A 72,089-nucleotide genomic window follows, 5' to 3' on the forward strand; every position below is an offset into this window, starting at 1 on the left:
AAGCACCATCTCTATGTGCCCCCAGACCTTTGAGCACTATCAACATCAGAAATGCATTCACCCTGTAACTCAGCAATTCTACTTCTGGAAATTTATCCTAGAATATACGCACACCTGTACACAATGACATACATGCAATGTTATTCATCGCACTGTGGTTTGTAATAGCAAAAGATGAGAACTTTCCCAAGTGTTCATCAAGAGAGAAATAATTAAATAAGACATAATATAGCCATTATAATAGAAAAACATATAAGTAAGAATGAAAGAACTCACTATACCCTGATACAGAAAGATAAGCAGGATATACGTTTTAAAAGGCAGGATACAGAACTGTGTAATAAAAAAAAAGAAGTGCATATACATTTGTATTTGCTTGTACGTACCTGAAATTCTGCAAAGATAAAGAAGAAACACGTAACAATGGCCGTCTGTGAAAAGGAAATGTTCCAGGCAGAAGGGACAATTTTCACTGACTATTCTAGCATACTCTTGTTTTTAAATTTTTCAATCATGAATGACTGGCCTGTTCAAGAAATGAAACAATTTTAAAAATACGGGTTTTAAGAGTATAGGATTAAGAATCAGAAATTTGAGTCCAAGTTCGGGGCAAACTTGGATACCTTACTTTATTTCTGTCAGCCTTCATTTCTTCATTAGCAAAATCTCCAAGTCCCTAAATACTGGGGACTTTGGCCAACATTATCATCATCATAGCTACCATTTATTAAGTGGTTACTTTTGCCAAGCCCTATACTAGAGCCTCCTAAGAATTTGCCTCACTGAGTCATGTTCCTACGAGATAGGAACTATGATTACTCCCATCTCACAGATGAGCAAACTGAAGCTCAGTGTGGGGGTATAACTTGCCCAAGGTCACACAGCCAGTATGTGGCAGAACCAGAATTCAAACCCAGGTCTCTCAAGCCTGTATTTGGACTCAATGGTTTGCTGCCTCCATCCACATTGACAATTTTCCTAGTTGTGTTCCCTGCCTCTTGCATAAATCCCACCCACCAGTTCCCTTCTGAAATTGCCAGCCTCCACCAGGCCTGGCCCTCGCTCATTTCCAATCACCCTTTATCCACCATAGCTTTGGAAATGGACTGTTACTAATGGCTAGTCATAAGTCAGCCTAATGAATGGGAGGCAGACTTCCATTAAAATAATGAAATTAGCGAGTTTCGAATTTGGTTACATCGCATGGCACACAGCCTCAAGTAATGACCACCCCATGCTCCTTCCTACAAATTAAAGTCAGTTTATTTATTTAAGGTCTTTGGCTTGGCCATCTCTATTAAGCTCACATCATCTGTTTGGGGATGGATTTTTTTTTTTTTTTTTTTGGCCTTGTTTCTTTAAATGATGTTCGGGCTGTTCCCCTGATTAATAAAGTCGTAAACACAGTCAGGAGCAGCTTCTGAACCATGTGCAAAAGCAAAGAATATAAGTCAAAGAACAATTCTTTGGGGGTTTGGGTTTTGTTTGTTTGGGTTTTTTTTTTTCCTCCAAAGGATGGAAACAATAAGAAAGAAGCTCTTTGAGCTCCAGAAACTCCAATTATGCTGACATTTCTGCTGCAGAAATACACCAAGCTCCATTTTGCAGGAACCCAGTGAACTAGCTAATCAGATTTCCTTGGATAATTTGCTCCAAAGGTCAGCTGCCTTAAAAAGCACCCAGTGCCTCATTATTTGGTAAAGCAGGCTGCACACGGGCTGCGATTTAGAACTCAGCCTCCCATGGCAAGGTAGTTTTTCTGGAATTTTTTAGCCCAGACCCTGCAGCCTTAGCTTTGGCCAAAGTCTCATCCACCTTTGTGATCAGCCCACAGACAAAATCATTACCAGAAAAAGCACCTGAATCTCTGAGTCTGTGAGGTCTCTGTCTCCAAGACAGGTCTCTCTCGTGTCCCAGGAGCACCAAAGATGGCAGACTCATCTGAAATGTTCATGCCATTGGTAAATTTCAAGGGAGGCTTTTACTGATACTGTGATGGGTAGGCGGCCAGACCTAGGTTCTAATCACCAAGTCCAATTCTACAAAATCCCTAACCAGTACCCCTCAAAACTATCAAGATCATGAAAAATAAGGAAAGATGGAGAAATTGTCCCATACCAGAAGAGACTACAGAGACGTGAGAATAAATGCAACATGAAACTCTGGATTGAATCCTGGACAGGAAAAAGACATTAGTAGAAAAACTGGTGAAATTCAAATAAAATTTGGAATGCACTTAATAGTTTGCAAAGTTGTGACAAAGACATTAACATGTTTTTAACATTAAAGAAGCCGGGCACAATGGCTGACACCTGTAATCCCAGCACTTTGGGAGGCCGAGGTGGGCAGATCACGAGGTCAGAAGTTCAAGACCAGCCTGGTGGTCTTGACCACCAACATGGTGAAACCTCGTCTCCACTAAAAATTAAAAAATTAGCTGTGAGGTGACGCGTGCCTGTAGTGCCAGCTACTTAGGGGGCTGAGGCAGGAGAATTGCTAGAACCAAGGAGGTGGAGGTTGCAGTGAGTCGAGATCGTGCCACCACACTCCAGCCTGGTGACCGAACGAGATTCCGTCTCAACAACAACAAAATTTAAGAAAAACTGAAACTGAGAAGGGATTTCCTGGAACTTGCTATAGTATCGTTGTAACTTTTCTATAAATCTAAAATTATTTCAAATTTTAAATATCTGTATATACCATTAAAAAATCCATTGTGTATTAGTTATAGTTTGATGAAAATAGTTTAAATAATACATAATTATTGTTCTATTATAAACTTGATATCCTAGTCCTGATATGATATCATAGTCTTGACATGTGATATCATAGTCTAAAAACAAAACACCAAGACTAGAGAGGAAGGTAAAGCCATTCCTACAACTGAATTTTTATTCAATCTCTTTTAAGATCCCAGCCAAGAAAAAAAGAAACAACAAAAAGTAAAACTTTGGTTAAGCTAACATAAAATATGATGGATAGTCTCTCTCTATAAACTGAGACAGGAAAATCCAAGACAAAGAAACTAGGTTTTGTTTGTTTGTTTGTTTGTTTGTTTGTTTGTTTTTACCATTCCCACCAACCTCACCACTCTGAAGGATTGTAATATCACAAGAATAGCTACAAAGCAAACATCACTGGCTTAGCTTCCACTCTCACAGATTTTTAAGACACCCAGCTCCAATCCTCACCCTCTGATCCTTCTCATCTTGTAGAAAGAGATGCATGAAGAGTCCATTGTGAACCAGGCATTGTGCTTGATGACAGAGACACCAAGTCAACTTGGACCAGGTCCTTCCCCTTAAGGAGTCTTGGAAAATTTGCTCAAGAGAGTCTCAGCTGAATCTTGAAGGAAGAAGAGGAGGTAGTTGGATGAAGAAAGAAAAGAGGCTTCCAGAAAAAGAGCACAGTGCATGCCAGGACATCTAAATCATGACACTTAGATACCTGCAGAAAGAGGACAAAATTGAGGTGGGAGGAGTTAGAAAGGGCCCCCAGGTAATGGCCTTGCGTGGTAAAGGATTTAACTTTCTCCTGAAGGAGATAAGGAGTTTTAAGCAAGCATTTTAGAAAGATTCAGCAGAGGACAGTGGATAGAGGGTGAGGCCAAAAGCAGGAAGACTATCATCCAGGCCAGACATTTCTGAATACAATGCCCAGAGACAGTGGAAGAGATTTCTCCAAGGATTCTTTGCAGGAAACAAGGGTCCCTGCAATGATGAGACCTGAGTTTCCTATTTCTCTAGTAGCTTTGTAGCTCAGCACCCATCCCAACTGCAGCTGGAAGATGTCCTCTGCTATTTCTCCATTCCATACTCCAAGTCCCTGCCCTGCAGTATGTATGTACCTTTTGCCACCCACCCTCTGACTCTGTTACATTGTATATTGAATCTTCAACCTAAAGATCTCAACTGCTTACAAAAAAGAAGAGAATTATGTGGGCTTAATAATGTTAAGGGCAGTTACCACATGAGCACTGACTATATCCAAGCATTGTGTTAGCCTTTAACCTGCAAAGAAAAATACAATTATCCCCATCTCAGAACATAAGAGGAAAATTGAGACTCCCAAGAAGTTAAATAACCTCCTATATAGCTTTTAACGTGGGTGGGGATAGGATATGGATTTGAGAATGTCTGATTCCAACCACCCTTTTATGGCACCTCACTGGCTCACTTTTAATTTCACTTGCTGATTTATTACAAATCTCCCTCTCCTTCAGAATCAAACACAAACTCATTATGCTGGGCCAAAATAAAATCTGAATAGCCATACCCAATTGTTTTTAAAATGTTCAGTCTTCCCTGACAGATGTATGACATTGCAACACTACAGCTTTGGAGTGGCTGGCTTAACGCCAAGGAGTGGTTCCAAATCTCTTTTCCAGTGGAACAGTAGCACAAATTTGGTCTACCATCTAAAACCAAATAATGGCTGCCCTTTTCCTCTTCCTGGAAAAAAATGACATAGATGGGTAAATGGATTAATGAATGGATTAGATGGATAAATGGATGGATGAGTGAATAGATGGATGGATGGATAAATGGATGTGTGTGTGGATTGATAGATGGATGGATAAATGGATAAGTAAATGAATAGATGGATAAATGGGTGAACGAATGGATAAATGGATGGATGAATGAATGGATAGATGAATGCAAAGTGGATGGATAGATGGATGGATAAGTGGATGAAAGAATGGATAGATTAATGGAAAGTAAATAGACGGATGGATAAATGGATGAATGGATGGATAGATTAATGGAAAGTAAATAGACGGATGGATAAATGGATGAATGGATGGATGGGTAAATAGATGAATAAATTGATGGATGCATAAATGGATCCATCTATGGATAGGTGGCTAGATAATAAATGGATGGGTAGATGAATAAATGGATAGATGGGTGAATAAATGAATAGAAGAATATACATTTACAATATAGAATATTTCTCAAGGGGAACATAGAAAACTATCAATAGTGGTTGCCATTTCTGTGAAGAAACAAACTGGTTAGGACAAGGATGGGAGTGGAAACTACCTTTTACTATACACTCTTTTGTACCTTTCCAATTTTGAGCCATATGTGTATAATGCCTATTTTTAAAATAAATAGCAATATAAAACTAATTTCAAATACTTTTGTTAAATGTATATATGAATGGGTGGACAGAAGAATAAATAAGTCCTAAGTTTTTAAACAAATAAGGTTCAACTGTTATTTTCCCCACTGATTTTTCTTTAAATCTCGGCACTAACTTCTACTTCCCTACATAAGAACATAATGTAATGCGTATCCACCTTAGCGCACAATCAACTACAAAATTTGGTTATTCAAATGGAATATGTCAGTAACATTGTGTTGCTTTGCAAAGAGCACCTTGACTTCAAGGTGTGTCCGCTTACATCTGTTCAAGGACCTCTCTGCAGGAGTTAGAGTAAGGGACAACAGTGCTGAGGCCTGGACACATGATCCCACCCAAGTTTCTTTTTCTGTTGTTGGTTTTTATTTTGTTTTGTTTTTTTGAGACAGGGTCTCACCCTATCACCTAGACTGGAGTACAGTGGCACAATCTCGGCTCACTTTAGTATCCACCTTTCGGACTCAGGCAATTTTCCCATTTCAGCCTCCCAAGTAGCTGGGACTACAGGCATGCACCACCATCCCTGGCTAATTTTTTGTAGAGATGGGGTCTCATCAGGTTGCCCAGGCTGGTCTCAAACTCCTGGACTCAAGCGATCTGCCTGCCTTGGCCTACCCAAAGTGCTGGGATTACAGGTGTGAGCCACCGAGCTTAGCCAAGTTTCTTTAAGCCATAATTCTCCTCTGTGCAAGTCCTGCATACTGGGCTTCTGAACACTGCCCCCTGCACCATTTGGGGAACATAAGGAAGGGCTATGAGTAAGGAGACCTTGCCAAGGGAAAGATTAAAAAACAAACAACTTCCCCAGCCACCATCAATAGCATTTCCAGGAAGAAATAAACAGAACGGACTCTTGGCCATAAAGGATTTATCACTTTCCTTTCCATTGGTGTGGAAATGAAGCAGGGTTGCTTCAAAACTGCATTTTCCAGCTTTCTAAGGAGCTGTGTGGATTCCATATCCTAGAGAAGTCGACACCGTTCTAGTAAGTTGGCATGGACCCCAGGTCCTACCCTTAAGGGCTTAATACTCTGATGCAATATATAAAATATAATTTAATAAAAGGCTGAGGCAGTATTTGTGTACCAAGTGTCTATAGCAAGTACCAAGGTATTTGCATGGATTGGGGGTGGTGGCAAGTGTGTGATATTTTCCTTCTAAATCCCCTGGGTGTGGGGATGGAATTTTAAACAGTGGGCGATGTGATAGGATGATCAGAGATATGCAAAACCACCTTTTTAGTGGTGGGACACAGTCACAGTTCTATTCCTTCTGGGACTATTTGGAAATTACACATTTCTCATCAAGTAAGAAAATGAAAACAGAAAAACCAATTGACAGTGATGGCTCAATAGCGCCATCTCGTGGTGATCTCTGTCCCCACTCCAAGAGCAGTCCATGGGCCCCACCCCTTCCGGGATGTTTTGCCCCCTCTGTATCTGAGTCCCAGAAGGCAATGCAAAAGGGATCTGGGCAAAACAGAGTATCCTACAGATTGGAACAGTGACCAACGGCATCTTTAAGGAGGAGAAATTTGAAATGGGTTCTAAAGGAATAGATACCCAGGCATCAAAGAGAAGCAAAGACATTTTTGATGAAGGGCATGGTGCAAACCAAGGTTGGTGGCTGGAAAATGTCAGATCCTTTGAGGATATGAGGCTGGAAAGTCAGTCTGGGTTGGTGAGGACTCACTGCTGGGCTGCTGTGGGCATGAGATGTCCTTGGGGAGGTACAGACTTTCTGCGAGACAGAAAGTCAAAAATCATCTCCATTCACCTGTGGACCAGCACCGTGCTAAATTACATCACATACATCAGTTTATGTATGCATAAACATACATCAGTTTATCTGCCCTCAAGGGGTGATACTATTATTAACCTCCACTTGACAGATCAAGAAAGCAAGGCTCAAAGAAGTTAAATCGCTTACCTGAAGTGACTTAGCTAACAAGCAGCAGAGCCAGGATTTGAACCAAGATCTCTGCCCAACTTCAAAGCATGGTCTTGCTCTTCATAAAGGTGTTCTCATCTGCAGGTCTCTGCTGTTGCTTGTGGCAAAGACAGTTGTCACATATGAAATTGCTCAATCCAAAGTGCTTCTGCTTTAAATCTAAATAGTTACCAAACATTCTGCCCCCTGTAAAGCTGAAGTTTCTCCCGAAGGCTTCAGGCTTGTGCCCTAGGACTTCTTGCCACCTGGCCAGCTGGTCACAGTGTCTTTGAATGACTGGGGGACAGATGTGGCAAAATGGTAAAGTGTGATGGTTAATTTCATGTGTCAACTTGACTGAGCTAAAGGATGCGCAGATAGCTGGTAAAACATTACATCCGGGTGTGTGTGTCTATGAGGGCATTTCTGGAAGAGATTAGCATTAGAATCTGTAGACTGAGTAAAGAAGACTACCCTCAGCCAGGTGCAGTGGCTCACACCTGTAATCCCAGCACTTTGGGAGGCCAAGGTGGGCCGACCACGAGGTCAGGAGATCGAGACCATCCTGGCTAACATGGCGAAACCCCATCTCTACTAAAAATACAAAAAATTAGCCGGGCGTGGTGGCAGGCACCTGTAGTCCCAGCTACTCGGGAGGCTGAGGCAGGAGAATGGCGTGAACCTGGGAGGCGGAGCTTGCAGTGAGCCGAGATCATGCCACTGCACTCGGGCCTGGGCAACACTGCAAGACTCTGTCTCAAAAAAAGAAAAAAAGAAGACCACCCTCACCCATGTGGGCAGACATCATCCCATCTGTTGAGAGCCCAAACAGAACGAAAAGCAAAGGAAGTGTACATTTTCTGTTTGAGCTGGGACATTCACCTGCTCCTGACCTTGGAGATCAGAGCTCCTGGTTCTTGGGCCTTCAGACTTACCCTGGGACTTAATGTCATTGGCTTTCCTCGTACCCCACCTTGCAGATGGCAGAGCATGGAACCTAGCCTCCATAACTGCATACACCAATCCGTATAATAAATAGACATATATATCCTCCTGGTTCTATTTCTCTAGAGAACCCTAATACAGGAAGGTTGTGAGGTCTGGGATCTAAATCCCAGCTCTGCCCCTGAGTTGCTCAAGCATAGCCTGTCCAAAGCTGAGTTCCCTTGATCTTTTTCCCCAAACTCCTCCTCCTCTACTAACCCAGCCACCATCAACGCTCCTCCTCCAACCACACATTCCACCTTGCCCCTCATGGAACAGAGATTCCCACCTCAGGACCTTTGCCCTGGCTGTTGCCTCTACCTAGAACTGCTTTGCCCTCCAATATCGACACTGCTCCCTCACGTCCTTCAAGTCTTTGCATAACTGTCACCATCTCAATGAGGCCAAGCCTGGCCACCACCACCACCCCCAACTGCACGCCCTACACCCTGTTACCTTCTCTGTATTTCTCATAGCAGTTGCCACCTTCTACAATGCCATGTAATTTACTTGTTTTGTTTCTGGTTTACTGTGTGCCTTCCCCCACTGGAATCAATGTGCCCCAGTGACTGGTAGAACCTAGGTAGTAACTGAACACGTGTTCCCTGTGAAATTGGTTTAACTCTGCTGTATGTGTGAAATTTTTTGTAATAAAATATTGGGGGTAATGGTCTCAAAGGCAGTCGTTCTATCTGCTTTGTTCACTGATGTATCCCAAGTGTCTGAAACAAGACCTGGCTCATAGAAGGTGCACTATAAACATTACTGAATGGAGGAATTAAGGAGTACATGTGTTACTTAGGGCAAGTTATCTTATCTCCCTAAAGCTCTAGGTGTCAACTACAAAGGGGCAAAATAGTAGCTATTTTTCATTTATTAAGTATTTATTGAGCATCTACTATATATCTAGAACTACTATATATGTAGGTACTAGAGATACAACTGTGTGAAAGACAGACCAAGTCCTCCTTCTCATGGAGCTTTCAATCCAGATAGGGAAACATGACCACAATTTCATGTAACTCCTTCATTTATTACTTATTGAGCATCTACTATATATCTGGAACTATGTAGGTAGTAGAGATACAACTGTGTGAAAGGTAGACCAAGTCCTCCTCATGGAGCTTTCAATCCAGATAGGGAAACAAGACCACAATTTCATGTAACTCCAATGCCGTCTATGAGATTGCCTAATACCTGTGTGTCCCAACTCTGTCACAGGGATTCAGGGAGGACCACTCAGCTGAGTGGCATCAAAACTGAGCACTGAATCTTAATTGTTAGGATTCTGCTAATAAGAAAACTGTATCTTTATTTTGCTGAGGGCGACAATGTATCCAGCTAAAAATCATCTTTCACTAGCATCTCTTGCAGCTAGGGCTGGCCATCTGACCTAGTTGTGACCAGTGAAAAGAAGGGAGAGCGCACCTTCAGTTTTCTGGCTTGCTGCCCTCCCTTGGCTTCTATGCCTGCTGATGTGATGCCTGGAGATGAAGCAGCTATTTTGTAACCATGAGGATAGAAATTGCACAGCAGAGCAAGAAAATGAAAAAAGTGGGGGTTTCTGATGGTCTCTTTGATTCACTCTACCAACATGGCTTGCCTACTGTTTAGCTTATTGTGTAAGCCAAATAAACCCTTGCACCTTCAAGCCATGATAATAGAGTTTTCTGATACTTACAGCCGTATCTGTTGTCCCAAGCAAGATATTAACGAGGTTAAGAGGATGAAAGTGAAATGTACTAAGCCCAGGGCACAGCATGTGCAAAGGACCAGAGGTGTGAGTGAGCAAAGTCAATTCCAGCAACAGGAAGTTCAGGGCAGCTGAAGTGGAGTGGGCGAAAAGCAGGTGTTGAGTGAAGAGTTTGCAAGAGCAAACAGGGATCCCATTGAAATCAAGGTTTTGTAAATGGAATTGGAGAAACAGTGAAGAGCCATAGCAAGCTGCTAAGAAAAATTTGAGTTAATTTATGGAAAGTGTCCAATGCACAGTGGGTGCCCAAGATATAAGCACCGTGAGTATCATCTTACCTTGGAATACACACAAAATTAACTCCTCCGACAAAATGAAGATGCATCACTTTTATCTGCAAGCCCGCCAGAGGTCACAGACACATGCAGAGGGAAAACAGTATGGTGAGATGAAGAAAAACAATCCAGCCAGGACAGTTACACTGACGCTTTATTCATATTTGCCACCATCGGGATTTATTCCCACACAGTGACTCACTCACAGCACCAATCTCAAGGACCCTCTTTAATCAACTGTGCTGAGCAGTGACATCCAAGCTCACCTCGGAAAACGACGGAAACTCCAAGGCAAGGTGGCCTCCCGAAGTGGCCTTTTCCCTTCCCTCCTCATCCCTGGGCTGTTTCCAGCAGACGGCAGTGAACGCCTAAATGAGGGTTTGATCAATGGAGGCCAAGCTGATATTGATAAAGCAGCTGCAGTTTCCGCAAATCACCCAGCACTCATAGATACTGAAGATTAATCTTTACAAATACGGGGCAAAGGAGGAGAGAAAAAACCAAGTCAATTTAGTTTCCGATTATTACTTTCTCCAGAAGGCGCTGAAGAGTCAAAAGTTTAACTGATGTACATTAGACAGGGAGACAAATCCAGAAATATCACCCAATTACCCGGTAGCTTCTAGAAGGTATTTTTCATGACAGCAGATGGGTTTGCCTTTTCTAAATCAGGAAGGAGACAAGACAACACTAAGAGGATGTTGACTTGGCCCAGCGCACAGGCACTAACCTCACCGGACAAATAGAAGCCTGAAAATTTGTCCTCAGTCTACACGGTCCCCCTGAAAACACATTTCCACCGATTTCCTAGTTATTTCTGTTTTATGCCGCATGTTTAGAAATTAAATTGTTCCTTCCTGGAACAAGATGGACTTTTTTTTAACTACAAAGAAATAATAAATAAGTGCTAAGCCTCCCTAGGCCTCCATTTTCACATCCAGAGAGTGGGTACAGCCCAGGACGTAATGTTTAGAGGGCACTGACACCATCTAGAGTGGATCATTCCCTACCGTGCAGGGCTATTCCGCCCACTGCAGGATGTTTACTGGCATCCCTGAAGTCTACGCACCAGATGCCAGTAGCACCATTTCCTCATCCCCAGTTGTGACAACTGAAAATGTCTCCAGACATGACCAAATGTCCCTGAGAGATAAAACCACTTGCATAGTCATGAACAGATAACACGACTAAGAATGGGGAAAACGTGAATCAAAAGATGTTCCATGCTGTGTTCACATAAGCGATAAAACCAAATGCTTGAATTTGATGCTAGTTATAACCTTTTTATTCATGTCCATGTCACAGCCAAAGAACTAGTTTTTTTTGTTTTTTTTTGTTTTTGTTTTTTTTTTTGCAGAGACAGCATTTCGTTTATTTCAGGACACTTTCACAGAAGTATTCATATATTCTGGCAACATGAAATCATATATTACGCAAACATTTCATTTCCATAGTTAGTACAGAAGAGGAAAAATTATTTGTGGTCAAAATTACTCCTGAGATTCCTTTAAATCAACCATAATTTATAGAGTGCGCATGTACTTGTGTATGTAATCATTTTAAGTAATAACTATGCCCCTCGAACAGTTGGAAGTCACTGAGCTGGACCGAAGAATTAACAAAAGAGAAAGCTCTTCACAGATACTTGGGTTTTGAAACCATTCTGCCATTAGATAGCTACCTAGTCCTCAAGGTGAACTAAGCATGATGGAGGAATTCCAAGTGTGGCTTCCCACCTGCAGGGTCGACTCCATTGAGACTCTGCTGCTAACCTTAGCATACAACCCTAGATGATCTTGTCGTGAAGATGAAGGAGATCACAGACAACATATTGCCAGGGATTGAGTTTTAATGCTGGCGTTTTAGTTATCCTGTTGGGCTACAAAAACATGTCAGGCAAGATGTTAAGTTTTGTTTAAAGCATCAAGAATTCCAGGCCCGGCGCGGTGGCTCACGACTGTAATTCCAGCACTTTGGGAGGCCTAGGCGGGCGGATCACGAGGTCAAGAGATCGAGACCATTCTGGTTAACACGGTGAAACCCCGTCTCTACTAAATATACAAAAAATTAGCCGGGCGTGGTAGCTGGCGCCTGTAGTCCCAGCTACTTGGGAGGCTGAGGCAGGAGGATGGCAAGAACCCGGGAGGCGCAGTGCGCAGAGATCACGCCACTGCACTCCAGCCTGGGTGACAGAGCCAGACTTCGTTTCAAATAATAATAATAATAATAAAGAATTCCAAAATCAAGTACAAAATCAAAAGGCAGATTTTCAAACAAAATCTTTGAAAAGTGGTTCTGGCCGGGCACAGTGGCTCACGACTATAATCCCAGCACTTTGGGAGGCCAAGCGGGCGGATCACGAGGTCAGGAGATGGAGACCACCCTGGCTAACACGGTGAAACCCCGTCTCTAGTAAAAATACAAAAAAAAAAAAAATCAGCGGGACGTGGTGGCGGGCACCTGTAGTCCCAGGTACTCGGGAGGCTGAGGCAGGAGAATGGCGTGAACCCGGGAGGCGGATTGCAGTGAGCCGAGATGGCGCCACTGCACTCTAGCCTGGGCGACAGAGCAAGACTCCATCTCAAAAAATATATATAAATAAAAATAAAAGTGGTTCTGTCCTGCTTACACCCTCTTCTCACGCTTTTCAGGCACAAAGAAGGGCCAAGAGCAAGAGAGGATTTCTTTGGAGAGAGTCTGTTGAAGACACGCCTTCATGTTACAAGATCTTGAAACTCATGGGCACCATGGTCTGGGATCTGAATCCTGCAGCAAAGCTCTTCCAGGCTTCCTGCTATGCTGCCTGGGGTAACTGCACAAGGCCCCATAATTAGACGACCCCACTCTGATGCTGGCATTTTGAAATTCCTATAATTTTTTTTGGGGGGGGACAAGGTCTTTCTCTGTCACCCAGGCTGCAATGCAGTGGCATGAACATGGCTCACTGCAGCCTCAACCTCCTAGGCTCAAGGGGTCCTCCTGCCTTAGCCTCCCGAGTAACTGGGACCGCAGATGCATACCACCATTCCTGGCTGATTTATTTATTTATTTATTTATTTATTTTTTTGTAGAGATGCAGTTTTGCCATGTTGCCCAGGCTGGTCTCAAACTCCTGGACTCAAAGCAACTCCCCAGCCTCAGCCTCCAAAAGTATTGGGATTACAGGTGTGAGCCCCTGCACCCAGCCAGAATTCCTATAATTTTCATAACAAGAATCCCCACATTTTCGTTTTCTGCTGGGCCCTGAAAACTATGCAGCCAGTCCTGCCCAGGATGCTTATTTTATTTCATTTTCCTAGCTTTAGAGGGGTAAAATTGACAAATAAAAATGGAATACATTTACAGTGTACAATGTGATCTTTGGAGATATATGTATACACAAATTGTGAAATGATCACCATGAACCAGCTAATTACCCTATTCATTACCTCACATAGTTGTCTTTGGATGTTTATGTGATGAGAACACCTAAGATCTGCTGTCTTAGTGAAAGGATGGTGATTACCAGAGGCTGGGAAGGGTAGTGGGCTGGGGAATGTAGGGATGGTTAATGGGTACAATAAAAATAGTTACAAAGAATGAGTAACACTTACTACTCGGTCAGGTGTGGTGGCTCACACCTGTAAGCCCAGCAGTAGGAGGCCAAGGCGGACAGATCGCTTAAGGCCAGGATTTCAAGACTAGCCGGGCAACATGGCAATACCCCATCTCTACTAAAAATACAAAAAATAGCCAGGCATTGTGGGGCACACCTGTAGTCCCAGCTACTCAGGAGGCTGAAGTGGGAGGATCACTTGAGCCCAGGAAGTTGAGGCTGCAGTGAGCTGTCATCATGCCACTGCACTCTAGCCTGGGTAACAGAAATGAGATCTTCACTCCAAAAAAAAAAAAGACCTACTACTTGATAGCACAACAGAGTGACTATAGTCAATAATTTAATTGCACTTTTTTTTTTTTTTTTTTTGAGACAGAGTCTTGCTCTGTCACCAGGCTGGAGTACAGTGGCGCGATCTGGGCTCACTGCAACCTCTGCCTCCTGGGTTCAAGCAATTCTCCTGCCTCAGCCTCCCGAGTAGCTGGGACTACAGGCATATGCCACCATGCCTGGCTTATTTTTTGTATTTTTAGTAGAGACGGGGTTTCATCATGTTGGCCAGGACGGTCTCAAACTCTAGACCTCGTGATCCACCTGCTTCGGCCTCCCAAAGTGCGGGGATTACAGGCGTGAGCCACCATGCCCGGCCTAATTGTACATTTTAAAATAACTGAAAGAGTGTATTTGGATTGCTTGTAACACAAAGGATAAATATTTGAGGGTATAGATACCCCATTCTTCATGATGTGATTATTACACACCACATACCTGTATCAGAACATCTCATGTACCCGTAAATATATACATTTATTATATACCCACAAAAGGTAAAAAAAAAATTTTAAGAGCTGCTCTCTGAACAAATTTCAAGTAAACAATATGGTATTGTTAACCATAGTTACCGTGCCAAATATGAGATGCCCAGAACTTATTCATCTTATCACCGAAACTTTGTACCCTTTGAGCAACATTTCCTCCTAGCCCCTGGCAACCATTCTAATTCGACTCTCTTTTTCTCTGAGTTCAACATTTTCAGATTCCACAGATAAGTGAGATCACACAGCATTTGTCTTTCTCTGTCTGAATTAGTTCACTTAGCTAATTCTACTCTTTTTGTATGAGTTCAACGTTTTTAAATTCCACAAATAAGTGAGATCACACAGAATTTGTCTTTCTCTAAGTCCACTTAGACAATCAGAGGTGCTTGTTTTAAACTCAGGTTCCTGGACCCCACTGTTTTCAACAGTTCAGCTTGATATCCAAGCCTGTAAGAGACACTTTGATTCTCTGGATTAAAATGAGAGACAGTGAGAAGAGAGGAAGAAGAATAGAGGAGGAGAGATTTCTCTCTAAAAATCTAAGGGATTCCAATTAAAAATCACCTCTCATTGTACATGCAGAAAATGTACAGTGAGACACAAAGATGGGTTGGAAGACAAAATTCTGAAACTAGTCTGGGAGGGTTAAGTGACTTCATGGAAATAAATACTAAAATATCAAAATGCTCTAAACTTTCCATTTTTACTTCTAAATGTGCTGAGAAAAAAATCTGATTATTTGACAGGAATTTTAAAAAGAACAATTTTTATAAAACTAAAATCACATTCCTGAACACTCAAATGCTTAGCATAGGGGATGAAATTGACCTGGAATTTTCTTTGTGAGAGGAAGGACCAAGTTCCCAATGTGGATACGTTACCAGTTAGATTTTCCAAGCACAGTTCATACTGCAGAATTCACCTAACCCGATTTAGGTTTCTCCTTTATAATCAGTTTCCACTTGCACTTCAACTACCACGAAAAAGTAAGTAAGCAAAGCAAAGACGTAAATTCTTGGGAACTTTGTTATGAGAGGAACTTTCTAGACTGCACTTAGTTGTCTTATTTAATTAGCTACCAGGGAAACAAAACATATAGTATGTCCAAGGAGTTGACTCAATGGAATGCTGTCATGCTATACAGATCTAACATCATGCTGGGTGAGACACACAGTCTATTTCAGAAAGGCAAATAGGGCCGGGTGCAATAGATCATGCCTGTAATCCCCAGCACTTTGGGAGACCTAGGCGGGTAGATTACCTGAAGTCAGGAGTTTGAGACCAGCCTGACCAACATGGAGAAACCCCATCTCTACTAAAAATACAGAATTAGATGGGCGTGGTGACGCATGCCTGTAATCCCAGCTTCCCAGCTACTCTGGAGGCTGAAGCAGGAGAATCACTTGAACCTGGGAGGTGGAGGTTGTGGTGAGCCGAGATCACGCCATTGCACTCCAGCCTGGGCAACAAGAACAAAACTCCATCTCAGAAAAAAAAAAAAAAAAAGAAAGAAACAAAGAAAGCAAAACAGAAGCAAAGCATGCCAGAGGTTTATTCCAAGCCTCTGACAGTAGGAGTCCTGAAATCCACCTGGTGGATGAAGGAGGAGACAAAATTTAGAGGACTTGCCAGAATCACAGAATGTGGGGAGATGTTTCCAAAGGGGGCCTCATATCATGCTGCAAACGTTTTGTCTGGAGAATACCAAAAAAAAAGAGGAAGTTTTGTTTGTGTCTTGTGTCTTGGGTTGTTTTGTTGTTGTTGTTTTTTACCATCATCAATGAGGCGTTCCTTGTTCTGCTGAGGCCCTAGAAGCATTCAGGAAAGGAAATGCAGAGGTGGGAACTGGAGAGAAATAATGTGCTCAATAAAAGGAGAAAGGTTTTGGAGCCAGACAAGAAAAAAAACGAGAAGCAGAGGTGGGGAAAGAATAGAGGGTTCTAGAAGCCTGAATGTGCCAGAAAATCAACCCCTCCAGAATCCCCCAGTCTTCAGTGAAGCCCTATGAACTCACTAGCTGAGTAGGTTTCCTGCAGGCAATGGGAGATGCAAAGTTCTGCACTTAAGCTCCTGTAGGGGAAAAAGCAGAGCCAGCGTGGGTTGGGGGCACCAGGGCCAGAGGCAGATACAACCTTGAGAAGGTCGCCCTCCCCCTATTAGCAGGAAGTAGCCTGCATAGAAGATCTTACCTAGATCTTTGAGGATTCAGGGGACCCCAGCTGACATGTGGGTTATTCTACTTAATTATAAAATGTTTGAGCAGGGCACAGTGACTCACACCTGTAATCCCAAGCACTTTGAGAGGCGGGGACAGGAGGAATGCTTCAGCCCAAGAGTTTGAGACCAGCCTGGGCAACACAGTGAGACTCTGTCTCTACACACTTTATTTTTTTTGTTTTTCTTGTTTTTTTAAATTAGCCAGGTAGGATGCTACAGGCCTGTGGTTCCAGCTACATGGGAGGCTGAGGTGGGAGGATCACTTGAGCCCAGGATTTTGGGGCTGCAGTGAGCTATGACTATGCCACTGTACTCCAGCCTGGGCAACAGAGTGAGACCCTGTCTCAAAAAATAAAAATAAAGGCCAGGTGCGATTGCTCACACCTGTAATCCCAGCACTTCGGGAGGCTGAAGTGGGTGGATCACTTGAGATCAGGAGTTCAAAATCAGCCTGGCCAACATGGTGAAACCCCATCTCTATAAAAATGCAAAAAATTAGCCGGCATGATGGCAGGTCCCTGTAATCCCAGCTACTTGGGAGGCTGAGGAGGAAAAATCACTTGAACCCGGGAGGCGGAGGTTGCAGGGAGCCGAGATCGTTCCATTGCACTCCAGCCTGGGTGACAGAGTGAGATTCCATCTCAAAAAAAATAAAAATAAAAATGTTTGGCCATTTCCAACCTTGCCTTCAGACTATGGGTTCCTGGAGGACAGGTGCACTTCTCAGCCATCTCTGGATGCACTGATGTGGCCATCTCTGTTAGTGTACTGGTATGGACCAGTAGGGTCCATACTTGCACAAATCCCAACAATCGGTATTTGCATCTCTTTGCTTGGCCAGGGCCCACAGTGCCTGTGCACAGGACAGGTCGGAAGTCCTGGAGAATTAACATGCCTCCTGCATTAGGTCTTCACCAGTGACTAACTGGAGGGATGTATAAATATCCCAGCTCCTTCACTCCTCCAGGGGGTGATTCTGAGCTACATGCTCAACACTAGGGTTGGCAAACTTCTTGAAAAAGGGTCATATAGTAAATATTTTATGTTTTGCAGGTCATATTGTCTCTTACAGATGCTCAACTCTGCTGCTGTTGTATAAAAGCTGCCATGGGCTATACATAAATGAATGGGTGTGACTGTATTCCAGGAACATTTTATTGAAATAACAGGTGGCAGAACAGGTTTGCCATGGGCCAATAGTTTGCAAATCCCTGCTCTGTGTCATTTTCCAGAGTTCCCCAGAGAGATTAAACTGTGATTCCCCACACTGGTAACTGACATGATAATGCATCTTTCTTGCCACTTCCCTCCCTTGCCTGTCCCCTTTCCCCCACCTCCTCAAGCTTAATAAACTATTGGCACTCAAATCCTTGCCTCAGAGTCTACTTCAGTGAGCATCCAAACTAAAACAGTTGATTAGGACTTTTTTTGTTTTTTTGCAAGAGATGGAGTCTCGCCCTGTCACCCAGGCTAGAGTGCAGTGGCGCGATCTTAGTTCACTGCAACCTCCGCTTCCCAGGTTCAAGCGATTCTCCTGCCTCAGCCTCCTGAGTAGCTGGGATTACAGGTACATGTCACCATGCCTAGCTAATTTTTTATTTTTAGTAGAGACAGGGTTTCACTATATGTTGGCCAAGCTAGTCTCAAACTCCTGACCTCAGGTGATCCGCCTGTATCAGCCTCCCAAAATGCTGGGATTACAGGTGTGAGCCACTGTGCCCAGCCTGATAAGGATACTTTTGACTGCAAGCAACACAGAGTTGAACTACAGGTGATTTAAATATTAATTTTGCACCAACCTATAATCCAGATTTATTGTATCTCCCACACAAAATCCAGGCGTAGGTGGTCCAGACAGGTTAATTCAATAATGTCATGGCTTTGTGGTTTTTCTGATCCTTACTAGCTCACTACTGAGAACCAGGTCATGTGCCCAAGACTAAACCAGTCAGCAGTGAGAGAAACAAGATGAGCATGCCTGGCTTGGGCCAACTGAGTTCCATGCCTAAGAGAATGAGGAAGGAAGGGGCTCCATTTCTCTGGGCATATTGCCAACTGATGCATGAATGAAAATGGGATGGTCTCAGCAAAGAAGAAGAGAAAAGGGTTGCTGGGCAGGTAACCAATACATACCCAGCAGTTGGTGCTTAGAAAATGCTGCTGCATTCTATGAATGCATGAGCCACTGGATGTAAACAATGGATAGCAACTTTCTAGAAGAAAGATAAAGTTGAAGGAGTCATCCTGGACACAGAAGAGTGGTGCAAAATAAGCAGTGAGTGGCCAGGATGCTCAGGGGAAATCTCAGAGGCTTTAGGGAGCATGGTTACCTAACTCAGAACCATCAGTGCCAACTAAGGAAGACACAGGGTACATTGGTTAAAGTCAAGGACAATCATGTTCTTCCCCTAGTTAATTACAGACACGGCATTTTACAGTTCATAAAGCTCTTGTCCATTCATTAGTCTCACCATTCAGTCAATGAAATAAACCCAGGTAATAATCAGGTCAGGTATTATTCTTTTAAAATAATTTTATCCCCATTTACTGTGAAAAAAAACTTGAGACAGCTTGCAATAAAAGGTACACCCAAAGGGAAACCAAAAGAAAAATTATTTATTTATCAAATACATAAGAAAACTCATTTAATATGGTTATTTTGATTGTGTGTGCTCTTGGGTTTTAGCTCCCTAATAGCCAGAGCAAAAGAAAAAGAAAACATAAAGGACACATGAATATCATCACTTAACAAAGGGAAGTATAGCTGTTCACAGGAAAGGAAATGATTTTTCTTAGAATAGAATTCAAAAAAAAATTCCATTTGGATCCTTACATAAGGCAAATGTAACTGAATGATGGATAATGTCTCCCATGATGGTTTTGCAGAAGATATGAGAAAGTCCTCATTCATCATGACATTTGAATTAGTCCATTCTCACACTGCTAATAAAGACATACCTGAAACTTGGTAATTTATAAAGAAAAAGAGGTGGACTCACAAATGGACTCACAATTCCACATGTCTAGGGAGGCCTCACAATCACGGCAGAAGGCAAAGGAGTAGCAAAGTCACATCTTACATGGCAGCAGGCAAGAGAGGGCCTATTATTTTTAGTAGAGACACGGTTTCACAATATGTTGGGCAGGCTGACAACTGGCCAAGAATAGCATGGAAAAGACCCCCCATCTTGATTCAATTACCTCCCACTGGGTCCCTCCCACAACACATGGGAATTATGGGAGCTACAATTCAAGTTGAGATTTGGGTGGGGACACAGACAAACCATATCAATATCCCTAACCATCAGCTTTTCATACAAAGCCAAAGGTTTCTCCCTGTGGATGGTATCATAGCATTGATACCCACAAGCCTCACTTACATTCCACATTGTCCTGGATATCCTAGCTTGTACAGTTAGCCAGGGGGGAAATGTCCAGAAAGGAAGAAATGAAACATTCATCATTCCTAGGTGACTTGATCGCGTACATACAAATCCAAGGAAAATTGTTATGGACTGAATGTCTTTGTCTTTCTCCACCAAATTCACACGTTGAAGCCCTAGCCCCCAGTGCAATGGCATTTGGAGGAGGTAATTTGGTTTAGACGAGGTCACAAGGGTATTACCCCCATGATGGGCCTAGTGCCTTTCCCCAGAAAAACAATATCCTTCACCAAATCCCGAAAATTATAACAACACCAGTTTTAAGTACTTACTATGCATGCACCAAGTGTTTACAGGTTTTGATTTACTCATTGAAACCTCATAGCAGCCTATAAACCCAGCTAGTATGTGGCAGAGTTGAGACGCAATCAGAAAAGCAGGACTCCAGATCCCCTTGGATCCTTACATACGGGAAATGTAACCAAATGATGGATAATGTCTTCCATGATGGTTTTGTGGAAGATATGAGAATGTCCTCATTCATCATAATATTTGTATTAGTCCATTCTCACACTGCTAATAAAGACATGCCTGAGACTGGGTAATTTGTAAAGAAAAAGAGGTTTAATGGATTCAAGTTCCACATGTTGTCATATGCCACACTTCTTAGGGATGAATGAACACCACCATGATGCCACACTTCCTAGGGATGAATCAACGTCAGAATTTTTTTTTTTAAGTTCTGGGATACAAGTGCAGAATGTGTAGGTTTCTTACGTAGGTATACATGTGTCATGGTGGTTTGCTGCACCTATCAACCCATCATCTAGGTTTTAAGCACCACAAGCATTAGCTATTTGTCCTAATGCTCTCCCACCCCTCACCCCCCACTCTCCAACTGTCCCCAGTGTGTGTCGTTTCCCTCCGTGTGTCCATGTGTTCTCATTTGAACATCAGAGCTTAAAGAAGCATTCCTGCTCTCTTCTCTCCCCGCTGGGCTGGGCTTCAGGTGCCTCCTATATGCTTCCTCCATATCACCTCCACCCTTGCTTGTCATTGTCTGGGTTTGAATTCATTTCCTGAGACTTTTGTAACAATGATCTCAAACTAAATGGCTTCAAACAACAGGAATTTCTTCTCTCCCAGGTCTGGAGGTCAGAAGACTGAAATCGGTTGCAATAAACTGAAATCAAGGTGTCAGTAGGGCTCGTTCCCTATAGAAGTGCTAGGGGACAGTCTGTTCCTTGCCTCTTCCAGCTTCTGGTGGCTGCCAGCATTACCTTGCTTGGAGTGGCATCACCCCAATCTCTGCCTCCGTCTGGATATCACCTTCTTGTCTTCTGGGTGTAATATCTCTCTGCCTTTCTAAGACACTTGCAATCAAATTTAGGGCCCACCTAGATAATCCAGGATAATCTCCTCATCTCAACATCCTTAATTTAATCATACCTGCAAAGACTCCTTTTCCTTATAATTTAACATATACAGGTTCCGTGGACTAGAACCTGATATCTTTGAGTGGCCATGATTCAGCCTACTATAGGTTTCATCACTATCTCTTTATCAACTCTGAAGTCCTTAACAGCAGAGACCACCTGTGGCCATTTTCAAATGGCTGTACATTTTTTACATCAAAGCAATCCCTTAGGGCCAGGCACGGTGCCTCACATCGGTAATCTCAGCAATTTGGGAGGCCAAGGCGGGCAGATCACCTGAGGTCAGGAGTTCCAGACCCACCTGGCCAACACAGTGAAACCCCGTCTCCACTAAAAATACAAAAATTAGCTGATGTGGTGGTGGGCACCTGTAGTCCCAGCTGCTCTGGAGGCTGAGGCATGAGAATCACTTGAACCCAGGAGGCAGAGGTTGCAGCCAGCCGAGATCACACCACTGCACTCCAGCCTGGGTGACAGAGGGAGACTCCGTCTCAAAAAAAATACAAAAAACAAACAAACAAAAACACACAACAATCTCTTGGGATCTACACCCTCTCCCTTGACTTTAATGACCTCCATGATTGCTTTGACGTATTGAATATGGTGGAAATCATACTGTGCCCTTTTCCAGTCCATGTTTTAAAAGACTATCAAGCGCTACTTCCTATATCTTGGAATACTCACTTTTGGAACTCAGACACCACTATGCTACGAGAAGCCCAAACCACATAGAAAGGCCACATGAAAGTGCTCCAGGCAACAGCACCAACTGAGCTCCTAACCAGTAGCCAATATCATGCCAGCCATGTGTCTCAGCCATCTTGGATGGCCAGCCTAGTCAAGCCTTCAGATGACTCCAGCCCCAGTCATTATCTGACTACAACTGCATAGGACTTGAAATGAGAACCACCTAGGTGAGCCCAATCAACACAGAGTCATGAGCAATAATACCAAATATTTGTTTCCAGCCACTGTGGGATCAGGCTCTTTTTTATGCAGCAAGAGATTATCTGAACATCATATTTGTTGCTGCATACCAGGTGCCTGGAACTATGCCTGGAGGTCTTGATATTCAATGAAAGTGGAATAAATCAAATAAATAAAAATGGAATAAATAAACAAAACTCTAGAAGCTATGGATTCTAGGGAGTTGAGCTGGAGATCAGGAGGAATGGATATTAGGTCTCAAAGAAATGACAAGGTAATAAGGTAGAAGAAGGCTGTGGATAAACAAATTTTCTGGAGCCTTAATGGTGGTGACAAGTGGGCAAGTTCAATGTTGAGCAGGACCAAATTCAACAGACCCTCAGCAAATGTTTGCTGACTTTGCAGTACACAGATTCTGCATACATCTTCCTTCCTTTTAACCATTCCTTTAATTGTATAAGCAATATATTGAGTATCTACTGAGAGCCAGGCTTTGAGTTGGGTGAAGACTATTCAGCAGTTAAGTCCCTTTAATGCTTATACACTGTTGATGGGAATGTATATTAGTCCAGTCACTGTGGAGAGCAGTTTAGAGATTTCTCAAATAACTTAAAATAGAACTAAGGTTGAATCCAGCAATCCCATTCATGGGTATAAATCCCAAAAGAATAATCATTCTACCTTAAAGATGCATGCACACATATGTTCATTGCAGCACTATTTACAATAGCAAAGACAGGGAATCAACCTAGATGCCCATCAACTGCAGACTAGATAAAGAAAATATGGTACATATACACCATGGAATATACTATGCAGCCATAAAAAAGAATGAAATCATGACCTTTGCAGCAACATGGATGGAGCTGGAGGCCATTATCTTAAGCAAATTAACACAGGAACAGAAAACCAAATATTGCACGTTCTCACTTAGGAGGTAAACACTGACTTCACATGAACACAAAGAAGGGAACCATAGACACTGGGTCCTACTTGAAGGTAGAGGATGGGAGGAGGGTGAGGATTGAAAAACTACTTACCAGGTACTACATTCATTACCTGGGTGATGAAATAATCTGGACACCAAGCCCCATAACATGCAATTTACCCATGAAACAAATCTGCGCACGTACCCCCCAAACCTAAAATAAAAGTTGGAAAGAAAATAAAAATGAAAAACAAGTCCCTTTCTTATGGAACTTAACAACCATAGAGTATTTGGGGAAACCTCAAAACCACAGGCAGGTGGTTCAAGCCCCCATCTCTGACCTTCATTACCCTGCTGTATAGCCATGATTACAAAAAAAAAAAAAAAAGCCAGACCATTCAATGCTATTCCTTCTCTCTTCCAAATGGGATGAAGTGCAGGCAGTAAACCAGGGAAGATGAACTTGGCCAAGTCCTTCTATTCATTTTGTGGCAGTGATGACAATTTCCCATTGTGGGGAGCTGGAGGGGCAGTCTCCTTCTGTTCAAATGACTCAGCACACTTTTGAGGGGGCATAAGAACCGGAAAGTGCAGGTGCTAGTAAAGCAGGCCTGTATTTACAGGGAGAATCAGTCCACAGACTTCAGCTTTTCAAAACCATTGTTAATGTGCTTTTACAAAATGCTGCTAGACAGTTCACTGGGTGGCCTTGGGCCTACCCAGTTCTTCCCTCTTTCCCCAACTCATGGTTCTTAAGAATAACTGAAGAATGTGCTAGAAATGCAACATCTTGAGATAGAGAGGGACTGGCCAGAACGACCCAACCTCTGTTCCAGTCCACCCCTAGAAACAAAATGTCTTAAACACTTTAGCCCAGCAAATCACACATCCTGGGGTATAAAACACAGAACCAGCTGCTTTCTGGGGTATCTGAGCTTCTGTGTAAGTGAGGCATGCACAGATATGACTCTACTTACCCTCAGCAGGTTTCCGGGGACTTGGAGGAATAGCTCACAATGAATCCTAGGCTTCTACCATCTCTTGCTGCCTATCTGTAAGTAATAAACCTACCTCATGTAACTTGTTGTGTGGGAGTGTTCTGTCTCACTGGACAAGTTGGTAGCCAGTGAACAGTGAACCTGCCTCACAAATTCCTCTGCTGTAAAGTGCACCAGAAGCTCTCAGTCATGGAAGTTCTGTGCTCAAATCTTCCTTCAAGGTGAACTGCTCTGGAAGCAGAGCTAACTGACAACCTCTAGCTGCTGTACCTTTTGACCCACCGAGGTGTTCATGCTAGGCTGCACTTCCCCGGGGATTTTCCCAGCCAGTGACTGGGTACAGCGGAAGTAATGGAATTAGGTGATTCTAACCCAACTGGGAGTTGTCCAACAGAGAGAGTTGCCTTAGGAACTATTACGCTGGCTGATACATTCTCAGAGTTGTGCTGAAGCCTTTCTCTTTCTAACTCTCTCTCTTCCTTCCCACTCTGCTTTCAGAGGTGTCAGACCTGCATTATGGTCTGAAATCTCTCCCTGCTCCCTCCCCATTTCCCTTCACAGGTATTTTCTTCAATGAATTTCCTGCACAATTAATACTTGGTTTTCTTTCATGTTGTAAACCACTGTAGGATGACTACAGTTAACAATATGTAGTTTTGGCCAGGCACAGTGGCTCGTGCCTGTGATCCCAGCACTTTGGGACTCTGAAGCGAGCAGACCACTTGAGGTCAGGAGTTCAAAACCAGCCTGGCAAACATGGTGAAACCCCATCTCTACTAAAAAAATATTAGTCGGGCGTGGTGGTGCGTGCCTGTAATCCCAGCTACTCGGCAGGCTGAGGCAGGAGAATCGCTTGAACCTGGGAGGCAGAGGTTGCATTGAGCAGAGATCATGCTACTACAAATCAGTCTGGGTGACAGAGCAAGATTCTGTCTAAATAAAATAAAATGATAATAGTAATAATAATGCAGTTTCAAATAGCTAGAAGGAAGATACTGAATGTTACCATCACAAAGAAATGAGAAACGTTTGAGATGATGGATATGCTAATTACCCTGATCAAATCACTATACATTATATATACCAAAACATCACTACGTACTCCATCAATAGGTACCATTATTTTTCAATTAAAAAATAATTTTTTTTAAAAAAGAAATATAGAATGTTATACTTGTAAAAAGAAGAAAATGGAAACTGAGGAATCAAATTATGTAAGAGTGATCTTCCTTCTCATCAGCTATCATTTTAGAAATATGTAGGAAAAGAGGAGATAAAGGAAGAGAGCAAGAGGAAGCAAATAAGCAGAGGGAGGAAAAGAGGAGAAAGTAAAGAAAGAATTAGAAAGTAAGGAGACACAACAGATCAGATCAGCTACCATAATTCAAATGCTCGCCAAAATCACTTCCTATATTTGCAATACAGAAGCTGCAGGAGACACGTTATTTAAAATTAGTAAGAGGGCCGGGCACAGTGGCTCATGCCTGTAATCCCAGCACTTTGGGAGGCTGAGGCGGGTGGATCACAAGATCAAGAGATCGAGACCATCCTGGCTAACACGGTGAAACCCCGTCTCTACTAAAAATACAAAAATTAGCTGGACATGGTGGCATGCGCCTGTAATCCCAGCTACTTGGGAGGCTGAGGCAGGAAATCACTTGAACCCGGGAGGCGGAGGTTACAGTGAGCCGAGATCGCGCCACTACACTCGAGCCTGGCAACAGAGTGAGACTCCGCCTCAAAAAAAAAAAAATTAGTAAGAGAATGAGAACTTCATACAGAAGTTGAGAAGTGGATTTGAAATCAGTGGAGACTGGGACCTTGTACAATTAATTCTGTTTTGCCTTCTGCTACTCAGAGGACCTGAACTGACTCACCTACCATCTAGAGACAGCTACTATTTTGTATTTCTTTTTTAGTTTCATGCATTTAATTTGCATGATTATCATTTTGCTTTATTTCCCCATTTTACATTATAATATGTGCCACCTCATGTTACTGTGCTTCATGTCTATTATTGATGCCCCATAACATTCCATTGTATGGAAGTATCATAAATATCAACTATTTCCCTTTAGTTGGACATTCAGGGTCTTTCCAGATTTTTTTCCTAATTAAATGATGCTGCAATAAATGCCTTGTTTCGCTCCTTCAGAACAGGTCATTGCAGTAAGGGCCTCTCCATTGGAGTGGTGGATTTTAGTTGTCTGGGACTTAGGGTTTTGGTTCTGATTCTGCTACATCCTAACAGCATGACCCTGAGCAAGTTACTTGGTTTCTCAGGACTCCTGTTTCCTCACCCATCAAATGGAGGTAACACCAGACAAGGATCCTTTGTGACTATCAGATTTAATCCATGGCATCATTTTGAAAATATTTTCTTTTTTCTTTCCTTTTTTTTTTTTTTTTTTTGACACAGAGTCTCACTCCATCACCCAGGCTGGAGTGCAGTGGCATGATCTCAGTTCACTGCAACCTTCGCTTCATGGGTTCAAGCAATTCTCATGCCTCAGCCTCCCAAAAGATTTCCATGTAAGGTGCTTGCAAAGGGAAAAATAACAACTTGTGTGGTCAAAAAGTTTAGAAACCCCTGGTCTAAATGGCATTAGCAGGACTTATCAGAGCCTTTATTATAACAGCACACAGTCCCAAAGGTAGATCCTTATGGTATTATCTTAGTCTATTCAGACTGCTATAAGAGAATGCCATAGGTTGTGTGGCTTACAAACAGCAGACATTTATTTCTCACGGTTCTCTCCAGAAGATCTGGGAAGTCCCAGATCAAGGCACAGGCAGATTCAGTGTCTGGGGAAGGCCTTCTTCCTAGTTCATAGACAGCCCTCTTTTCACTGTGTCTTCCCATCATGGAAGGGCAAAGGGGCTCTCTGGGACCCCTTTTAAAAGGGCATTGGCCAGGCGCAGTGGCTCACGCCTGTAAACCTAGCACTTTGGGAGGCCAAGATGGGCAGATCACTTGGATCAGGAGTTCGAGACAGCCTGGCCAACGTGGTGGAACCTCGTCGCTCTAAGAATACAAAAAAAAAAAAAATTATCCAGGTGTGGTAGGTAATTATCCAGTAGTCTCAGCTACTCAGAGGATGAGGCAGGAGAATCACTTAAACCCAGAGGCAGAGGTTGCAGTGAGCCTAGATGGTACTACTGCACTCTAGCCTCGGAACAGGGTGAGACTCTTGTCTCAAATAAATAAATAAATAAATAAATAAATAAATAAATAGGCATGAATCCCACTTGTGGAGTCCCCACCATCATGTCCTGATCACCTCCCAAAGGCCCCACCCCCTAATACCATCCATCACACTGGGGATTAGGTTTCAACACATGGTGGGAACACATTTAGTGGATAGCAAGCATGAAGCATTAATCAAGCTTATTTGTCCATCATGCCCATGAAATTCTGAAGTCTGACAAGCAGCCTGTGAGAAGACAGACATACAACAAGGAGGTAGGACTATGGTGCTTTGGGGTGGAGGCCGCTGATGAAAAACTCACCCCTCGAAAGCATCTCCTACTTTGATACCTACGGATGCAACATCCAGGTAGAACCAGCCTTGATGTCTTCTGGAGCCCAGGACCTGATCTCCAAGCTGGCCCAAGACAACCCTCAGAGTGCCACTGTTCAAGCTCCTCTTGCTCCATAATCACTTTAAAGAGGCTGCCCCCACCCCCGGGGCTCAGAGGGCTTCCTGTGACCTGACACTATGATCGTGAGCGAGTGCCGCGCTCTGTTCCCAACTATGCTTCCTCATCTGTCATCCACGGCTTTTCTTTTAAGGAGTTATTTACGAAGAGCTGAAGCAATTTGCTTTTAAAAATGAAAAACAACAGAACTAGTATTTTTTGTAAGTCAGCTTGATAGGCAGTTAACAATCCTGCCAAAGAAAAGCAGAAAATGCTGAAAAGGTTCATGTCTCTTCAACGACTCTGACCAAGACTTCAGAAGATGCTCCAAGGGGAGAAACATGCTCAGGGCTACAGAAGCGAGAATCATGGATACCCTAAGCTGGTCTTTCCCAGGAGCAATTTTACCATGCCATTTTCCCTGGATCCTTTCTCCATCTCCCCATAACACCTCTCCCATTTGGAAACAAAAATATAATCTTTGGAAGAAGAATAGAAATCACGTCTTAAATAAAAATAATACATTCCTAGCATTCATTCACCCTCTTCATCCTCCTCCCTGCCCCTGCGGGGGGGAAAAATCTCATTTATCGTGTTGAATTTCTCACCTCTTGTGAATGCCATGCAATTGGGTAAATAAGTTCTGTGTTCAATCTTTTGTTTTTTTGTTTGTTTATTGCTTTATTCATTCACAATGGAAAGAAAGACTAAACTTCAGGTAGAGATAAAAGAATATAAGATGTATTTTTAACTGTCCAAGATCATGGGATCCCCGAATTCTATTCATGATAGAATGTTTGAGCATCTGTGGACCCCAGTTTGTGAACTCTTGCCCTGAAACAAAGCCTGCCAGTTATCTGTGTTCAATCTTTTAACAGGGGTTATTCAATTTACTCAAGCCAACATGAGAGGTTTCCATGACAACCTCTCAGCACATTCAGTCTTCATATAAATGAGTTATTGCTTTTATGTTCTCATACTCTAAGACAATGGGGAAATTAACATAATGTGGTCATACAAAAAAAAAAAAAAACAATCAAAACAATCAAAATCTTCATATCCTCCCCAGAAACTCACAGATAGCATTCGGTGAAAAAGAACCAAAGAGAAATGAAGCCTTCACATCTGACAACACTGTTAACATTAGAGATTTCATTTCAGATGCATTTAAATGAAGCCAGACCATAATGGGGTTCAAAAAAAAGCGTATAGACATAACTAAACTGCAGAGGAAAGAGACGTAAAGTCAGGGACCCAAATTCACTTTCAGGCCATATATCCTCCAAAGATAACCACCATTCTCTGCCTCTCTTTCTGCACCCCATCCACACTAGCATTCCTGCCCCAGGACCTTCGCGCATGCTCTTCCCTATGCTTGGAATGTTCTTCCCCTGCTGTTCTTCCAGTGCTGCTTTGCTTAGCTAACTCCTACTCATCGTCAGGTCTCAGCTCAGCAAAGTCACTTCCTCAGGGCAGTCAAGCTTTGCCACTCATCAAGACTAGGTAAAATTTTCTTGTTAAATTTATGGATTTTCCTGGTTCTTTGTATTTTTCATCATCTTAGATAGGTTAGGTTTCCCCAGAAGCAAATCCTAAGAGAAGGTGAGATGGTTTGGCTGCGTCCCTACCCAGATCTCACCTTGAATTGTAACAATCTCCATGTGTCAAGGGCGGGGGCAGGTGGAGATAATTGAATCATGGGGGTGGTTTCCCCCATACTGTTCTCCTGATAGTGAGTAAGTCTCATGAGATCTGATGGTTTTATAAATGGGAGTTCCCCTGCACAAGCCTCTTGCCTGCTGCCGTGTAAGATGTGGCTTTGCTCCTTCTTGTCTTCCACCATGATTGTGAGGCCTTTCCAGCCATGCGGAACTGTGACTCCATTAAACCTCTTTCCTTTATAAACGACCCAGTCTCAGGTATGTCTTTATTAGCAGCATGAGAACAGACTAATACAGAAGGATTTGAAGATAAGTGGGTTGATTTGGAAAGTGAGCCCAGGAAACACTGGGATGACAATAGGGAAATGAGACAGAGAAGGGAAAGGAGCTAATCCAGGTCACGTTTATAAGCAGGCTGCTACTATGAGCAACTGGGGTTCAATCCCACTGGGGACATCTGGGAGACAGCATAGCGCCTGCCTCACCCTAAGGTATGGAAGGCAGGGCAACTGCCCTCAGCAGTTGGTTGGGGGAGATGTGCCTGTGTTGGTTTCTCTGCACTTCCAGCCTGCCCCACAAGAGCCTAGGTTATGGCAGTGAGACAAAGCCCCAGGCAGTATTGCAGATGCTTGCAGTAGGAATGGTGAGTACCCAGAGGACATAGGCAAGGCAACAACTGCATCTGCCACCTCCCCCAATGCAAACAGCATAATTATTGCTGGAGACTGGAGATCAGTGGAATAGAAGACAGAAGATTTAATTCAAAGCCATTAGACAAAAAGTAATAGTCCCATTGAAGACAAAGGCATGGGAATACGGGGAAGGTATAAATTCACATGAATAGACAATTTTCAAAAGAAGATAAACAAATGGCCAACAAACATGTGAAAAAATGCTCAACATCACTAATGATCAGGGAAATGCAAATCGAAACCACAATGCGATACCACCTTACTCCTGCAAGAATGACCAGAATCAAAAAATCAAAAAATAATAGATGTTGGCATGGAGGTGGTGAAAAGGGAACACTTCTACACTGCTGGCGGGAACGTAAACTAGTACAACCACCTTGGAAGACAGTGTGGAGATTCCTTAAAGAAAAGTAGCACCACCATTTGATCTGGCAATCCCACTACTGGGTATCTACCCTGAGGAAAAGAAATCATTATATGAGAAAGATACTTGCACATGCATGTTTATAGCAGCACAATTCACAACTGCAAAAATATGAAACCAGCTCAAATGCTATCAATCAACGAGTGGATAAAGAAACTGTGGTATATATATGCTACATTATACTACTCAGCCATAATAAGGAATGAATTAATGGCATTCACAGCAACCTGGATGGAACTGGAGATTATTATTCTAGGTGAAGTAACTCAGGAATGGAAAACCAAATGTCGTATGTTCTCACTCACAAGTGGGAGCTAAGCTATGAGGATGCAAAGGCATAAGCATGATGCAATGGACTCTGGGGACTCGGGGGAAAGGGTGGGAGGGGGTGAAGGATAAAAGACTACAAATTGGGTTCAGTGTGTACTGCTCAGATAATGGATGCACCAAAATCTCACAAATCACTATTAAAGAACTTACTCACATAACCAAATACCACCTGTTCCCCAAAACCCTATGGAAATAAAAAATTTTAAAAATAAAAAATAAATTTACATGATATAAAAGACCTTGACTCTAGGCCTGGGTGACTGATTATATACTGGGCTACAGGTTTTAGTCAAACAGCTGGAGACTATATGGAAGAGGGGTGTCTAAGGCCCTCTCTGACATTCTAACAACCCCCATCATCTCTTTTGCTGGCCAGGGGCCCACCTGGTAGGACAGTCCAATCCAGGGTAATTCTGGCTCACAGGTCAGGCAATACCAATCTTTGGTCCCAAGGTTAGGAGTGGCTGCTCTCACAATGGACTTTATAATAACCTCTCCAACCTCTGTTTGTTGAGCTTAGATTCTTAAGCCTCTAAGCTTCTGATGACTCCTATTAGAGAAAGTAATATAATTACCCATCAATAGAGAAATGGCTCATTCAGCAAGGATATATCTGTTCAATCAAATATATCTGTTCAATCAAATCACTAAAAACAATGGCCGTTTAAGAGTACATATACAAAAGGTATGTGTGCAACAGTATAATAAGAGCAAACCTAAATTATGCTTGTTGTTCACTGATTGTCTCCCCACAGTAGCATGGAAGTTCAGCAAGAGCAGGGATCTTTGTTTTTGTTCAATGCTAGGTCCTCAGCACCTAGGACTGTGCCAGGCACAAAAACATCCAGCACCCACCAAGGTAAAATTTACGATGTCTGACATCCCATAAAAGTTACTTTAAAAATAGAGGCTGGGCCAGGTGCCGTGGCCCACGCCTGTAATCCCAGCACTTTGGGAGGCCAAGGTGGGTGGATCATGAGGTCAGGAGATCGGGACCATCCTGCCAACATGGTGAAACCCATCTCTACTGAAAATACAAAAATTAGCTGGGCATGGCGGCGCGTGCCTGTAATCCCAGCTACTCGGGAGGCTGAGGCTGGAGAATCGCTTGAACTTGAGAGGTTGCAGTGAGCCGAGATCGCGCCACTGAACCCCAGCCTGGGCAACAAGAGCTAGACTCCATCTCAAAAAATAAAAAAAAAAGAAGCCAGTGGCCAGGAGCTGTGACCGATGCCTGTTATCCTAGCACTTCAGGAGGCCGAGGCAGGTGGATACTTGAGGTCAGGAGTTCAAGACCAACCTGGCCAACATGGTGAAACCCCATCTCTACTAAAAACACAAAAATTAGCCAGTCATGATGGCACACACCTGTAGTCCCAGCTACATGGAGGCTGAGGCACAAGAATTGTTTGAACCCAGGAGGCGGAGGTTGCAGTGAGCCGAGACTGCACCAATGTACTCCAGCCTGGGCAACAGAGTGAGACTCTGTCTCAAAATAATAGTAATAGAGGCCAGGCATAGTGGCTCATGCCTGTAATCTCAGCAATTTGAGAGGCTGAAGCAGGAGGATCTCTTGAGGTCAAGAGTTTGAGACTGGCCTGGGAAACAAAGCAAAACCCCATCCCTCCAAAAAAACTTTTTAAAAACTAGCCATGCATGGTGGTGCATACCTGTAGTCCCAGCTATAAATATATGTATATATATACATTTTAACAGTATTTCCAGCCTACTGCAAGTGTGGTCAGAATAGGCTCACAGGGTGTTTGACCTCTGGAGGCTCTAGGGGAGGACAATTTGTGGCTCCATCACTCCAGTCTTCAAGGCCGGCATCTTTAACTCTCTCTGCTCCATGTTGACATTGCCTCCTCCTGTCCATGTGTGTCCAAACCTCTCTTTATCTCCCTTTCATAAGGATTCTTGTGATTACATTGGGCACACCCAGATAACGCAGGGTGATCGCCCATCTCAAGATCCTTTCTACATCTTATCTGCACAGTGCCTTTCCCCATGCAGTCACATACCTCTAGGTTCTGGGGATTCCGATCAGATGACATGTTTGAAGATGCCTTTATTTAGCCTAACTACACCCAAGATGATTGTTCTCTCTTGCTGAACCAAGTAATAACCCAACTTGTTCAACTACATGTGTGTTCTTGGTGTGCTTTGGCTAGAGGACATTGACACGTTAACTTTGAAAACAAAAACAGAGACTGCCTTCTGGGTAAATCACAGAGGTCAGCTAATCAGCAAATAACCTCTTATTGTTCATAGCCCTGTATACCTACAGCTATGCAAAAGGAACTACTAAGAAGCTCAAAGCATTGTGAGATTAGGTCGTGATTTGCTTACTCAGAATATACACACTAGTGTTATGGCTTGTGTCTTGGTTTTTAGCTTTTTATGTGAACAGCGAAGCTGATCTGGCTCCTTTTCTAGTGATGTGGATTGAGGCACATTATTCTCTACCAGAGAGTAACAAAGTTAATGTAAATGATTTCCATCTACTGCACTGTAGTTCACTGGACCAAGCTTATTAATTCAACTGTGAATAGCTGGAAATGTGGAACTCGCATTTTAGGTTTTTCCAAAGTCTCTTTTTTGAGCAGACATTTTGGGTTGCTCAAGAGAAAAGAAATGATTGCCTTAAAGGGATACTTTATCATGACTCTGCTGCATGTGAAAGGAATTGCATCAAATTTTTCCCCAACAGTAGAAATAGCCCAAATCCTGTGACAAAGTAACAGTAATCTATTTATAGCCAAGGTTAGGTAAGGAAAGAACAATCTTTCTTTTTTAATTTCCCTGGGTAAGCATTGATCAAATTGCATTTTTCATTCATGAGAATATCTCTGAAATCAGGAGAGATTAAGTGTATGAATAATTGTTATATAGTTGTGTAGAAAGCAAAAGAACTTTCAATAAATTTGTTCCACTTTTTCCTCAGGTAGTTTCCTATTCCCTTATTCTTTCCCTCCTCTGTTCATTTAATTGTGAAGCAATTTATTGAACATCTATTAAGTGAAAGGTCATGGGGAAATCAAAATATGTGAGGCAGATTCCTACTCTCAAAGGACTGATCGCAAAGAAGAGACAGACTCCTAAAAGAGGCAAAAACCAAAAAGGAGACATGATAATAATAAATGAATGAATAGGGTGGCAGTTTTCATCATAGTCAATATTGGAGAAGACACACCTTTGAAAAGGCTTGCAGCTCAGTCAACTTTAAATTAGGATGGTCAGTTTTTGAAAACCTTGCAAGAAGACTGGCAAATATAGACTTATGGGTCTTATTCAGGGAGTTGTGCAACTTGGGGGCAAATAAGAAACAGTATCCGTTTCACCTGCCAACATCCTCAAAGATCAGAATATCCTTCAGTGTTTTCCCCTCCAATATCCCCTGACAAGTACAAACATCTAAAATACAGTCATGCATCATTTAACTACAGAGTTACATTCTGACAATGTATCATGAGGTGATCTCATCAGTGTGCGAACATCAAAGAGTGCACTTACACAAACCTAAATGGTCTAGATTACTACACACTTGGGCTACATACCTGTACAGCAGGTGACTGTACTGAATATTGTAGACAATTTAACACAGTGGTAGGTATTTCCACACCTAAATATATCTAAACAGAAACACAGTATGTTAAAAATAAGGTAATTATAGTCTTCTGGGACCACCACTCTCTATGGGGTCTATCAAATAGAAGTCTAGTTTGCTGTGAGTTACACAACAATATTATACCTTGCAAAAATATTGTAAGAGTTTTGTGAAAACCTGATCATTGGTAAAAAGTTGAAACAGTATTGAAGGGGGGTGGAACATATTTGAAGACCTATAAAATAATTTTAGGATTTTGCCATGAAGACTAATCACATAGGAAAAAAAATTACCAAAAACCTCATTGCAGGTACATAAAATCTTATAGAAGGGCATATATCAAACCTGAACTTATTTTTAGTCCAATGTTAATCTAACAAGAATGTTTTTCTGTTTGTCCCATTACCAATCAATAGGACTGGATAAACTGGTTTTATTCCTGTCATTCTTATAACACATTGATAGCACACATATATAAAAAATACAGTATATTTATAAATATATAAATATTTTTATGTAATATATAATGTATAATATATTAAAATATATGTATTAATTATATTATATATTTATATAGGAAAAAATTATAGATATATTAATATTTAGATAAAATTTATGTGATATAAATATATATTAATATATGTTAATATGAATGTATTTGTTTTAGATATTTATATAAATATATATAATTATATATAAATATAAGTATATATTTATTATATAAATGTAAGTATATATTTTATATATCTCTTTTATTCCAATGAATTTATTGCAATAAAAGTTTCTCTTTCATTGCAATAAAGCACATATAATATACAACTTAACATTTTAACCATTTTAAAGTATATAGTTCAGTGGCATTAAGGATATTCACAAAATCGCTCAACTACCACCTCTATCTAGTCCCAGAATACTTTCATTACCCAAAAAGGACCCACTCCCCTGTCCCCCTTCCCAACCCCTGGCAACCTCCAGTCTGCTTTCTGTTCACATCAAAAAATGAAAACCAAGACACAAACCAAAACCCAAGTGTGAGTTCTGTGTAAGCCAATGAGGAATTTATTTCCCAAGGCTTTGAGCTTCTTAAGTAGTTTCTTTTACATAGTTACATGCATAGAAGGCAATGAAAAATAAGAAAATAAGGCGTAGAGCTGGGCATGGTGTCTCACACCTGTGATCCCAGCACTTTGAGATGCTGAGGTGGGTGGAGCTCTTGAGGTCAGGAGTTCAAGACCAGCCTGACCAACATGGTGAAACCCCATCTCTACTAAAAAAAGAATACAAAAAATTAGCTGGGCCTGGTGGTGCGTGCCTGTAATTCCAGCTACTTGGAAGGCTGAGGCAGGAGAATCGCTTGAAACCCAGGAGGCAGAGGCAGAGGTGGAGGTTGAGATGAGCAGAGATTGCACCACTGCACTCCAGCCTCGGCAACAGAGCCAGACTCCTTCTAAAAAAAGAAAATGAAACGAAGGCATAGAGGGCAATGTAAAACATGTATGTGTGTGTGTGTGTGTGTGTGTGTGTGTGTGTGTGTGTATATATACACACATACATATATATTTATATTTTTTATGGTAAATGCTTTTTATTATGTAATATTTTGTAGTCATGCTCAATCAGCAAGGTCAACAGAAACTTGTAAAGTTTCGGCTAAGTAAACTTGCACACTAATCCGTATACATTTTTCAGTGCAGTAACATTAAAATAATCCTTTTATCCTTTATTTATACAATTCTGCAAACTGGGGAATAAATACAGCTATGAACACACAAGAAGTTATTTTCTTAAAGCCAGTAAGGCTAACAGAGACTAAAATTTATTGATAAGCCAAAGACTGACCCTTATCCTAACAGCATGAAACTCAAAGTAGCTCTTGGTCAGAAAAGTGCAGTGGAGGGTATGGCAAAGTGACACTCTATGTTCTCCTTGGTCGTCTGTCTCTGTCTCTGAGAATGTCCTTATTTTGGGCATTTCATATAACTAGAATAATGTGATATGTGGCCTTTGTGTGTTTCTTCTTTCACTGACCATGATGCTTTCAAGGTCCTACCACACCAGGGAAACCTTATCTATCGCTCATGAGCATGGAAAGTGACATGGTACAGGTGCTGTGGAAGACAACTTGAAGATCCCTCAAAGGGACAAACACAGAATTACTGTATGACCCCAGAAACATTCCTGTTTTACTATATGTTTTTCCTAGGAACACTTTCTAACAAATTTTCTATGAACCTCTGTTCTGAATATGCTTCTAGGGAATGCAAAGCAAACACCAATGCCAATGCACCCACTGAATTATGCAAAAAAAAAAAATCACATTGCTAACTGTCAGAAATTCTCCACAAAGGGTGTAGCTAAAGCTTTCCAACTGTGCTCATCCTATGGTTGCAAAAATTCAAAAAATAACAGGCATTTTGTTGATCAGTGAGTGTAGAGATCTAAAATCAAGATAGGCCATGTCATGCTGTCATAGGGCAATTCTCACCCCATATACATCACAATTTCCAAAATGTTGCCGATGTTTCTTTTCTTTTTTTGCGACTGAGTCTGGCTCTGTCACCAGGCTGGAGTGCAGTGGCACGATCTCGGCTCACTGCAAGCTCTGCCTCCTGGGTTCAAGCAATTCTCCTGCCTCAGCCTCCCAAGTAGCTGGGACTACAGGCGCGCACCAGCACACCCAGCTAATTTTTGTATTTTTAGTAGAGACGTGGTTTCTTCATGTTGGCCAGGATGGTCTCAATCTCTTGACCTCATGATCCACCTGGCTCGGCCTCCCAAAGTGCTGGGATTACAGGCATGAGCCACCACACCAGGCCTGATGTTTCTTATCTCATTGTTGAAGCTAAGCCCTCCTTCACGTCACACTTTTAATACAAATCACAGCCTAGTTTGATCTCTCTTCTTCCTGTATTGAATGAGAATTCCTCAAATGTCTACATGCCTATTGCAATGCTTGCTGCAGGTTTTTAAAGACCTATCCTTATATACCCTTGTGATATTTCATGGCATAAAACATATATTTAAAAATAAATACATATATTTTTAAAATAAATGTGTATATATTTTGAAAATAAATATATATTTAAAAGATAAGTGTGTATGTTAAAAAATAAATACATATATTTTAAAAATAAATAAATATATTTTAAGCATATACATTTTAAAATAGATATATTTTAAAATGTATATATTTAAAATATATTATATATTTAAATACATATTTTATAGTATATAATAAATGTTTTAAATATATATATTTTATAAATATATGTATAAAAATATATTTAAATATATATATTTTAAAAATAAATATATATTTTTTGAAAATGTTGATGTTGATAAAAATGTTCTGGGCCTAGATAGAGGAGCTGCTTGCAGGATATTGTGAATGTACTAAATGCCACTGAATTGTATACTTTAAAATGGTTAAAATGATAAATTGTGTGTTATGTGTATTTTATTGCAATGAAAGACAAAGATACACACACACTTAAATATTTTTAAAATATATTTCAGCAATATAACATAGATATATTATATCTATATTATGTCTACTTTATATAAAAATGATATGTATTATACAATATAAATATATAATATATAAATAATATATCTAATATATAGTATTAGATATATAGTATATATAGATATATGTATACATTATCTATATATAGATATATAGTATATATAGTACTATAGCTATGTAGTATATATAGATATATAGTATATATAGACATATATGTATATTAGATATATACATACACATGTACATGTATATGTGTATATATGCATATATATACATACACACCTATGTGTATATGTGTATATATACGTGTATATACATACACACACACAGGGAGAGAGTGTCATAAACAGTGTTAAATCAACAGAAGACAAATAAGGTAGCATATAATATCTGATACCAAATATGTAAATCATTCCTCTCTGTTCAAAGAAGAAGAAAATTAGACAAGAGAGCAATGCTTCCAGACATTAAAAGTGATTATTTTAAAGTGTTAAGTTCATGAATGTTTTGTTTTGTTAAAAAAATTTTCTTGACTTGGTAGATATTCGGGTTATGAATACAGAAGTTTGAATTGAACTGGAGCTCCTTGTGGATGAGAAATATTGACTGCTGGAAAAGCAAATCCAATAAGACTGCATTCGGTTCACACCTCTCACAGAGAGTACAGATATGCCCCAAGTCCTGGTAAACCTATAGGATTTCATTTGGAGCTTGGCACCACATGCTGAAATACAAGATCATATTTATTTCCAGAGAAACATGTAGAGTCATAAATGATCAGGAAGTATCATCTCAGGGAAATTTTAGTAATAACTTAGAGATTCTTAACCCAGAGCAATAATGAAAAATATAAAATGAAAACTACCCAAAAAGACATGAGCACATTTAATATGGACATACCCTTATATATTCCAACATTACTCATAAAATCAGAATCATGTGAAGGTTGAGGTTTGATCTCAAATCCTTGGGAGTAAACTCTTTGAAAATCTAATTTAAAAATCAGGGAATACACAGCAAAATAGGTTTTGAAAACATACTGGCTTGAATTAATGTCCTTGAGGTAAATATACCTTTCTTTGAACTAATTGTAACATTTCAAGATTTTGCTTAACAATGTGTCTCTTAAAATTCAAGGGCCAGTTTATGAATAATGCAAAAAATAGATATGATACAAGAAAGAATGAAATTGGAACTGCAGAAGAATGAGAAGTTTGGAAAAGATTAGCCTTGTGTCCTTGAAGTGTCCTGGAAATTCTTGGGTATGTGGGAATCCTAGCGCTCCCCTATAAAAGCATTAACTGCACCAATAATTAAACCTAGGATGATTAAACTCATGTTTCCATGAGTTAGCCTTTATAATAGCAGGTCTTCCAACTAGGTTAAGCAGAAATGAATTTATTACCTTGTGGTTGTTAGTTAATGGAATTTGTGAGCACTTTAAAGGTTAATATGGATGTTTCAAAACCAGAAGTGACCCAGGCAGGAGAAATATCCAAGCCAAATGCAGAACTGTCCCCATAAAAACCCCTACTAAGAGACGCAAGTCACAGAACCCCTGGCCAATGACAGCTGTCATCACTCAGATCTCACTCTGATGTAGCTGTCTGACATCACTTAACCACAACCAAGATCCTAACTCAAGTAAAAATGGGGGAAAATACAGTGTTTAGTGATCACCTTCTAGTATACATGCAGACTTCACAGGGCTGAAGTGACATGGAAAGACACAGTATTTCATAAAAACATTCCCATAAGGAAATTCAACAATACATACAAGAGAAAAAAAAGTTAACTTCAGTAAGAACCTGTTAAATAATCACAATGGGTGTGAATTTCAACTGTGTTCTATGAGAAATATATGTAAATCCTAATAATATATGTCTTAGTTCAGGCTGCTGTAACAGGATACCATAGACTTGGCAGCTTAAACAACAGACTTGTATTTCTCACAGTTCTGGAGGCTGTAAATTCAAGATTAAGGAACCAGCAGATTCAATGTTTGGTGAGGGCTCGTTTTCTGGTTTGCAGATGGCCGCCTTCTTGCTGTGCCCTCACATGGCGGTGAAAAGAAGTTCTGGTGTCTCTTCCTCTTCTTATAAAAGCATTAATCCCAATATGGTGTTCCATTTTCATGACTTAATCTAAACATAATTACCTCCCAAAAACCCCACCTCCTAGTACCATCCCATTAGAGATTAGGGCTTCAACACATATTTTGAAGAAACAGAAACCTTCATCCATAGCAAAATTTATTAAATATTTATGAGAATGTGTAATAACTCTTACAGATACATTATCAAATAAAACTGAAGGATGTTATAGCCTTGTGGCTTTTAAGAAATATATAGACATGATGAAACAAGGCACATTTTCAAATAAGATTGGTCCTGCAAAATTCTACTGCTATTTAATTTGCAATGAGAAGATAAATTCCATCAAGGGGAAAAAATCAATAGCAGAATCTACAGCAATTTAAGAAGAAAAAGGTTTTATCAAAAGTACAAAAGGGACTGCATTTAAAAAAAATAGGCTTGTGATTCCAGCAAGTGGGTTTAACTGGCAAGAATTAGCAATTTGGGGAAGAAACAATCTTTGTTTTGCACAGATTAGAATAGGAATACAGAAAAAGAAATGGTAACAATATAAAATAGATTGAGAATAGGCATATTACAAATTTGACTGAAAATACCCATTCACTCACTCAAAGCAACATATATTTACTGTTCAGTATTTATTTATAATTGCCATATAAAGATAGTAAAAATGGATATATCAATATAGATCTCATGCACTCTTAAGGAAATAATAGCAAAAGAGGAACATTTTCTGTGATGGTGGAGAGAATTTTAAAGCCCCTTGGAGTTCATTTTGTTTTATTAGTGGAGCTGTTACAGAGAAATAGAACATTCATCAAATAGCCAATCAATCAAATAAAATTACCTGATTATCCAGGGTGCTACCTAAAACTCCAAAACAATGTGGAAGAGGGATTATAGTTAATCACAAAAGATTTCCTAAAGGCACTAAGGAAATGCTGACGTCATTTGTTACATAGGGCTGTCCAACACAGTTCCTACCTCCAAACATGGGAGAGGAGAGACAATGAACAAAGGTCAGGTGAGTGGATTTTATATTCCAGTGTAGATTATATTGAAGTTGTGCAGGACTCGGAATACTAGAAAATATTAGCTGAATGACAGAAGGTGATTTTCAGAGATTGGCATGTTAGGAACAGAAAAGAAGAAGGCAATACCACTTTCGTAATGGAGATTCTTGGTTTGGCCATAGCAGGGAGAGATGGAGGAAGGATGAAAGCAAGCTTCCTAAGGAGAAGAAGCATAGGAACTCAGGGGTATTGCCAAAAATAAAGACAAGGGCCATGCTAGTTGTAATGATAATAAGCAAAGAATTGAATCATCCAAACATTTGGTACAAAGAGCTGGGTTGAGATAGACAATTATAGCAAGAGTATTTGGGCTAGAGAATGAAAATTGGGTGCTTTCAAGTACAGAGTGGAAAATGGATAGGTAGCATCTCAAATAAACAAAGAAGACACACTCATTCAGCCTCATAGAATGAGAGATGAAAGAGAAATATGATATATCTCTTCCTAAGTTACCCCAAAGCTGACGCACAATTGCAGAAGGATGTCCTTATTCCTCTGCATAAATCCCAGAGAGTGAAGGCAACAGTGTTTTCCCAAGGAACAAGGCTTCTGCAGACATTTGTTGGCCTTTGTAGTTCAGGAAAAATCATACATGAGTTTGTGTACTTAATTATCAGGTATCACACATTGATCATATATGGAGCACAGGTTTGAATTCCAGAATTGTCATAAAGAAAAGCAAGTTAGGCTCTGTTTCTTGTTGACATGCTACATGCTCCAGTGAAATGAAAGCTGTCAAACTCAAGCACCTGACATCAGTCTCTGCATTGAGAAACATCTGGAGATTATATTGAACAGTTTGAATATTCTGAGAGGTAAGCAGGAAGTGATCTTATTATTGATCAATAGAGGAACCAATAGTCTGTGTGACCCAGAGATCCTCTCTCTACAAATATTAGCCAGGGCTGGGTGTGGTGGCTCACACCTGTAATCCTAGCACTTTAGGAGGCCGAGGCAGGCGAGTTACCTGAGCTCAGGAGTTTGAGACCACCCTGGGCAACATGGTGAAACCTCGTCTCTACTAAAATACAAAAAAAATTAGCCAGGTGTAGTGGTGGGTTCCTATAGTCCCAGCTGCTTGGAAGGCTGAGGCATGAGAATCACTTGAACCTGGGAGGCAGAGGTTGCAGTGAGCCAAGATTGCACCACGGAACTCCAGCCTGGACAGAAAGAGATTCTGTCTCTAAAAACAAAAACAAAAACAAAAAAAACAGCCAGATGTGGTGATATGTAGTTGTAGTCTCAGCTACTTGGGAGGCTGAGGCTGGAGGATCACCCTATCTCAAGAGGTCGAGGCTGCAGTGAGCTATGACAATGCCACTGCACTCCAGCCTGGGCAACAGAGCAAGGACCTGTCTCAGAAAACAAAATGGAAGAATAAATAAAGTACTTATTGTTTAATAATATAGAGACTTATCAAGCAATGGCTGATATATATATGTGTGTATATATATGCATGTGTATATATATGCATATATGTGGATATATATCATATATATAGTCCCAAAGGTTATAATGAAGCATAGAGAGAAAACTAATATATCACACTTGATACTGGCATTGCATATCAAGTAGGGGAAAAGGTCTATATTAAGTAATGGTGCTGAGAAATTTAGTTTTTCACATAAAAACATAAATAAGTGAAAATATGCATGTCACTTAGGTTTCTGTAAATACTCTCTATGATGTCAGTACAATGGTAAAACTGCTTACTGATACATTTTTCAGAGTGTATCCCCCTTATTAAGCAATGTATGCCTTTATGTAAATACATATGCTCTTTGATTTATGATGGGGCTATGTTCTGGTAAACCCATCATAAGTGGAAAATATTGTATTGAAAATGCATTGAATACATCTAACCTACCGAACATCATGGCTTACGCCAGCCTACCTTAAAATGTGCTCAGAGCAATCACATTAGTCTACAGTTGAGCAAAACCATCTGGCAACACAGTTCACTGTGGAGTAAGGTCGCTTACCCTCATGATCTCAGGGCTGACTGGGAGCTCTGGCTCCCTGCTGTTGTCCAGCATCCAGAGAGAATGTCCTACTGAATACTGCTAGCCCCAGAAAAGATCAGCACTGAAAATTTTAAGTACGGTTTCCCCTGAATAGAATCATTTTTACACCATCATAACGTCAAAACACCGTAATTTGGAGAAACTGTGTGTGTGTATAAGCACACACACACTCAAAAACACACACTCACATCTCAACATGAATATACCTGGAAAACCTAATGTTAAGTTAAAAAAGCAAGTTATGTAAAGATATGTATGGGCTGATATTACTAATGGAAGATTTAAAAACAAAATATACTTGAGGCCAGGAGTTTGAGACCAGCCTAGGGAACATGGAAAAACTCCATTTCTACTAAAAATACAAAAAATATTAGCTGGATGTGGTGACACAGGCCTGTAATTCCAGCTACTTAGGAGGCTGAGGCATGAAACACATTTGAGCCCAGGAGGCAGAGGTTGCAGTGAGCTGAGATCGTGCCACTGCACTCCAGCCTGGGTGACAGAGTAAAACTCTGTCTCAAAAAATAACAAACAAAAACAAAACAAAAACTATATATATAATATATATATGTGTGTGTGTGTGTATACATAGATATGGTTTCATAAGATTATAATAAATATGGTATGTTTTAGTTTTTGGACTTACATAGAACTGTAGAATAATTTACAATTGGAAGTAAGTATATATCCAAATGCCTAGAAAAGTTATAGATAGAAATGGGTGAATAATATATATATAGATAGATAATAGATATATAGAAAGAGATATCCTACATATATGTGATATATAACATGTGTATCCTACATGCACATATATACATATAAATACACATACATATAAGAGAGAAAGAGAGAGAGAGAGAAAGAGAAAGAAAGAGATGGGGCCAGAGACCTGGGTTCTGTCCAAGGCAAATGATGATAGCCACCATGATGTGAAATATATACCTTCGTTGTACAAAGCCACTCAGAATTTGCAGCGTATAAATAAATGCAGCTGCTATTTACTCCAACTTCATACAGTTCTCTTCTACATGTTTGAAAAATGCAGCAATGTCCTGGGTCCTTTTATATTGATTTCAATAATTTTGAGTAAATTCCCAGAACTTAAGATACTGTCAAACTCAACATTAAAACAGAAATATATTCTAAAACAAAGCAACATTTTTTTACTGAAGTATTTGAGCAGATCATTGAGTTTTCCTAATAGCCATATGGCCTCCAAGTATCCATATATCAATATTATTCTCAAAATGTGAAATACTTTTGCAATATGTGCCATGCCATGATAGATTAGTCACGGTAAATAAATTATTTATCAATCTCAGTAGAAGAAAACAAGGTTGGAAAAAAAAACTGGAAATTTTTTCCTGAAGTCATGAGTACTAGATTTTAAAGAAAATATAATGAAATAAATATAGATCAGCTTTTAGAATCTACACAATATATGTCAGTGGATTTATTCAATAAGTTTATATTTTCTTTAGTGGCATGTGATTTTCTGATGATAGGCCAACTTCTGGTTTCAATGCCAAATCCTGTAACATCTTAGTAAACATTGAAAAGATAAACAAAAACTCATTTAAAATCGAAAGAGCTCATGTATTCATATGCTCAGGAGATTTTTTGAAATGAAAAAGAGAGTTATGCATTTAAGGATACTTTAAGGGGTAATTATTTTCTAAACCTTTATTTCTCTCCTGCCCCAGTTTAATGAAGAAATAAGCCCTGTCCTTGAAGCTTGATGTTCTCATGAATATTCTTCAACAATTAGCCATTGGGAACCCCTTAAATTGAGAATTCTATAAATGGTGCTTGAAATTACATATTCAAACAGTACAACCACTAATTCTTTTAATTGTTTATATTGACCTTCCTTTTCCAAGAAAATCATTCTCCCATAGAAAGTACAACATAATCTTTCCCTGACTAAAGAAGAGTCAATTAGATTTAATTTGTTCAATCAGGGATGATAAACAGATTATAATTTGCCTTACAAAAGGAAAGGCATCATTATGGTGACTTTTGGTGGTGTTATAAAATATCCTAATGAATTACAGTTGAGGGAAAAGATCAACGTGCAAGTATAGCATAATTGTTTTACTTAAAAATGTAATTTTTCACATGGATACTTTTGGCCACTTCTGAACTCAAGAAATGACATGATAATCTATTCACAATCAACAAATATTTACAACATAGAGAAGTTGAACTCAATATTTTTTCATTGTTTCTAATTAGGCAATTGTAAATCAATAACCACACCCACAATAAAATTAGCATTTTGGGAAGACGTAATGCTACGAAGCCAGTAATGTACCTAATAAGTGAGTCACTTTGAAGAACGACGAACTCTGCCAATTTCAAAGCCATATTTATAATTTCAAATGTTCTTCATTCCATTGGCTTGCAGAAGGGATTGATATCTTTAAAAAACAGATCTTCACTTTGGGAGGCCAAGATGGGAGGATTGCTTGAGTTCAGGAGTTTGAAACAAGCCTAGGCAACATGGCAAAACCTCATCTCTACAAAAAATACAAAAATTAGCTGTTTTGGTGGCATAGGCCTGCAGTCCCAGCTCTTTGGGAGGCTGAGGTGGGAGGATCGCTTGAGCCTGGGAGGTGGAGGCTGGAGTGAGCTATGATTGCACCACCGCACTCCAGCCTGGACAATAGAGCAAAACCTTCTCTCAAAAAAAAAAAAAAAAATCTAATCAACAAACTATGTATCTGCTCATTGGCTTCTATTGGGGATTCAAAGTATTATTCATTATCATGTTAAATGAAAATAATCAGTGTCACGTAGGAAAAATTGGAGAAAAAGAAACTGGTACATGAAAAATTAGTCACCCATTCTCCAAAATTATTCACTATATACCCTAAAGGGATAGAACAGAGGAAAATACTTCAAAGATGTTCATATTGAGTTTGCATCCTTTTTGCATACACTCTGTGATCTAGAATGAAATAGGATGTTTTTAAGGAACTGGCTGTCTTGAAAATACACATTCAATATACGTTGAAATTTTACAGATAATAGGTGGACATTTAGGACATACCATTGACTGGAGATGTATGTTTGCAATACTAGTCTGTTGATGCCAACTTAAACAATCTAAAAACTTCTATGGTGCTTGGAGAAATTAACTGCTGGTGTACTCTTATTCTTAGATAAATATTTGACTGACCATATGGAGTTAATATAAAGTCGCTTGAACCCGGGAGGCAGAGGTTGCAGTGAGCGGAGATCGTGCCACCGCACTCCAGGCTGGGCGACAGAGTGAGACTCTGTCTCAAAACAACAACAACAACAAAACATCTTCCTAAGTTATCAAATCCTTAATAGTAACATCACTGTTTGCTAACATTTTGGAGACAATATAAGAAAGACAATCTGCAAGAAGTCAACTGTTTATAAATATGTTTAATCTATTTGAAAGGCAGTGAGATTGCATCATGCACTAATCACACAATCCTAAAATCCCATTTCTAAGTGTCTATCAAAGAAACATGAAAACATATGCCTACAAAAACTTGTACATGAATTCAAAGCAGCTTTATTCACAATATTAAAAAAAACACTAAAAACAAACCATAGATTCATCAACTAGTGAATGAATAAACATTTATCCATTTCATGCAACGAAAACTCTTCAGCGTATCAAAGGCAAAAAAAATTAATAAATGCGACAACATAGATAAATCTTAAAAAAACACTATGCTAAGTGAAAGAAATCAGACACAAAAGTACGCATATGTGCAAGATGCCATATATATGTAATTCTAGAAAAGGCAAAACTGGAGGAATGGGAAATGGATCTGTGCTTGTCTGGGGCAGGGAGTTATGAAAAAGGATTGACTGCAAGGAGAATAAAGCAACGTGGTAGGACGCTCCAACTGGTTTGCCTTGTTTGGCAGCAGTTACACAGAATAATAAAATTAACAGAACTCATAAAATTTACACTTTAAAAAGTGTTTTATGAAAATTATGCCTCAGTAAAGCTGGAAACTGTACAATAAAGCTGAAAAGTGTACATTTTACATGAAACTTTCATGTTTAACTTTGTGCATTTTAATTATGTATTTGTTTATCCATCCACCCACTTTATCTAAATCTCGCTATCTACCTAACCATCCATCTAATCTATCTATCTATCTATCTATCTATCTATCTATCTATCTATCTATCTATATCAGCCTATCATCTATCTAAATTATCTATCATACATCCATGATCCACTATCTATCCATCATCCACCCATTTATTATGTGTTTATGTACCTATGTGTCTCTCTCTCTATTCATCCATTATCTCTTTATGCTATTTAGCTAGCTATCTTGTATCCATCATCTATTTATCTGTCATCTATTTATCTATCTACCATCCATCCATTTATCTATGTATCTATCCATCATTCACCCATTTACTATCTGTCTATGTCTATCTCTTTTACTATGTGTCTATGTCTTTTACTATCTGTCTATGTCTATCTCTTTATCTCTCTATGTATCTATCTACTCTATAATATACCCATGATCCATCTATGTATCTATCTGTCATGCATTCATTATGTATGTATGTCTCTATGTGTTTATATAACTATGTGTCTATCTTATTCATCCATTATCTATCATACATCCATATATTTATTTATCTACGTATCTATCCATTCATCATTTATCCATTATCTATCTATCTATCATCTATCCATCATATCTATCCATCAATCTATCCATCCATCTAGATATTCATCTATCTAATCTATCATCTATTTATCTACTATTTATCAGTCATCTATCTATCCATCCATCCACCTGTCCATCTATACATCCACCTATCTAATCTACCTTCTATGTATCTAATCTATCTATCTATCTATCTATCTATCTATCTATCTTTCACTCTGACCTAAGTGTAATCCATGATATATAAAATGATTCTGCTCTACCCCCATAACGAAAAAATTCAGGTTTGCAGTCAATAACTGGGGCAATCTTGTCTCCAACTTCTATTTAACCTCCTTCTCCCCTAAAAAAGGAGACTCAGTCACCTCTTTGGTATGCCCAATTAGTTTTCTAAGTGTTTTCTACAACCTGTCTTCATGTGATAGACTTCAAATAAAAATGGAGTCTCCTCACTACCTGGAAGGTTGGATTATTCACAAGGACCCATTTTCCATGCAGTGCATATCTTTTCCATCTTGCTCTTCTCACTCTTTGACCACGTATGAGCCTTGTAACTGAGCTCTACAATGTATGTCTATCCAATTTAGCATATTTCTCTTTTACATATGAGAAAGCAGGTTCAAGGAGATTAAGAAACATATCTACAGGCCGGGCGTGGTGGCTCACGCCTGTAATCCCAGCACTTTGAGAGGCCGAGGCAGGCAGATCACGAGGTCAGGAGTTCGAGACCAGCCTGGCCAATATGGTGAAACCCCGTCTCTACTAAAAATACAAAAAGTTAGCCGAGTGTGGTGGCGGGTGCCTGTAGTCCCAGCTACTCAGGAGGCTGAGGCAGGAGAATCACTTGAACCCAGGAGGCAGAGGTTGCAGTGAGCTGAGATGGCACCACTGCACTCCAGCCTGGGTGACAGAGTGAGACCCTGACTCAAACAAAAAAAAAGAAACATATCTACATAACGAGTAAAGGTCAGATTCAACTGAATTGAAACACTGTGCCTTGCCCAACACAGTAAAGTGGGAAATAGAACATCATGTCTTACATAGCCCATGTCTGCAGTAAAATGCATTGTGTTAATTTTATACCCATTTCGGATATTGCTAGCATTTTATTGTGTCATAGCCTATCATTGATATTTCCTTATAGCAACTTCTTTTTAAAAATGCATCATATTTTCACCTAAAATATGAAAAAGTGCTATTAAAAATTTATGTTATTATAGAGTAAAATTTTATTTTACTCTCAAGCTCTGTTGGCCTTAGCATAACTATCTAGGTGCTTTTGTTACATAATGCATGGGGTTTTCCTGTTCAGTTTTTAAGCTTGTTGGTAGGAAACCTCATTTCTATAAGAAACCAAGGGTAATAAGTCCATTTTATAAATTTTCATCACAACCCATGTTCTATTCGGGTAATCTGAATCAAATTGTACAGATATGATACAAGTCTTACATACTAAGAGATATATTTAACAAAATAAACAGTTTAATTTTTCTATATTGATCTATTTCTTTCCACAAATAAGATTTAAGTAAACATGCAAATTTAACTGAACATGGACGAAAACTTGAATTGATAATCTTAAGTAACACTAATGCTTCTTGCATATTCTGATGTACCTAGAGGAGAAAATTCCTCAAAATCTTTCTTTTTAAAAGAAATCCTTCTTTAATTTTAAAGAAATCTTATTTAAAAATTTATTTTATTATTGATTAGCTAATTATAATTGTATATATTTATGGGGTAAAGAGTGACATTATGCTATATGTATAAAATGTAGAATGCTTAAAATCAAACTAAATAACATAGGCATTACATCAAATACCATTTTTTGTGGTGACAGCATAGGAAAGGTACTCTCTTGCAATTTTGAAATATACATAATATACTGTTGGTGGGCATGTAAACTTTACAGGCATTATGGAAAGCCACATGGAGGTTTCTCAAAAACCTAAAAATAAAATTATCATATGATCCAGCAACCCCACATCTAGGTATATATCCAAAGGATCTGAAATCAATATGTCACATAGCTATCTACACTCAAAATCTTTGTCATCATAGACCTGAATTTAACTATTGGTAGTTAATATTGTCTTAGTCCATTTGGGCTGTGTGATGGTTAATATTAATTGTCAACTTGATTGGATTGAAGGATGCAAAGTATTGATTCTGGGCATCTCTGAGTGTTGCCAGAAGAAATTAACATTTGAGTCAGTGCCCTGGAAAAGGAGGACATACTGTCAGGAAGACCCGCCCACAATCTGGGTAGGCACCATCCAATTGGCTGCCAGCTTGGCTGGAAAAAGCAGTCAGAAGAAGGTGGAAGAAGGTACTCAAGAGGCTGAGGCAGGAGGATCACATGAGCCCAGTAGTTTGAGGTTGCAGTGAGCTATGACTGTGCCACTGTACTCCAGCCTGGGCAACAGAGCAAGATCCTGTCTCAAAAAAAATTACCTTAAAATAATAAGTAAATAAATATCAATTTTACAATAAAATAAAAGTGACTCAGCCTACCCTGGGTGGGGGTAAGGGCTGGCCTCTATCACACCTATCAGCTCCCAGAGGTCCTGGATCCCCCAGAAGCTGCTAGGAGGGGCTGAGGGCCATTACTCAGAAGTGCAGAGTGGAGCAAGCTTTGACCAATAAGAGACAGGAAACAGCAGGAGCTGGCAGATGACTGACTCCAGAGTTATCCCATGCTTGTGTTTCTGGGAAACTGCAACTCCACTAGGCAATATGCACTTCTTTGGTTTTGCTCTTCCTCTTTCTCTCTTTCCCTTATCCCTGCTTTCTTGAGATTGCATGACCCAATGAAACATTTGCATATTTGTATCAGGCACTGTTGGTAGGCTAAGATAACCTCCATCCCCAAAACCTATGACACATGGGGTATCTCCTGAAGGATGCCATTCAAGTTAATCCCCAAACATTATGGCTTAAAGCTGCAACTGTTTTTATTATAGATCATGATTTTGAGGGTCAGGAATTCAAGCAGGACCCAGCTGGGCAGTTCTTCTGCTCACACAGTATCATCTAAGGTCACTCAGTAGTATTCAGAGGGCTTCGGGGCTGCTCTGAAGGGTCTAATGCAGTTTTAGTGATGTGCCAGGCACCTTGGTGGGTGTATTAGTCCATTTTCATGCTCTTAATAAAGACACACCTGAGACTGGGTCATTTTTACAGGAAAGAGGTTTAATGGACTCAGAGTTCCACATGGCTGGGGAGCCTCGCAATCATGGTGGAAGGCAAGGAGGAGCAAGTCACATCTTACATGGATGGCAGCGGGCAAAAAGAGAGCTTGTGCAGGGAAACTCCCTGTTATAAAACCATCAGATCTCATGAGACTTACTCTCATGAGAATAGCATGAGAAAGACCCACCCCCATGATTCAATTACCTCCCACCGGGTCCCTCTCACAACATGTGAGAATTCAAGATGAGATTTGGATGGGGACACAGCCAAACCATATCAGTGGGACAGGATGGAAGCTGGGCTCAGAGCAACTTCTCTCCCTTTCCATGTCATCTCAGAGTCTCTCCAGGTTTCCCTCCAGCAAAAGCCCTCAGATTTCTTACACAGTGGCTCAGGGGTTTAAAACCAAGACTTCCAAGAGGTGTAAGGCAGAAACTGCATGATCCCTTAAATGCCAGGACCAGAACCATCATGGTGTCACTTCTATGGCAATCTATTCGTCAAAGCAGTCACAGGCCAGCCCAGGCTCAGGAAAAGGGAAATAGACCCCATTTCTGAATGCATGGGGTATCAAACAGTTTGCACTCATCTTTGACCTGCCACAGATACACAAGAAACTGGGAGAAGGGGTGGGCGGAAGACTGAAGCATTAGAGTAGGAGGGGCTCCTTCATCCTCTGGTCATCATTTTCCATGTGCATGTCTGACTTTTTTTCAAATAAAAACTGGGGAAGGACAAAAAGTGGGAAGGAACCATGTCAATAAGCTGAATCCTCATCTCCTATGGCACAGAGTCAATAGAAAATGTCTTAAATTGATAAATCAAGAAAGAGCCGCATAAGCATCTTATTTGGAGTTACAGAGATAAATACCCGAAGACCTAAAAATGGAAACAACATTTCAAGCACTTGCCTCCGGGAAATAAGACTTAAGGAGGGGAGAGAGGAGAGAAGGGGCCAGGAACCGCTGCTTTCATTAGCAGCTCCTCTGTACTTTAACTTTGTACGATGTGTTCATATTACTTTGATTTTTTTTTAAATTCAAAAGGGAAAAAAATAAGAACAAAATGATGATGGTTATTTTCAAAACTATGTAATTAAACCTGGAAAAATCTCATTTTGCTAAACGGAAAAAAAGTAGCAGGATACTAAACTATATTAATAGTATGGTCATAAGTATGTTTAATAAAGAAAGAGAAAAACATATATGGGAGGAGAAAAATCTGAAGAAATTTACCTACCAAATGATAGTGGGTGGGTTTCTCTACTTTTCTAGGTTTCCCACATTTTCAGCAATGTGATTCTCATACTTTCCTAATGAAAAGAAATACATTCATTACATAAAATAAATTAACTGGGCTGGGCGTGGTGGCTCATGCCTGTAATCCCAGCACTTTGAGAGGCCAAGGCGGGCAGATCACCTGAGGTCAGGAGTTCAAAACTAGCCTGGGCAACATGGTGAAACCCCGTCTCTACCAAAAATACAAAAATTAGCCAGGTGTGGTGGTGTGTGGCTGTGTGCCTGTAGTTCCAGCTATTTGGGAGGCTGAGGCAGGAGAATCGTTTGAACCGAGGAGGTGGGGGCTGCAGTGAGCCGAAATTTCGCAACTGTACTCCAGCCTAGGTGACAGTGACATTTCATCTCAAAAAAATAAAAATAAAAATGGCTGGGCGCCATGGCTCACGCCTGTAATCCCAGCACTTTGGGAGGTCGAGACAGGCAGATCACGAGGTCAGGAATTCAAGACCAGCCTGGCCAAGATGGTGAAACCCCATCTCTACTAAAAATACAAAAATTAGCTGGGCATGGTGGCACTTGCCTATAATCCCAGCTACTTGGGAGGCTGAGGCAGAGAATTGCTTGAACCTGGGAGGCAGAGGTTGCAGTGAGCCGAGATCACGCCACTGCACTCCAGCCTGAGTGACAGAGCAAGACTCCGTCTCAAAAAAAATTTTTTTTAAATTAAAAATAAAAATAAAATAATAAAATAAATTAGCCGAGCATCAATTAAAGAAAATGCCAGAAGGGTCTCTGAAGAACTTTCCACAGTAGAAGTGTATTTTAAGTCCCTGAGCCTTCATCTCATACCTATGGACAGGGGACTCTTTGCACTGGTTCTGGAATGCTCCAGTCCACCATGCCCACGGATTTAGTTAGGAAACCTTCCCAGAAAGAACTTAGTCCATGTCATTTCAAAATGAATTAATTCAACTCAACAGGAACTTTTGTAAGCCTCCAATGTTTCCGGTTCTGAATCTGGAATGCTCATTCAGCCACAAAATAAACATTTACTGAGTACCTACTATGTGCCAGACAAATGCTACTTGCAGGGGTGACAATGATAGAGACGGGCAAAATATTCAATTCTTTGGAGCCATAGACTAGTGGGAGAGGCAGACAAGTGACTAGGCAAGTGTAATACATCCTAACAGACACTTTGGGGAACAGACAAGGGGCTGTGGAAGGAAGCAACCTGGAGGGCTTCCTGGAAAAGGCCAAACATGGGCCAAGCGCCGTGGCTCATACCTGTAATCCCAGCACTTTGGGAGGTTGAGGCAGGCAGATCACTTGATCCTGAGAGTTCAAGGCCAGCCTGGGTAATATGGCGAAACCTCATCTCTACAAAAAGTACAAAAGTTAGCTGGGCATGGTAGCATGCAACTGTAGTCCCAGCTACTCAGGAGGCTGAGGTGGGAGGATCACTTGAGCCTGGGAGGTTGAGGCTGCAGTGAGTCACGATTGCACCACTGCACTCCAGCCTGGGTGACAGAGTGAGACCTTGTCTCAAAAAAAAAAAAGGCCAAATATGAGCTGAGCTCAGTCTCAAGGGATGAACCAGGGCAAATCAGGTTAAAGGGGAAAAGCTGTTGCCAGCACAGAGAATAGGATATACAAAGACCCAGAAACAACAGAGAAGATGGATACATTCAAGGAACTGAGAGTGATCTCAAAAAAAAGATTTGTCATAATCAGAAGAGACAGTCCCAAACCAGCACTCACTTGGGGGCTCTGGGACTGGACTCCCTAAATTGGAATCTCAGCCCCATCATGTGAGCTCAAAGTGCTTCACCTCACTGTGCCTCAGTTTCCATGTCTGTAAAACAGGGTAGAAGTAGAACTTATCTCAGAAGAGTTATAAGAATTAAACTAGAGAAGAAGTGACCATTGTTTATATGTGCTTGTTGCTATGGACCCAAAACTGCCAGTAATAACAATAATAATAATAATAATAGCTTATGCTTTCGTTGAGCCCTCGCTTTGCACCTGGCCAGTGACAGGCACATTATCAGTAACATAAATGCAAGTATCTCATCTAACCCTTGCATCAACGTTCAGAGATGGATTTTATCAACATCCCCATTTTACAGATGAGGAAAACTGAGGCAGAGCAGTTGCACAACGTCACAGCTGTTCCTGGTGCTTCACCCAGATCCTCATTGCCAGTAAACCATTCATCATTCAGCCTTTGCTGATCTGTGCCTAATGGCTTATACCAATCCTTTCTCCGGAGAATTCCTTAGCTAGCAAAAGCCATTTCACCCAGGGAGTTATGCTCTCACATGTTGAACTGGCCAATGACTAAGCGATATGAGGCGAGAGGAGTCACGCAAAAGTCCAGTCCTCCTGCTTCAAGGCAGAATACACTCCAGAGATCCACGTGAGATCAAGGCTAGCCTTAGCCTGAGAGCCCATTCTTGCTTGGCTCTGTCCCCTCCCCCATCATCCTCCTTCCCTCACTTTCCTTCTCCTGAGAACCTCCACCTTGAATAAACCGCACCTACCCAAATCTCATTCTCGGGCTTCCAAGGAACCCAACCCGTCACACAACTTGCAGGGATTCGGACCAGGTTTTCTCCTTCCAAAGGGCCCCACGTGAAACCACCAAGCTGCACCAGGCTCATCTCAAAATCAGAGTCATGGGATCAAAGAACAGTTGCTGATGCCAACCCCTGCCGGCATGAGCCCACTGCTGGGGCAACAAGGTGAACCAGACATCTCAGACTACAGGAGTGAATCCAAGGAGAGAAGATGACAGGAGGTGTATTTGTTCTCACGCTGCTAATAAAGACCTACCCAAGACTGAGTAATTTACAAAAGAAAGACGTTGAATGGACTCACAGTTCCACATGGCTGAGGAGGTCTCACAATCATGGTGGAAGGCCAAAGAACAGCGACGTCACACGCTACACAGCGGCAGGTAAGAGAGCTTGCGCAGGGGAACTCCCATTTATAAAACCATCAGATCTCGTGAGACTTACTCACTACCATGAGAACAGGATGCGGAAACTGCCCCCATGTTTTAATTATCTCCACATGGCCCCGCCCTTGACACGTGGGGATTATTACAATTCAAGGTGAGTCTGGATGGGGATACAGCCAGACCATATCAGGAGAGGGCACAGCATTAGGACGCAGCCTGTGGTACTGTAATTCGGGTCGGGGGAGGTTGCTGAAATACACTCATAAGGGTAGTTTAAAAAGAGCATCATCAAGGAGACAGGCTTTCCAGCCTTGGCCTTCGGGAGAAAGAGAGAGTGAAAAAAACATGGGCTTTAGGCCGGACGCGTGGCTCACGCCTGTAATCCCAGCACTTTGGGAGGCCGAGGCGGGCGGATCACGAGGTCAGGAGTTGGAGACCAGCCTGGCCAGCATGGTGAAACCTCGTCTATACAAAAAATATAAAAAATTAGCTGGGCATGGTGGCACGTGCCTGTAATCCCAAGCTGCTCGGGAGGCTGAGGCAGGAGAATTGCTTGAACCTGGCAGGCGGAGGTTGCAGTGAGCCAAGATCATTGTGCTGTTGCACACCAGCCTGGGCAACATAGCAAGACTCCGTCTCAAACAAACAAAAAAAAGGGGAGAGGAGGGGCTTTAGACAGATCCAAGCTCAACCCTGCAAGTTGCCGGGACTCTGTTTCTTTATCTGTAACATGGAGATCACGATGTTCACCTCGCAGAGTAGATTAAGCAGCTGGCATGTGTGAAGTGCCCAGCACTGTGTCTAGCATATGCTAGGTACTTGGTATGTGTTTCTTTCTTTCCCTCCCTTGTTCAAGGCCACATAGTCCATGACTGGCAGAGCTAGAAGCCTTCTCATTTATCCAAAATCAAAGAACTTCTACAAAATAGAAACAGCCCCCTGCCCCCTCCTGCCCCCGCCCACCCGCTACCTTAATAGGTTATTTCCCAGTTATTCAATGCAAGAGACTTAGCCCAGCTAAAGTTATTCAAAATCGACCTTGAGATCAGGAACAAATTGGCTACAGCAGTCAGCGATTGGCAAATGCAATCTAAATGCCCCAGGCGGCATTAGAGCCTTCCACATTGACAGGAAGAGTCAATGTGCATCTTGGAAAAATCTGAGAAAAAAAAATTAAAGGTCACCGCATTTGTAGGCAGAATGGGTTTTCTTGAAACCACTACAAACAGAGTGCCTAAATTGCAAAGATTCCAGGCTTGACAGCTCCCGGAGGACTCCAGATGGAAAGAACACCACCCCCATCTCATATACATCCAGGCTGCTGTCTGTGGACGTCCGAAGGTTCTCCCACCACCCGTGCTATTGTTGAAATTCCACAATCAACGTGCAATGCCCGTGAACCATTTTGCTGGGATGGGAGGACAAACTTAGGGCCAGCCCTGTGTTCCAAGGGGCTGACCAGGCAGGACAGCCAAGGAGGCATAAGTCTGTAAGATGGGTCCAAACATTTCTGTAGGAAGGGGGTCTTGAGCCAAAGCAGGAAAAATCAAACCCCAACACAAAGTGTAGAGAGAGTCGGATCACAAATCACACACAGACAGGGTCCGAGAAACATGGGCTGGGGAACAGCAGACGACAGGCTAGGATAATTGATCATTAGAACATTTGTGCTGTTTTTGTTGTAAGAATAGTATCAATATTAATAACAACAGCTAATACATATTGAGTGGCTTCTGGAGCCAGGCACTGTGGTAAACTTTTGCATGTATCCTCTCACTTAATCCTCACAGTGCTCTACAAAGTGGGTACTGGTTTCATGCCCGTTTCACAGAGAACATATCTGAGGCTCAGAGAGGCATCTACAAGGTCAACCAGGTAATCAAGAAAGCCAGATTTCAAGGGCTTGTCCACATCACTCTATGACATGTGGGGAACTCAAGTGTGTGTTGGCTTAACTCAAATAAATAGTAAAAGTTAGGCTGGGCACGGTGGCTCATGCCTGTAATCCCAGCACTTTGGGAGGCCAAGGCAGGTGGATCACCTGAGGCCAGGAGTCTGAGACCAGTCTGGCCAAAGTGGCAAAACCCTGTCTCTACTAAAAATACAAAAAATTAGCCAGGTATGGTGGTGGGCATCTGTAATGCCAGCTACTCAGGAGGCTGAGACAGGAGAATTGCTTGAACCCCGGGAGACAGAAATTGCAGTAAGCCAAGATCATGCCACTGCACTCCAGCCTGGACAACAAGAGCGAAACTCCGTCTCAAAAAAAAAAAAAAACCAACCAACAAACAAACAAAAAAACAAATAAATAGTAAAAGTTACTTCTCAACACAAGCCAGTCATTTTTTAAAGTATCTTACATTTTTCTTTTCCTTTACTTATTATTTTTTGAATTGACAAACAAAAATTGTCTATTGTGTACAACCTGATGTTTTGAAATATGTATACATTGCGGACTGGTGAAATCAAGCTAATTAACAAGTGGTGGGGACGCTTCAAATTTACTCTCTTAGCAATTTGCAAGAATACAAACACTTTTATTAATTATAGTCAATATTTTCCAAACAAGGAAACGAATGCCCAGTAAAAGTACAAAGTAACAGAACTCCTCACTGAAGCTGGGGTCATGGGTGAAAAAGATAAATGTAGGCTGGGCGCCGTGGCTTATGCCTGTAATCCCAGCACTTTGGGAGGCAGAGGCAGGTGGATCACCTGAGGTCAGGAGTTCAAGACCAGCCTGGCCAACATGGTGAAACCTCATCTCTAGTAAAAAAAAAATACAAAAAAAAAAAAAAAAAAAAGCTGGGTATGGTGGCAGGTGCCTGTAATCCCAGCTACTCTGGAGGCTGAGGCAGGAGAATTGCTTGAACCCAGGAGACAGAGGTTGCAGTGAGCCGTGAACGTGCCATTGCACTCCAGCCTGGGTGACAAGTGTGAAACTCCATCTCAAAAAAAAAAAAGATAAAATACAAATACATCCATATATAATTAAAATATGATAGTGGTATGTTTTCCTGTTTAACAAATATTTACTTCCCTCTCATTCCCTTCACCATGGGAAGAACAGAATCCTCTGCCCTGTTAGTGATGGGTTTGTTTTGGCCAATGGAACATGAGCAGAGTTGACGGTGCACCAGTTCCCAGCTTAGGCCTTAAAAGGCATTGAGTATTTCTGCTCACTCCTCTCTGGAAGCTGCCAACCTTCACCAGGTACCACTGCTTCTCCAATCTGGACCTCAGAAATAAATGTAAGAATCAGACTTGAACTCAACCCACAGCCTAAAGCAGAATCTCTCCAGCTAAACCACAGACCTGTGAGCAAGAAATAAGTGCTTATTTTTATAACCACGAGGGTGGTGTTACTTGTTACACAGCTACAGGTAACTGATACATTTACACGTGAATATGTGCACATACTATACATGTGCATGTTATATAGGATACATATGTGTGGCCGTGTGACATAGAAATAGATATGTATAAATCCTTAAAATGTATCTCCATATGTGGGATATTTATACATATCTATTTGGGAGATAGTAAATGGGGTAGAATTTGGAGACTGCTAAATTTGCATTCTTGCACTGACACAAGCTGTGCATTTTGGGGGAAATTACTTGACATCTCTGAGCACATTTTCTCCTTTGTAACATGGAGATAAAGATGACGCTTATCTCATAGGATTACTGTGAGTGTTGAGTAAAATAATACACGTAATGGGCTTAGCAGGGAGCCTAACACACTCGCTCACACCCATTCATTCAATAAATGTTTATTGAGTAACCACATTTGCCAGGCCCTCTTCTTGGTGTTTAGAACACAGTTACTAGCTGTGGGGAAAAAAGCAAAAATAAAAAGGATAAGGAGAGCCAGCAGCCCCAGAGGAGAGGCAGAGGATGTGCCTGTGCCTGGCACGTAGTAAGTGCTCAATTATTGGTAGCCATTTTTATTCTCAAAGTGATTAACGTGAGAACAAGGGTGTCAGCTGGAGATTTAAAAAATAATAATCAGTCTCTCTGCTCTGCAGCAGACCCCTGAGACCCTTGGCAAACCCCAGCAATAGATCAAGGACCTTCAGTAGGTGAATACAGTCGCAGGAACTGCTATAGCTGACACAGTCCCTGCAACTCCAGCCAGACGCCAGCACCAGCTGCCACTGGGAGATGTGAGCTTGGCTTCTCCATGAAAGAGAAAGATTCCTGGGGCCTCAGCCGTGCCTCAAACCCACTGATAACATCAAACACACATTGCTGAGGGGAGCCGGCCAGGTGCTCAGAAGCTGCAGGGTGACCCTGCGTGTAGGTGTCGGGAAGTCAGCAGCGACTCGGGGGTGGAGAAACACCCACGCCTTTGCAAACACTCTTAATGCACTGCCCTTGAGGCCACCTCCTGTTTTTTGGCCCTAATTGGCATGTTTTTCGGCCCTAATTGGCATGTTTTTCTGTCTCCTCAGAAACAGCCATGGGAGACAACATTCCATAGCAGTTAAAAGTGTGGTCTCTGGGTTTGCAACCAGACTATCCCCCACCAGCTGCAACCCTGGGCGAGACACTTAACCCCAGGAGCTTCCCCTCCTGTGGTTGTGATGATTAAATGAGATAACCAGAAAACCCCTTAGATGGCAGACACTCAGCACTCAGCACAGTGCCTGATGCTCATCATCGTGGCTTTTATTACAGACTCATTTTATGAACAAGGACATCAAGGCCCAGACAGCTTAAGCCATTTGCTCAAGGTCAGAAGGTCACTCTAACCTTGCCATCAAACCTTGGGATTTTCTTTTTCCTCCATCACACCATCCCCAACTGATCTACTCCTCAAGTGAATTTCAGAAATCCTCCAAAGATGAATTTTGATCTACCTAGAGCTGTGCTGACTTAACTGGAGCATAGCACATATTTTCAAAACAGGAGGAAACTTGACCACAGCTTTGAGCCATGTGGATGATAAAGTCATCGTAGGTGAACTTGAGACTGGGATTCGGCCCCTGTGTCGATTGTGATTAGCACAGAGTGAAGCAGCGTCATTCTCTCGGGGGTAATACCCGAGATTCGTTGCCTCATACCAAAAACATTAAGGACACAGACACACACAAGGAGTGAGTTTAAAAGCAGAGGTTTAATAGGCAAAAGAATGAGAAAGGAGAACACTATCTCTCTTCCAAGAGAGGGAGGCACCCAGTGGGACTTCTGGCCCAAGTCAGAGTGCACCAGATTTTACAGGGTTGAGGAGGCGGTGCCTGATTTACTAGGGCCCAAAGATTGGTTGCACCAGGTGTGACATTTACATAGCGCATGGGGAAGTTGGCCGCCCCACCCTAGTGTTATTATGCAAATGGCGTCTTTGCCTGGCTGGCTCCTTGTTGCCTGCTCCTTACTGTACACATGGCTGGCAAAGACAAGGGAAGATGGAGCTGCCGTGTTGGACGTGCCTAGCCCCAGCTAGCTTTTTCTTATGGGCGGAGCTGCCGGCATTCACCCGTGCAAGCTTCCAGCTTGCTTGCCTATGTCTGCAGCTTGATTTTACAGGATGCTCTCTGTTAGAAAAGAAAAATGATTTGGGGACTGCTTTTCATTAAAAGGAAAACCTTACTGAGGACTTCCTTACCCTCACTATCTGCCTAAATAATTTCTTCTTAACTCTTACATCAGTAATATGAACTCAACAGACTGAATGTAACAATCAGATCACAGACACAGATGTGTACAGAGTCTGGAGGTTACTAGGGTGACTATCCATCCTGGCTTGAGCACTGCAAGTCCCACACTCTGGGAAGCCACTCAGGCCTGGGCAAACCAAGATAGCTGGTCACCCTCGCCGTAACATGAGTGAGTGAAGGTATAAAAAGCTGTGCCTGTCTCAGCATTTTCCACTTCTGAGAAGCAATCATGTATGGTGGTTAAAAGCAAGGACTCTAGAGCCAGACTCACTTGGTCTATACCCCACCTCCATTGCCTACCAGCTGCAGGACCTCACACAGGATTATCCAACCTCACCATGCTTCCGTTTCCTCACATATAAAATAGAGATATTAGAGCCCCCTACCCTAGGTCAGCCTCAATACCACTGACATTTTGGACTTGATCATTCTTTACAGGGGAGCCTGGGGACAGCCCTGTGCCTTGTAGGATGTTTAGCAGCATCCATGGCCTCTACATACTGGATGACAGTAGCACAGTATACCCTAGTTGTGACAATCAAAAATGTCTCCAGACATTGCCAAATGTCCCTTATGGGGATAGAAGTGTCCCCAGTTGAGAACCAGTGTTGTAGGCAGTGTTGTGAGGATAAGGGAGGTGGTACATGCAAAATGCTGAGAAAAAGCCATGACTTGGAGAGTCTGTTTCTACAGGAACAGCCAATAAAGCCTTAGAGATGGAGCAGGAAGGTGGCAAGCCAAGAGCTGAGCAAGCAGGACCTTGGAGTGACCAAGGGCAGGGCAGCCAAGCCACTGTGAAGTGGAACGAGCTCTGCAAACGGAGGCCAGCCCGGCCACCCTCCCCCTCACCTCTCACACAAGATTGGGCTTCTATTTCACCCCAGGTGCTGAAAGTGGAATGAATTACTCCTGAGTTTCTGGCATGGCACCACGGTGCAGTGCAAAACCCCCTCAGCTGAGGTATTCCTCTTCTCTTGAAAGTGTACGCATTCTTGTGAAGTGCATTTGCTCATCAAATATTGAGTGTTCAGAATGTGGCATGAAGACAGCGGTGAACAAAATAGACAGAAATCCCTGCCCTCTTGTAGTTTTAAGCATACTGTCTTGTGTACAAATACATTTTTAACCAGTAAAAATTGTGTCATACTATGGTCTAGATATGGTTTGTTTTGGCCCCTGCCAAGTCTCATGTTGAAATGTGATCCCCAGTGTTGGAGGTAGGGCCTGGTGGGAGGTGTTTTGGTCGTGGGGGCAGATGCGTCAGGAATGGCTGGGTGCCATTCTCTCAAGAGTGAGTGATTTCCCACTCTTAGTTCCTGCAAGAACTGATTGTGTGTGCATGTGTGTGTGTTTCAAGCTGGAATCTCGCTCTGTTGCCCAGACTGGAGTGCAGTGGCACGATCTCAGCTCACTGCAACCTCTGCCTCCTGGATTCAAGAGGTTCTCCTGCCTCAGCCTCCCGAGTAGCTGGGATTACAGGCACCTGCCACTACATCCAGCTAATTTTTGTGTTTTTATTTTTTTCTATTCATTTATTTATTTATTTATTTATTTATTTATTTATTTTGGGACACAGTCTCGCTCTGTCAGCCAGGCTGGAGTGCAATGGCAAGATCTCGGCTCATTGCAACCTCCACCTCCTGGGTTCAAGTAATTCTCCCACCTCAGCCTCCCAAGTAGCTGGAGTTACAGGCAAGAGCCACCATGCCCAGCTAATGTTTGTATTTTTAGTACAGAGAGGGTTTCGACATGTTGGCCAGGCTGCTCTCGAACTCCTGACCTCAAGTGATCCACCCACTTCGGCCTCCCAAAGTGCTGGGATTACAGGCATAAGCCACTGCATCCGGCTGAGAACTGATAGTTAAAAATAACCTGGAACCCTCCTCTGTCTCCTATTCTTCCCTGTCTCCTTCTTCCTTCTCTCCTCCTTCCTCATACCCCTCTTCTCTCCCTCTCTCTCTCTCTCTATCTTACCATGTGATCTACACACACCAGTTCCTCTTCACTTCTGCCATGAGTGGAAGCTTCCTGAAGCCCTCATCAGAAGCAGATGTTGGTGCCATGATTCTTGCAGAATCATGAGCCAAATAAACTTTTTTTCTTTGTAAATTATCCAGCCTCAGGTGTTCCTTTATAGCAGCACAAACAAAGACACTTGCTATAAATTGATTCTGTTGCTCACGTTTTTTCCCCTTGTGCTTTGTTTTTAAGATCCATCCAGGCCGGGCACAGTGGCTCACGCATGTAATCCCAGCACTTTGGGAGGCTAAGGTGGGCGGATCACCTGTGGTCAGGAGTTCGAGACCAGCCTGGCCAATATGGTGAAACCCTGTCTCTACTAAAAATACAACATTAGCCAGGTATGGTGGCGGGCACCTGTAATCCCAGCTACTCGGGAGGCTGAGGCAGGAGAATTGCTGGAACCCAGGAGGCGGAGGTTGCAGTGAGCCGAGATTGCACCATTGCACCCCAGCCTGGGCAACAGAGTGAGACTCCATCTCAAAATAAGTAAATAAATAAAATCAATAAAAGATCCGTCCATACTGGCATGTGAAGATCAGACCTGTTTTTCTAACTACCGCAGTCATATCCTACAGTGAGTATCTGTCCTGCTTTGCTTATCTATCCCCTTCTGATGCACACAGCAGTGGCTTCCAATACCCCGCTACCACAAACCCACCTCCTTGAACATCCTTGGGTGAAACTTTCTCTGGGGTATAAATCCAGGAGGGGAATTGCTGCTGCTCAGTCTTTAATATGCACATGACTCACCCAGGGATCTTGTTAAAAGGCAGATTTTGACTCAAGAAGTCTGGAAGGAGACTCGAGAATTTCCATTTCTAACAAGCTCCCAGGTGATGCTGATCCTGCTGGTCTGGGACCACAGAGAATATGCAGCCTTCATTTGCTTTAGTATCAGATCTCTCTAGAATGACCGCACCAGTCCACAGTCTAAGGGCTTGCTTTTAAAGGGGGCCAAACCCCACTGGCCTCCCTAACACGGTGTAGACTTGCAGGGCTCTGCTGAGAGCCACCGTTAACCACAAGCATCATGTCTGTATTCCTACTGTTCGTCAATACCCTTGACCATCTTGCCTTAAGGAACCCTCAATTTCCAAGTACATCTCCAAATCAGAGCCCCACCCCCTCCACAATGCAAAGTGAGACAATCTAGGAGAACATCCAGCCCAACCTCCTGGCTTTATAAAGGGAGAAACCAAGACTGAGAGACTTGCAAGAAATCACAAGAAATTCCCATTTCTTTGCATCTTACTCCTCCAGAGCCCTCTTTGAGTGATCAGTAATTTGTCCACAATTTATAGGACTTAGTTCACTTTACCCATCTTTTTCCATCTCCCTGCCCCACCCCAATCCACCCTCCCCATCCCATATCCCCCAGCCCACCCTGCTTTTTAATCCTTGCTAGAATCATCCATTTTGCGACCAAGTGTTGATTTCAAATGATATATGAGACAATTGACATTTCAAATATTCCAGGCAGGATACAGAATTCTGATCACAGCCCAGTCTGAAACATCTCCTCCACATCTCTTTCCTTATTCCTTCTGGGCAATAATTGTCCCCCCACCAGCCCACCCCCCTCCCAACCTCGACATTAATTTCCCCTGATTCATTTTTCATGCCTTTGAATTCTGCCTTTTCAAAGCAGAATATGTTTCTGTAGCTGTTTCTCATACCTCCCTTCCCCTCATGAATATTTCAAATGCAAAAGTGATATGATGTTCAACCTTAAGAGGCACACCAACTTTATCTTATTTATCTTACCGAGCTGCTTCCGATCCCGGGATTAAGTCCAAAACATCCTTTGAGAGTTTGTTTGGGTTGTTTTCCCCCAGGCTGTTGCTGCTGTGTATGTAAATTACAAAGAGAAGCAGCCTCCCCCTCCCCTCAGCCCCAGCCCTGGGCACCAGCCCCTGGCCCGAGACGCCCGCCCTCTCTCTGCCAATCCTTCCTGGGAGATGCAAGATGCGCTCCTCTCAAAGCCAATTGGCAGGCCTCCCGACGGGTCCCTGCCAGGGCATGTCTCCCTGACTTCCTCCAGTGGTCTCTTAGAAGCCCAAAACTCACCATGTGACCTTGGGTAGGGCATTCCGCCACTCAGGCAAGTTTCCCCATCTACAAACAAGGGGATCAGACACTGCGACCCTAAAGTCCTTTCAGCTCTGAGACTCCATGTGACGTGATGTAACAGACAGAGCCCTACCTGGTTCCAATCCAAGCTCTACTACTAAACGAGTGATGAGATGGCTCACCAACTGTATCTACCACTGACTAGCTGTGTGACCCTTAACTAACTGTACCTACCACTGACTAGCCGTGTGACCCTTAACTAACTATACCTACCACTGACTAGCCGTGTGACCCTTAACTAACTGTACCTACCACTGACTAGCCGTGTGACCCTTAACTAACTGTACCTACCACTGACTAGCCGTGTGACCCTTAACTAACTATACCTACCACTGACTAGCCGTGTGACCCTTAACTAACTATACCTACCACTGACTAGCCGTGTGACCCTTAACTAACTATACCTACCACTGACTAGCCGTGTGACCCTTAACTAACTATACCTACCACTGACTAGCCGTGTGACCCTTAACTAACTATACCTACCACTGACTAGCCATGTGACCCTTAACTAACTATACCTACCACTGACTAGCTGTGTGACCCTTAACTAACTACACCTACCACTGACTAGCCGTGTGACCCTTAACTAACTATACCTACCACTGACTAGCCGTGTGACCCTTCACTAACTGTATCAACCACTAAACTATCCATGTGTCTTTTAATTGTGTCTACCATTGACTAGTCTTGTGACCCTTAACTGTCTGCCACTGACTAGCTGTGTAACCCCTAACTAACTGTACCTACCACTGACTAGCTTTGTGACCCTTAACTAACTGTACCTACCACTGACTAGCTTTGTGACCTTTAACTAAATATACCTGCCACTGACTAGATGTGTGGCCCTTAACTAACTGTATCTACCACTAAACTATCCATGTGTCTTAAACTATCCGTGTGTCTTTTAACTGTCTACCATTGACTAGCTGTGTGACCCTTAATTGTGTCTACCACTAACTAGCTGTGTAACCCTTAACTAACTGTATCTACCACTAACTAGCTGTGTAACCCTTAAATCTATCACTAACTGTGTGACCCTTAACTGTGTCCACCACTGACTACCTATGTGACCCTTAACTAACAGTATCTACCACTGACTAGCTGCACAACCCTTAACTATGTCAACCACTGACTAGCTGTGTGACTCTTAACTGTTTCTACAACTAACTGGCTGTGGGACCCTTAATTGTGTCCACCACCGAGTCGGTATGTAACTTGTTTCTACCACTAACTAGCTATGTGACCATGATGTGAGTTACAGAAGTTCTCAGGGTCTCAGTTTCCTCCCCTGCAGCATGCATTGGTTAATAGCAGCTGCCTCTGGGGCTGTAGTAGGGTGACCAGCCATCCTCTTTGGTTTATCTAGGACCAAAGTGGTTCCAGGTATAGGGAACGCTCAGTGTCAAATCCAGTAAAGTGCTAAAGCCAACACAAGTTTGTCACCCAAGGTTGTAGTGAGAACTAAAGGTGAATGAGGTGACATGGATAAAATCTAGCACATCAATATAAGTTAGTATCATTACTATTGCTATTGCTATTGCTTTTTGTTTGTTTGTTTAGAGATAGAGTTTCACTCCTGTCACCCAGGCTGGAGTACAATGGAGCGCTCTCGGCTCACTGCAACCTCCACCTCCTGGATTCAAGTGTTTCTCCATACTCAGTCTCCTGAGTAGCTGGCATTACAGGCACCCACCACCACGCCCGGCAATTTTTGCATTTTTAGTAGAGACGGGGTTTTGCCATGTTGGCCAGGCTGGTCTTGAACTCCTGACCTCAGGTGATCCACCCACCTCGGCCTCCCAAAGTGCTGAGATTACAGGCGTAAGCCACCATACCCGGCTGCTATTGTTAATGGTTCTGCTCATGGCTATAAAGGAATTTTTCTTCACTTCTAATTTTTTCTAGAATTTCAGATTTCTCTTTATCAAAGCAGTACAAGCAAATGATACAAATGACTTGAAATGGAAAACAAAGCTGTCTTACCCCAGCCCTTCTCCCATCAAATCCCTCTCCCCAAAGGCAGGCAGTTGAAGTCCTTTTTAGTGACTGATCTTTTAAGGCTGACTCTGCCTCAGTCACCCTCTGTTCCCACTACTTCAGGCCCTCACCATATTGGCCAGGCTGGTCTTGAACTCCTGACCTCGTGATCCTCCCACCTCAGACTCCCAAAGTGTTAGGATTACAGGTGTTGAGCCACCGCACCAGGTCCATCGGTTTTCATTACCACCTCCTGACAGGTGAGCAGGCTGGTTCACACTCTGGTCACCTGGCATGGCTTGTCACATACTGGTGAAGCTGTCACCCGCAAAATCCAGACCTGGGACTGAGGAAAGAGCTAAACAATCCTAGAGAGATACAGTCTCTCAGGTGGCCCTTGATGGGGGCAAAGAGAGGAAGGGACAGTTCCTCTTTTATTTGTCCATTCACACATGTTGGGAGCCAGGCATTAAATTTGCAAGCCAGAAAAGGCAGGAAAAACCAAGTTTATGGCTTTTCAAGTTGGTTCAGAAATTACAATACGGGCCCTCCAAAAGGTTTAATGTCTCTGTGGTGTCATTCCAAAGAGAAGCACAGAGAAGCAAGAGGATCTGCAACTGGAGAGCCCAGAGGCAATGAACACTCACCTTGACTCTCTTCTCATTTCTGAGGCTCTATCAGTTAAGGTTCTTAGTTTGCAAGCAACAGAACCAAATCTTTTTTTTTTTTTTTTTTTTTGAGACAAAGTCTCACTCTGTCACCCAGGCTGGAGTGTAGTGCACGATCTCAGCTCACTGCAAGCTCTGCCTCCTGGGTTCAAGCAATTCTTCTCCCTCAGCCTCCTGAGTAGCTGGGAGTACAGGCGCACGCCACCATGCCCAGCTAATTTTTGTATTTTTAGTAGAGACGGAGTTTCACCATATTGGCCAGGCTGGTCTCGAACTCCTGACCTCGTGATCTGCCCACCTTGGCCTCCCAAAGTGCTGGGATTACAGGCGTGAGCCATCATGCCCAGCCAACAGAACCAAATCTTTACATTAAAAAGCGGGGAGCTTACAGGATCAGAGAAAGAATAGAGTTCCCAGACTTGAGGGGGTTCCAGTTGGACCATCTTTGTATGGTGGTGGATCTCAATCCTCACTGCAGCCAACAGTCAACCAAAGATACTTTTAGAAACCACTGATGCTGGGCCCTCACCCTCAGAAATTGAGATTTAAGCTGGGCACGGTGGCTTATGCCTGTAATTCCAACACTGTGGGAGGCCAAGGCAGGCAGATCACTTGAGCCCGTGAGTTCAAGACCAGCCTGGGAAACATGGCAAAACCTCGCCTGTACTAAAAATACAAAAATTAGCTGCGTGTGGTGGCGCATGCCTGTAGCCCCAGCTACTCAGGAGACTGAGGCAAAAGGATAGCTTGAGCCCAGGAGGTGGAGATTGCAGTGAGCCGAGATTGTACCACTGCACTCCAGCCTAGATGACAGAGTGAGACCCTGGCAGGGCAAGGCAGGGCAAGGCAGGGCAAGGCAAAGCAAGGCAAGGCAAAAAGGAAAGAAACTAAGATTTAACTGGCTCAGGTCTGTCTTATTTCACACCTCCCCTAGGTGATTCTAAGGTGAGGTTGAAAAATGAGATTCACTGCTCTCGGGATGCAACTGCACCGTGAGTCCAGAAACCAGCAGTACTGGCATCACCATCTCCAGTAGAGCTCGTCAGAAATGCAGACTCTCTCTCAGAACCACCCCAGACCTTCCGAGTCAGAATCTGCCCTCGAACAAGATCCTCCAGTTAGCGTTAAGCAGATTAAAGGTTGAGAAGCACTAGGCTGCAGGGTCGTGGAATGACTGGACTCTAATCACTCTACATCCTTGATGATCTCTCCTTAAGATGCAAATTCCCAGAAGGCAAGCATTTGATGGGCCATGCTTTTGTCACACCATGACAGAAGATCTGGGCATAAGAAATTCTGCAGAGCGGTCCCACCAGACCCACAGGCAGGAGAAGGGCCATCCCTGAATGGAGTGGGATGCGGGGCTGATAAATACTACATAGGTTAAGCACAGCGACCTTCACAGTTCAGAGATAGTGATGCCAACTACCACTTATTAAGCACCTACTGTATGCCAAGCACAGTGCCAAGGAGTCAAATTACTCATGGAATTCCCCCTGTAACCGTGAAGCCAATATTATTATTACTGCTACAGCTACTACTACTATTATTTTATAAAGGAAGAAACTAAGGTTTAGAGCAGTAGATCCAACTTTAGCACGGATCAGAATCACCTGGAAGATTTTTAAACTCACAGACTTCTGGAACCTACCCTCAGAGTTGCTGGTTCTGTAAGTCTAGGGTAAAGACTGAGAATTTTTATTTCTAGCAAGTTCCCAGATGATGCTGATGCTGTTTGTCCATTCACACATGTTGGGAGCCAGGCATTAAATTTGCAAGCCAGAAAAGGCAGTAAAAACCAAGTTAATGGCCTTTCAAGTCAGTTCAGAAATCACTGTATGTGTCCCCAAAAAGGGAATGCCAAACATTAGGCAAGTCCCCATCTTCACAATGAGAACTTACCCACCTCAGAGAGATGGTTTCCCCAGGAAACAAGTGCAGATGGCATTTTGCAGAAAGTGCACATTGAAAGAAAGCAAACTGGCTTAGAAATATGGTTAATGGGAATTCTTTGGAATTCATAGCATCCGGAGAGAGTCGTTTCCTTCTGCCACACACCTGGCTGGGAGGGTGACAATGTCCTTAGGAGGGAGAGACTGGGAAACATTAATACCAGAGCCCTGGCTATTATTTGCAATGTATAGCAATGTTTTTCCTTAAGGTAGATCTTTGGTGAGCTGTACACAGTAAAGCTAGCCATTCAGGTGGAATTACATCCAACTAGTCATCTCCGCCATACTAAAACAGTAAACAATGCCTGAAGAAGTCAGATGCCTGGCATCAAATCTAAGATCCACCATTTATTGGCTGTGGTCATTAGGCAAGATGCTTAACGTCTTGTACCTTATTATCCTATTTTGTAAATGGGGGAATTATAATAATACCTAATCTCTAGGTTACTGGATGGACTAAATGAAATAATGTGTGAAATTTTTAGTAACATAGCTAGAATATTACAAGCTCCCAAGAAGTCGATTGTATTAGTCCATTCTCACACTGCTATAAACAACTGGCCAAGAATGGGTAATTGATAAAGAAAAGGGGTTTAATTGACTCACAACAGGTCTGCATGGCTGGGGAGGCCTCAGGAAACTTACAATCATGACAGAAGGAGAAGCAGACATCTTCACAAGGCGATAGGAGGGAGAAGTGAGAGCACAGGAAAAAACTGCCACGTTTAAAACCATCAGATCTCATGAGAACTCACTCACTATCATGAGACCAGCATGGGAGAAGCCGCCCCCATGAGCCAATCACATCCCTCCTTCGACACGTGGGGCTTACAGCTCCCTCCCTCGACGCGACACCTGGTGATTATAATTCAAGATGAGATTTGGGTGGAGACACACAGCCAAACCATATCACCTATTTTATTTATCATACCATTATTGTTATTATTATTATTGGTGGACGTGCTGGTGGTGTTAATATTGTTGGCAAAACTGGAACTAGCTGGATCTTTATCAATAATTGCAATCATGATTCTGACATCTGACCCTTCCATGCCACTGGTAGGCATGTAAACAGGCACAATTTTTCTGGAAGGTCATTTGGCAATATGTATCAAGAGCCTGACAAATACTCACCCATTTTGACCCAGAAGGTCCACTCCTAGAAATTTATTTGAGGGGAGTACATCCAGCTGAGGACAAAGATGTGTGCCCAAGGAAGCCATCGCATGATTGCAAATGGTAAAAAATGAAGTGTCAGCCAACAGAAAAATGGTTTTGAAATTACACTATGTTCGTACAATGAAATCTTCTTCCAATTATTAAAATAATGTTCATGCCTTTTAATTGGGGTGATTGTATAATTTTATATCTTTATAAAAATAAATGTATGTAAGACTTCATATAGATGATGAACTCAATTATGTAAACATATGACAGAAAAAGAGAAGGGAATAATCCAAAAGCCATCTGCTCTGGGTCTTGGAATGGGAATTCTTATGGTTTTGTGCATTTTTGCAGCTATTCCTCAATAGTCCCGTTTATAATCAGAGCAGGCTGGGTAGAATCTGGTACAGGAGATTGTGGCAAACTAGATAATTAACCCAGAGAACATTATTTCTGTCTGGGTATACCATTAAGTTACAAGGACCTTTTGTAAATGTGGGTAATAATGAAAAGAGGGCTATAGTGTTGGAAAGGAAGACAGGAGATAAGGAGGAATGAAAAGGAGTAGGTATTATTTCTACAGAGTCTTGAAAGATTAAGAAAAATGAGGCAGCCAGATGCAGTGGCTCACAACTGTAATCCTAACACTTCAGGAGATCAAGGTGGGAGGATTGCTGGAGCCCAGGAGTTTGAGACCAGCCTGAATGATCGAGTAAGACTCCCCTCTCTACAAACAAAATTTAAAAAACTAGCCAGGCATGGTGGTGTGCACCTATGCTCAGGAGGCTGAGGTGGGAGGATCACTTGAGCCCAGAAGGTTGAGGCGCAGTAAGCCGTGATCACACCACTGCACTTCAGCCTGGGTGACAGAGCAAGTCCCTGCCTCAGACAAAAAAAAAGAAACAAACAAACAAAACAAAAGAAAAGAAAAAATGAAGCAAAAGATACCAGCAGCATTGGCTGAGCCCTAGAGGTAATGG

Source organism: Pan paniscus, chromosome 18, assembly GCF_029289425.2.
Source record: "Pan paniscus chromosome 18, NHGRI_mPanPan1-v2.0_pri, whole genome shotgun sequence".
Lineage (NCBI taxonomy): Eukaryota > Metazoa > Chordata > Mammalia > Primates > Hominidae > Pan > Pan paniscus.